Raw genomic sequence first — 72,089 nt, forward strand, 5'->3', positions numbered from 1 at the left:
CGTCCGACCGGCGTCTGACCCGCCGGTGAAGCGATACCCTTGGCCACTAGGGGTGTAAGTTATTTGGTTAAAAACCGAAAACCAAATCAAACCAAACCGAATTAGTAATTTGGTTTGGTTTTTTTTGAAATTCGGTTTGGTTTGGATTCAAAATTTTAAAAAAAATCGGTTTTTCGATTTGGATCGGTTTTGGTTTTAGAAAACCGAAAAAATCGGAAAAAACCGAAAAAATAAGCTGGACCAGTAGCCCCAGTCCCCACGCCTAAACTCAAAATTCAAGCCCAGCCCACTTATGACTTATCTTTTGAGTTTTGAATCCTAACTCCTAAACTAAACCAGTAAACCCTAGGACACTCTCCTCTCCTCTCCGATCCCTGAGTCCTGACGGTTGACTCACGCGGCAGAAACCTCCACGCGGCAGCGGCAGGCCGGCACGCACGTCGTTTCAACCTCTTTCTCTCTCTCCTCTCGCCATTTGCGCACGCCATTTAATTTCTACCTCTTTCTCTCTCTCCTCTCGCCGGTTGAAATGTTGAAGAGGTTGAAGAAGATTTCAGATTAGGTATTTTTTTTTGTGTATTTTTTTTAATATTAGTTGCGAAAATACAAAAATATTGTCACTTTAAATGCTACCATTGATCTTTTTAATTTTTTTTTGTGAAAATGTATCATCGTCTTGAACAATCTGTGTTCACTACTGTAATTTACTTCTATGATGATGGAAAAAAAAAATGGAGAAGCAGATGCCTTAATTAACATCCACTAAAATTATTCGGACTTCTAACTGAATTGAATGAAAATTTATTGTTAATTTGTTTGGATATGTGTAACACCCCAAAACTTTGGTTCTAAAACTTTATAAAACATTCACTTTTCATTAAGATATCTGACCAAACCTTTAGGGTGTTACCGCCGCATCTATTGTTAAAAATAAATGCAAGGCTAATTATTAAGAATAAAAATTTAACTCACAAACCAAAGTATCAAAATAAACCAAAGTAAGTTGTCTACAACCAAAACTAAATAATCTCAAATGACATAAACTGTATGTTATTAAACTAGGTGAACTTAAAAACTATAATTCACTCATTCCTGCAACGTAGTCCCTTTCACCAACCTGCACAATATAAATAGGAAGAGAACAAAGAAAACAAAAACACAAAAATTAGCGAAAGCTAAGTAATTCAACTCCATCCCGTAAAATAATAGTAATAATAGTTATATTTTAAAAAAATAATTTTTATAGCATAATACAGACAAATATAACGTAATACAGACAAGTATATAATAAGATTAACCATTTCAATTATTTCAAGTTTATATGAGTCATACAACAACAAATTTAATTATTAGAAGGGAATCGAACGTCAGTAGGCCGGGACTAATCCCAGTAACCACCTACTTCAACATGGGTCGTCACCCAGATAAATTAAGAGTAATGGCCAATATCGTTTTGCAGAACGTCCCTAGTGTGCACACCCCTCACTAATCTAATGGGTATCCGCAATGCGCACCAATAGTATTAGGAGGAAGACAATAAAGAGTTGTAACAAATAAAATCAAATACTGTTCATCACCTATGGAGGATCCAAGTCCACAGGATAATTCCCTCAATAATATTCCACTTTACGTGATTAATGTTTTAAAAGTTGTGACACATCAAACATCACATTAACATTAACAGGAACATCTTCAGTTCAATAAATATTTTTCACAACTTAACCACTTATAAATTATAATAATCAACGTCCATAATTCATAGTAACCAATATATCCATCTTAGAGCCTCATAGAGTCACAATATATATCAACTTATAATACCGTTCTTACATCATTAACACACTAGTTATACCCATTAAGTACATTATCAATATTATATAATTTTAATACGATGGTATAATTAGGTACATTAAAATCCAATTCATAACAACAATACCAGTAGATACATATATATTATACGCAGGGATAATAGTACTATAGTAATAATAATAATAATTTTAGTCATAGAAAGTACTATACTATTCCTGTCACATAATATACATCTAATATAAACATAGAATCACATAACCACATGTATTATACATAGCACATACGATTCCTAACGGGATTCTAGTTGTTGATGGACATTGTAAATTACCTCAAACGCTTCCCAAGTATAGCAATATCAACTAAAAGTCGCCTTCTACGAAGTTTCCGTCTACAACAAATAATATTACCTAAAGTTAGTCACTTAGTATAATATCCCGAAAATAATTAACCAAAGTTTACAAGATTAATAACCAAAATCCGAAAACAAAAGAAAGAAGAATTTTTAAAAAAAAATTTACTTGAAAAAAAATGACTTGCCATGCGTATGAATTCACCATAATTCATAAACATGTTTCCTAGTACACTAAAGACAAAACTTTATTTCTTTTCCTTTTTCTTTTTTTTTCTATAGCAACAAAATCAACCCATGTGCCATAGCTTAAATAAGAAAGTCAAGAACTCTTTTCTCCAGTACTTGTACACGATAGAAAACAGAGAAAAAAATAAAGAAGAAACCAAAAGGTAGAAGGAAGAAGAAAGAAGGAAAGGAGAAAGAAGATTGGGTATGGTGGTCAGTCCGGCGAAGCCCCGACTTCACACGCACACAAGATGGTGGTTCTCTTCTTTTTTTTTTTTTTTCAACCTCGAATAATGATATTGATGGGAAATTCATATTTGAAATAGAAACTTACCAAAGAGATGAAGGAGGTGAATTACGTGAGAATTTTTGGGTGTTTAGGGTATATATATATATATGTAAAACTAGGGTTTCACTAAAAGATAAGTATCTAAAAAAAATTTAATCCTTTCCCAAAACCAACTCAAATTACAATTTCAGAATTTTCTTTTCTCTCTATCTTCCTTTTTGAACGGAAAATCTGATTTAATTTCAAAAATTTTGATTTCGAAATTTTTTTTTTTTAAAAGATAAAAATCTGATTTGATAAATAAAACAGTTTCATAAAAAAATCTGATTTATTATGATTTTACTTTATTTTTCAGAATTTTATATTTATAAAATCTTATTATAACAAAATAAATTTTATAAAATAGTTACAAAATTTGGGATATTACAATATGCATATGCAGATTCATTGATACGAAAATACAAAATATTAGTTCAGTATATGCTTTACTGTTATTAGTACTTTAGTAGTGTAAATGTCACTATATTGTCCCTTAAATTAGTAGTGTAAATGTCATTATATTGTCTCTTAAATTAGTAGTGTAAATTATGGTTTGGTTTGGATTTTGGAATATGAAAAAAATATGGTTTGGTTTGGTTTGGATTTTGAAAGATAAAAAAAAATCGGTTTGGTTTGGTTTGGTTTTTGGTTTCATATTTTGGTTTGGTTTGGTTTGGATTGAGTTGAATTTCGGTTTGGATTTGGTTTGGAAATTTCAAAATCGAATTTATTTCGGTTTGGTTTGGTTTTGACCTAAAACCAAACCAAAAACCGAACTTACACCCCTATTGGCCACTACCCATCCCCAAAGCCACCTTTCCCCCTTTTTCCATTCACACATTCTTCAAACCCTAAACCTTCTCATTAAATTGAGGTTTCTTCTTGAATGTGCTTTGAAATTTCAATTGGGACTCTTGGACACATACTTGGATTTCCTCAATCAAGTCCCCTACATCAATCAATCTTGTACTTCACGTGGTATTGTTTATTGTTGATCAATCTTGATTGGTGCTTCGCTCGTGTTGAATTTCTAATTGCCATCGACACTACTCCTGAGCCATCCTCGATGGACGAAGCTCCCGTTGCGTGAGCTTTCTTTTTCCATTCCCTTACTTTTTACATAGTGAGACATTGTGCTGTATTTAGCTTGGGGGAGGGATATTCTATCCTCTATTGCTTTCTAGTGTAGTTTTTATTGCTTTGTAGTTGTTACACGCTTTTGCCTTTCATTAGGAATAGGATTTTACGTGTAACCAAAAAAATGTACTGCTTTCTTAGTTGCATCATAGTTGCATTTTAGCTAGCTCATTTCATTCTAGTTTTCATCTATGGGACTATTGTTGGCACACCTTCGAGAACTTTGTGGATATCTCTACTACAGCTCTTCAGCTTTGTTGTACAGTGGTTTCATGATTCTTCATAGCATAATTGTGATACGATTGATTGGCCTTGTTAAGACTGTTTGATCTCTCTGGCTGGCTTTAACTTTACTGTGCAGACAAAATTGACCCATGTGAGCTCCTGTGCCTAATAAACTGACAAATATGTGTCAGTTATGTTCTTTCATGAGTGATTAGTTCCTCAGTTGATGTATTGATCTTGATTTTGACCTGGTACTCCTTGATACTTGATTGTGTACACTATTTGATATGATTGAGGCGTTCATTTCATGATTTTAGCTCCAGAGTTCTACTTGTTTACATATTTCCCGTCTCTAGCCCCGCTGAGCTTTCTTGACCTTGCTTGCTACTTTCACCCATATTACAACCCTTAACCTCATTTGATTATTGTCCCAAGCCTACTGGGGGAGCAAGTGTTATTTTGGTCATACTGTATTACATGGATGTAGTTAATGTGGTTTTGTTGAAGGAAAGTGTTATTAATGAGCTTTATCATCGAATTCGAATGTGTTCAAAGAGATTTTGGCAATATGAAAAAGAATGAAGAAAAAGAAATGAAAGAACAAAGAAAGTGAACATATTTTGAAAGAAAAGTGAAAATTATATATGGGTTACTATGCATGAAAGATATGTGGGATATTTTGGTAATGATGGTGTTATTGAAGCTGTGAATGATTTGTTAGGCCGTTTTACATTGATATTTGCTCCCCTTCTTGGCTTTTCCACCACATTTCCCAAAATATGATCCATACCCTTAACCCTAGCCTCATTACAACCCTTGAAAGTCCTCTTGATCTTTGTGTGTTCATTTTTCGTGTTAAAGTGAGTCAAAAGGTCAAAGTTAAAGAGTACTGCTTCTTGAGTTGATATATATAGGTTGAGATCGTTGAGTGTCATTGATTTTCGCCCTAAACACAAGAGGTATTAGTTCACATACTATAGTGAGGTCTGTCAAGTTTTGTTAAGTCCAGCTTGGGGGAAAGGGTTTGTGGTAAGATTGTTGAGTTGATTGGTCACATGACGTGCTATGCGGCTTTGTTTTCAGATACTCGATGCTTGGTTCATGTAGATTGATATCTCTCGTGTTTTGGATTGTGTGCTTGACCCTGTTTTAGTCCCATATTGTAGGTTATCATTTTCTTCCCGTGTCTATTGTTTGATTGCTTGAGGACAAGCAACAGTTTAGCTTGGGGAGTTTGATGAGTCATATTAATATAGGTATTTCATGATGCATTTAGGTTGCATTTTAGGATCATTTAGTTGCATTCTTAGTCATAATTGCATATAGTTACTTAAGTTGAGAAGATATCACTCTTGTGTGTGTTTTCGGTGTTTTTGATAGTTTTCAGGTATTGAGAACACAATTGGAGTATTATTGGACAAGCTTAAGCATGAGAAGCATCTAGGAAGGAGCTAAGTCAAATGAGAAGTCCAAAGGGCATCTTCGAGTCGGATTGCAACCAAACATAGCGGAAACATATTAAAAGAAGTATGGAAATTGAGTCATGTGCACTCTTTTGATCATAACTCATTATCCAGAGATCGGAATTTAGTGATTCCAGGTGGGTTGGAAACTAGACTTGAAGAGCTTTCCAACGGTATATCACACGCCCCGATACGACTTCTAGTTTGCGAGATAGGTCTTTCAAGTTGACGCTGTTTTGCAGGCGAAAACCGCGGCCGCGGTTATTCCGGTTTGCCTAGTCGAATAGGCTTTATCTTTTGACGAATTAGACTCTATTTTTCTAGTTGTTTTAGGAAATAGAAAGGTAAAAGACTCAAGGGAATATTATTATATCTTATCTTATTTTCTATTTTGTTTTTTGTTTTTTTTTTCATCATTAATTCATTGGAGATTAGAACTCTTTTTTCTCTCAATTAGTGAAGAACCCTAGTTTTGCTTTTTCCCCAATTACATTGAATTTTCAATAGAAGCTTTGATTTTTGCAAGATTGGTTCTACAATTGGTATTATTTCTTTCTCTTCTTATTCCTATTCAATCCTTTATTATTAATTCATGTTTGCTTATTTAATTATGAATATGTTTTCCCCAATTATGATTGAGTAGTCTATTTCTAGGGTTTAGGGGATCCATGATCAATTAGGAAGGGATGTTTATTAAAGTATTGATTTTTATTGATGCATGTTGATTCCTATTGAATGTTTTTATGTCTATTCAATCCAATTTGGCCAGATTTGATTGTTATAGTGTTGCAATATTAGGTTATGCGCCGAGAGGTATAAACTTGATATTAAGGCTAGTTTCAATAGGTAGAGTTGGTATTAATAAATTGCGAGAGCCTGTTAATACCGTTCTATGGTTGATTTAGACTTGAGAGAGCGAATCAATCTATTTAACTGCATTATTAATTGTTGATTTTTGTGTTTCATCCCGAAATATTGATCATTGGTGAACCTATGCCCTAGACTTTTTATTATTGATAATTCTTGATATAGTTATAGTCAGTTTAGTATAATTACTCACAAACACTCTTTCTATACTCTAGATTTGACTGACAATTAGGAAAAGAACACTGTTTCTCTGTGGATTCGACCCTATTTCCCTGACTACTATTTGTTAGAGGACTTTAGGATTACTTTTGATAAGGTGATACGACTTTAGCCTGTCAAAAGGGCCTTCTTTTTCTTCTTCTTTTTGACATAGTTAAGCATTTTATGAGTTAGGAGGCTTTTGTCATTAATCGATATATATCTTCCAGAAATGAAAGCACTCTGGAAGTCTCCTATGAGATGTTTCATCAATGGTTGTAGTCGTCTAAATAAGCATTTTGAAATTAACTTGTATGAAGTATTACACTTGTTTGAGATAGTTTCAAGATTATTTTTTTTACAAGAGATTAAGTTAGGACATTCTTCTATCAAGGGAGTTTCAAGATTTTTCTTATCAAGATGATTTGCAAGACTTGTTATAGTTTCGAGTATGTTTGTATATTACGTGAAAGTTATTTATTGTATCTCGAAATTGGAGAAGTGTATTAGAGTTATGGTAAGTATATTATATTAGAGCCCTAGCTAATAAGGAAACGAGTACAATGATATGGATACAACCCTATTTATATAGTACAATGACCTTGGACAATAAGCTAACCCTAGAATCCTAATAAAGATACTTATCTAATATCATAAGGAAGCTATACTCGTCCCTTATCAGTCTAGGACTCTAATATAATATACTTACCATAACTCTAATGAAGTGGAAGGGTAGTAAGCCATGAGTTGTAGGTTCAATGGAGAAGTGGAAGGAGGGTCAAAGAGCTCTGGAATATGTTGTACTTAGGTATTTTATAAGACGGTACGGTGTAAATGTAATTTATCTTACTATTTTTTTATAATAAAAAATTGATTGTTGTACACCTGTATTTGGTTCACTAGACTTGTTTCAATGTATTTACTTTGTTTGATTAGAAGGTTTAATATATAAATAAGGTTACCTTTTATATAATTGAACGGGTTAAGATAGAGAATTTTTTACCTCAAAGTCTATAGTAGACTAGTAGTATTTGTATCTCATTTGTTTTTGTTAGGAAAGGATGTTGTAATGTTTGATTAATGTGGAACAATCAATGAAATAGTAAGGATGAGAAAAACAATAAAGAAGATAAACAAGAGAACACAAGGATTTACGTGTTTTGGTCAAAAATAGACCTATGTACATATGTGGGGGGAATCAAGAGCTTTTTCATTATGATAGAGAAAAACAAAGAGAATAATACAAGGGAGTCCTAGCTAAATACTATAGGCTAAAAGTTGTGTATCAAATAATGATCACCAATAGGGTCTTTTTATAACATAAGGAAAACCTAACCCTAGCATAAGCTCCTAGCATAACTCTAGTGACGGCTTAAAAACTTAGGGTTAAAAAACAATGCAAAAACTCGTCAAAACGCGTTGCCTGGGTCAAACCGTCTGGTCAGGTGCGGGACGAAATTCCAATTTCGTCAGTTCTTCGTAAAACAGCCCTAACTTTCTCGTTTTTCAGCGAAATTGGTTAAATGCTTGGAACAAACTATCACCTTCAATTTGAATCACATTAAAACCATTTACAAATTCAAAGATATGTGCATTGAAAATCAAGCTTATATCATTTTTACAAGATTTTATATCACAAATAACAGTTGCGTACTCAGAAATTTTGTCTATTAATTGCATGAAGGGGTGTCATTTGTTTCTACATCATTAATTTATTATTCGTACTCTATTTAGTTTTGATTAGTCTTATTTCCCCCCCTGGCTTGAGCTTTAAGTGCTCTTTTGCTTTCTTTTTTCAAGAATTTGTTTTTCTTACGCCTATTGGCTTCAACTAAGAGGTTTGATTTGTCTCCATCAAATATTTTATCGAGCAAATCTCTTTAGTTGACCGTCTCGTGATTCAGTTTGCAACTAGTACTAAGAAAACAAAATGGCTTACTAGTGTGATGGTAAATATATTAAACCTAATCACTTAATTACTTAAGACATGTTTGGCAAAATTAGGCTACTAGCGGTTATTTTTTTTTTATCCATATGAGCCACGAAAGCGATACAAAGTACAAAGAATGGGAGGGAATTCGAACCTGTGACCTATCGTTCACAGCACCTCAATCTTAACCACTAGGCCAAGACATGTTTGGCAAAATTAAGCTACTAGCGGTTATGATAGCGGCTCGATGTTACATTACTGGTACCTGTTGGGGGTAGCTATTATTTGTTTATTAGTTGTTGTTAGCGATTAGAACTTAAAATATTTGTTTAATTAGAAGTATTTGGCAAAAGTAACTCTTGAAATCGTAAAGGGCGACAAATGACATTTATTCAAATATGAAATGAACTTCAACAATTTTATCATTTAGTTCCATAGTTAAATTCAATATTTATTTTTCAAATAAGTTACATAGAAAAAGGAGTATACAACTTTATAACTACTCAAATGTATATATTTAAGATAATATTCAAATCTTTAAAAATTTATATTACCTATTTTAATTAAAATGCTTGTGGAATTTGGAGTATAATATATTGTGAAATATTAGTTATATTTTTTTTAAAAATAAATATTTAAATTACATCTTTGCTATTGCAAAGGAAAAACAATGAACGCCATAAAAAAGCCATTAATAAACAGAAAGAAGACAGAGAAATTTTAATCATTGGTTAAAAATTCTACCTTATAATATTATAATAGCGTTTATTCGCTAGACCGCTACCTATAAATCTCAAAAGTTAATTGGATCAACGTTCTACGATCGCTACCCATAATCTACTATAAATACTACCCGTTACTACAACCATTACCTTACCAAACACCCATGATTTTTGTATGTAGCATACTGATTTTGTTCAATCTTTACCTGCTACCTAAAATGTTAGTACCAAATAGGGTCTTAACCTAATTAACATATTTGAGCTCGATTTGAATTTCTTATACTATTATGTTTTACTTAATGTAAATATATATTTTCAATTTTTTGTGCATATATTTTAATATTATATATACTCTAATATAAAATTTATTATAAAGTAGATAACAAATTAATTGGAAAACATAACTAACACTAAGAATTCACTTCATTTCCCAATTACAATGTTTATATTAGTACTAGAGTTTCTAAATAATTACATACTTCCTCTAATTGCTGTAACTTAGCAATAAATATTAGAATTAATGTAATTGTTTGAAAATATTTCACAACAATTAAATAGAGAAAAAAAGATTTCGGTATTTCGGTTAACCGTTTACTCAAAAATCATAAACGTAATTGTACCATTTAACCGCTAATTTTTTCGGTTCGGTAACTGTACCGTTCAAATTTTTTTTTGTCGGTACAGTAACCACCCATTTAGACCGGTTTTTCGATTTTTTATGAACACCCTAGTGTTGACCAAAACCACTTATGCGACATAGTGACCATTTTTTAATTATAGTCACCTTTTACAATCTAAATTTACAGTAATCCACCATTATCTAACATAGTGATAGTTTATTCCCATACAATTACCCTTTTTTACATTAGGTTATTATAATTCAATGTACACTTTTTAGTTAATATAATAATTTTTTTCTCACATTGTCATCGTTACAATCTATATCTATACTCCTTTTTATGTCTATTGTTTTATAACATCGTGTTTTTTTTTTATAAATCACATAGAGGTGATCAACATGGGCCCGACCCGAAAATGAGCTTTTTTTTTTTTGCATGTGCTTCGGACCCGATTCGTTTTTGGATAAAAAAAACAGGCGCGGGCAACTTAAATATGCAAAACTAGTCTAAATTTTGGCCCTGCATGAAAAGCTCGTTTGGCTCGGCTTGAATTTGCGAGTATCGGTGTGGGGACTTTGGCCAGGTTGCTTGGTCCGACCCGATCAAAGGATTCGGTCTGAAATGGACTACTTTTTTTTGACCAAGCACAGCCTGACACGATCCATAATCAACTCTAAAATTACATATACTAGCATTAAATCTACACTAAATTTAGTGTACACTAGGTTGATATAAGTTTCTAACTCTCCCCATATTCTCTCAAATGTTCGAATCACAAATAGTGGATCAAAATACTATAGAAATTGAAATCTAATCAGGATTCATGTCCTTACCATTTTTTTAAAAAAATAATTCGAGGGAAGATTTATACTTCATTTCATTTCTATGGTTGCTGTTGTGAGATTGGCCATAGGCCCATAAAGATATAAAAGAAAAACCCATTTCTTAAGAATCAGTTTCTACAATTGAGCCATGAGAAAGCCTTAAGTAATATATAAGCCCATCATTTTACACAGAGAAGACACAAGTTTAACGGATAGGTGCCAAAAAGTAGAAGATTGAAACTAGATAAGCCTCTCTCATCCTTTCTCCTTCTGATAGCACCAAACCAAACTCTCACTTCATTTCAATGACTTAAATTTTCCACTGAATCATCTCAAACCTCATCCTTTCTCTCTATTCTTCGTCAATGGCGTCCAAAATTCTTCCACAGGTTACTTTCTCTCTCCTCTTTTTCTCTTTTCTGAAGCTCTTTTAAATGGAGAATTTAGCTTATGTTTTTTTTTTACTCTTTTACAGGCAATTCTTACGATTCCGTCGAATCATTCACTTCAATGTCCGCCATTGAAGAAGCAGTTAGGGTTTCCAGTTGAAACTTATCGCCGATTTTCTCTCTCCAACTCCAGAGGTAATTCTATGGTTTCTAGGGCTTCGTCTAACCTCTTTAGCTCTAATTTCAGCACAATTTTCAATTTTCCCGCGAGAAATTCCTTCGTTGTGAGGTCTGAAGCTGAGGAGAGCTCCGCCGCTTTAGCTGAGATTGTTGAGGAGGAATTGCCGGAGAATTCGGAAGCCGAAGCCGTAGAAGAAGATGAACCTAGGTCACCTTTTAAGCCAAGGACTAAGTTGGGAGACGTAATGGGGGTAAAATTGTTCACATTGCTTTTTTTTTTTGTAGTTTAAATGTACTATATAACTGAATTCAATTGGAGTATATGTGTTTATTACTTTTAGTTTTTGAGGAAATGCTTCTTGTCTTAGAGAAATTTCAGGTCATTTGGTTGTTATGAAATGTTAATAATGTTGCAAGCATAATATTGTATTGGGAAAATTTGATATCCAATCTTTTGCTGGAATTTATTTGGAAGACACATGAGGAAAAGAAAAAGGGTGTGTTTAGCAGTAGCTTTTGTTTTCATGATGAATCTGACCAAAATGTATAACAATGATCATCTGGAAAGGTTAAGGGACTTGGTTGTTAGTAATGATTATGAGATTGCATTTGGATGTAATCATGGAGTAAAGAAGGTTTAAATTAGGGATTCGCAGTATTTTTTTAAGAAAAAAAAAACTGTTTGGAATCGAACAAGAGAGCAATTGATGCTTATAAGGAGCAGTTCGAATTTGATCTTATTGAGCTTGAAATGAGGGGTTGACAATTTGGTTTTTTGTTTGGTTAGATATTGAACAAGAGGGCAGTTGAAGCTTCGGAGGAGCAACGTCCAGTGCCAGACATCAGGACTGGAGACGTTGTGCAAATTAGATTGGTTAGTAGTGGTTGTGAATTTTCTTTGTCATTATGGATTTCAGCAGTTTCAAGTGCTTACTCGTGCTCTATTGATTTCTTTGCTGGTTCATCTGTACAGGAAGTTCCAGAAAATAGGCGTAGGCTATCAGTGTACAAAGGTATTGTAATTTCAAGGCAGAATGCAGGTATTCATACCACCATTCGGATTCGGAGGATCATCGCTGGTGTAGGTGTCGAGATTGTATTCCCCCTGTAAGTATCAGTGTTTCCTTGTGCTTAGTTTATCGTTAATTCATTATGCTTTGTGTTAGGTGGGTAGGGTTATTGAAGCTCTATTGCTGCCTATATATATTACTATTTGTAGTGCTAACAGCAGGATAAATTTGCTATTCTGTAACCATATCTACATATTCTGATGCGAAGTTTAAGCGAATAAAAGCTCTGTCCTTTGACAGAAGTAGGTTGTATTCCCAAGCTGAACTGACAGGAACCGAGGCTCCATCATTGACTAATTTTGTCTGATAATTCTCGATGCCTCATTTAAAAATCACTTAAGAGGTGCATCACACCTAATCTTGATGCTCCACCATTACATGCTGGATTATGGGCAAGAGCAATATAGCAGCACACAGATACTAGAGCTTCTGACTTTTGCCAGAGTTTGTAGCTACTTAGCATTCTCCTTAACATTTGTGAACTAGACCATGCCACACAATAGTGCTTCTAACTTCTAACAAATAATAAAGCTCATGTCTTGGGCAATGTAAGGATGGTAATTGTTTGACATGTTCTTGATGTTTTCTAGTGTAAAAGTTGTTCGATATGCAAAATGTAATGCTGCATTTTTGCTTGATCACTCACTTAGGGGTATTCTTCAACTAATGATATTGATACTTCTTGGCTGTTGATAAGAGAGCCTTAGAGATCCATTGAACATCTGGCGGTTACAGCAAAGCCGTATTAATCTTTGTTGCAATTGCAACAAGCTTTAGTCAAGTTTAGAGGTGATCAAGGATGATGGAAAGTATCTTTACAAATGGGACTAAGATTATGGGAGTAATTGCTGAAATATTTATCATGTAAGACTACCTGTGTTTGGGAATAAGAGTCGCATAAACTACTACTAGTTTGGATGATCGAAAAAAATTGTCACCTTTCCTAAAATATTATAGTTTACTCAGAGACCGGTTAAGGTTGAGATGTAGCGTTGCAAACACAAACACTAACAGTCTTAGATTTGTCCAACTTTTACAAAGGATCATCAAGTAAGATAGTGTCTTATCCTTTATAATAAATCTACGAGAGGTTGTAACAATGTGACGAGTATTTCCAAAGTAGAAAATAATTTATGTTTAGATGTGTTTAGCATCCTGAAATTTGTTTATGCTGTGCAAGTATTTTGCTGCTGCTTTTTCTTCTCAAACATGCTTCTATGTAATATATGTTCAGGTACTCACCAAATATCAAGGAAATAAAAGTAGTTGCTCACAGGAAGGTTAGGAAGGCCAGGCTATATTATCTAAGAGACAAACTTCCCAGGCTCTCTACTTTCAAGTGAAAACATAGAATTGGCTGAACTTTTCTCATCTTGGAAGCTTTTCATGCTTTTATCAGTGTTTATGGTTTAAGTTGTTTTCATATTGAAAGAAATTCTTTTTGGAAGATATATTTTATTTTGAGTAAACTTCTACTTGTAATTTTGGTCCTGGAAACCCCTGGAGAGAGTAGATACAATCGTACAATGTGGGTTGTTTATATCTTTACGAATGTTTATGAAAATCTCTATTATGAAGTATAAGGGAAGGGGGAGCTATGGTGTCCTCTTTTGAACTAACTATTTTGCCCCCTTCCCTTTCTAAATTACAAAAGGAATCCCAAAATTAAAATCGAGACTCAAAAAAAACTACCGAAAATTAATTTACAACATTCATTCACAAATCACTCACAAATCACTTAAAAGAAGAAACTTTAGAAACCTCTCATACAATTAAGAAAATCATGTTGCAAATTATTCAAATAATCAAAAAACTTTATTAAAACTTAAAATTAACATACAAAGTAAAACTAATAATCTAGAACATCAATACATAAAAAAACATTTACTACAAAATTTACTTACAAATCACTGTTCTCAAGAACCATTCACAATTACTCACAAAAGTTACTTATAAACACAAATTTGAGAAAAACATAAGATTTTGACGGTGATATCACACATTCATCCATCGGCATAATTTGCGAACTTCCAAATTATTTCACATTAGTTGAAACAAACAATAGGAAATTAGTTGACTGTTATGTAGTTAAAAAAAATGGAGATGACAACAATGAATTCAAAAGGGCTTTTATACAATCAGACTTAAATTTAATTCATTTTCACATAAAACAAATTTAGTTTTTTCTAAAAAAAATGCCAATATTTGAATTTTTGCCCAAGACTTTTGCAAAAAATCCATGTTCAGAAATAAATTTTGAAAAACAAAACAATATCAAATTTTTTGCAAAAATCCATTTTCAGAAAAAAAAAACTAAATTAATTTGCAAAAAGTAATGATTTTGTTTTTCTAAAAAAAAATTCCAATATCAAATTGTGTATGAAAAAATCAAAATTTCATTTCAAATATAATTGAAGCTAAAAGTGTTAAAATTTAGAAAAGGACCAAATTTGAAATGATGGAAATTTTTAAATATCAATGTGTGCAAACAAAATTTAGAAGTTAGACAAGGAAAAAAAACTGAGGTGTATTTGTAGTGAAATTATAATTTAGAAGTTAGATGAGGAAAAAAAATTATTTACTTTTTCATAGTGTTTCCTATATATAATGAAACTCTTACATATATTTGGACCTATCTCTTTCTATTATATTATAGCGATTAATTATCAAGGTAAAAAGGTTTATGTAAAATATCATTCAAGAATTAAATTACAACATATCTCTATTATATAAGGGAAGGGGAGCTATGGTGTCCCCGAATGAAGAGACTATTTTATCCCTTTTCCTTTCTAAATTACAAATCCACTTACAAACCAAAGGGAGATTCAAATAAAAATACTGGAAATAAAATTATAACAATCACTCACAAGTCAACTAAAATCATAGAATTGTATAATTTACATTATACAAATCACTCAAATGATGAAACTTTACAAAAACCAAAAGATTAACTTACAAACTACAACCAATACACTACAACGTCAATACATACTCACAAAAATTTGACTTGAAATCCAAGTGTCCACTTTCTTCACAATATATGAAGTAGTGTACTTAATTCAAAAATCAACTAAAAAATTATAATATTAGAAATCAGAATAGATTCAATAAAATTTCTATTTTGTTAATAGAATTTTGACCTTAAAAGTAAAAAAAAAAAAAGACTGGTGAGAGACTTAAGTGACAGAGACTAAACCAATTAAATTTTGTAAATAAAAACAATTATACTTTGTATGTCTAATGTTCAAATTTTGACTTTTACATACGTCGAAAAAAATAAAATTTCTGTTTTGAAAAAAATCCAAGCACGCATCGCGTGCAAAAAATGCTAGTATCATATGTGAAATAATTTATATCATAGTTACCAAATTAAAAGTTTCCCCTTGCATAGGGACTTTTTTTTTTTTGACAACGGGTAAACAATTTTATTGATATCTCTATTACATAAGGGAAGGGGGGAGCAACGGTGTCCTCTTTTGAACTGACTATTTTGCCCCCCTTCCCTTTCTAAATTACAAAAGGAATCTCAATACCAAAATGGGGGTCAAAAAAAGCCACCGGAAATTATTTTCAACAATCACTCATAAATCACTTATATGAGGAAACTTTACAAATCACTCATAGAATTGAGAAAGTCACGTTGTAAAAATCACGCAAATCACTCAAATGATCAGGAAACTTTACAAAAACTAAAAAATAACTTACAAACTAAAACTAATATACTATAACGTTAATACATACAAAAACATTCACAAAATTCACTTACAAATCATTGTTCTCAATAATCATTCACAATTACATACTCACAAAAATTACCTATAAACACAATTCTGAGAAAAACATAAGATTTTGACAGTAATATCACACATTCGTCCATCGGCGATTTGCGAACTTTCAAACAGGTACATAATTATTCTTTTAATCTTCAAAGTTATTTCACATTAGTCGATTGTTATGTAGTTGAAAAAATGGAGATAATAGAAATTAGTTGAAAAGGCCTTTTATATAATTAGATTAAATTTGATTCATTTTCATATAAAATCTGAAAACAAGATGTGTATGAAATTTGATTCATTTATGACACTGATGAAAAAGTTACAAATTTAGTTCTTTTTTTAAAAATTCCAATATAAATTTTTGCCCAAAACTTTTGCAAAATATCCATGTTCAGAATTAAATTTTGAAAAACAAAACAATATCAAACCTTTTTGCGAACAACTTTTGCAAAAATCCATTTTCAGAAAAAAAAATTACATTAATTTGCGAAATCAGATTGTGGATGAAAATTTTAAAATATCATTTCACCTATAGTTGAAACTCAAAGTGTTAAAATTTAGAAAAGGAGTAAAAAATGACCATTTTATGCGAAATCAGATTGTGTATGAAAAATTTAAAATTTCATTTCAAATATAATTGAAACTCAAAGTGTTAAAATTTAGAAAAGGAGAAAAATTAAAATGATCATTTCATGCAAAATTAGATTGTGTATGAAATTTTAAAATTTCATTTCAAATATAATTGAAACTCAAAGTGCGAACATTTCAAATGATGAAAATTTTTAAATATCAATTTGTGAAATCAGAATTTAGAAGTCAGACAAGGAAAAAAATTGAAATTGTCTTATACTTTTCGGTTACAATTTTGGGATCATAGAGAAATTACTGAAATCCATATCAAAAACTATCATAAATTACAAAAATGAATAAAACCAAAAAAAAAAAGAACATGACGATATTTAGTAAAGAACATCATACTGATTATAAAAGAACATGTGCATATAAGACTTGAGAAACAAAAAATTATTCAAAATCACAAAAATGAATAACAGCATAAAAAGAATATGAAAGAATTATTCACAAAATGGAGGTGAACTTAAATACAAACTTGCATTTTCAGTTTGTTTACTACTCAGTATTAGGCCTAAAAATATATTGCACGCATCGCGTGCACAAAAAGCTAGTAGAACAATATACCGATGAGTTATAAGCAAGAATGACCCCAGTAATAGATCTATACTCTATCACGCACCCTCATACAATTACCCTCATACCTGGCGCTAAATATTCCACTAAGAAAGGATGGGTGGATGAGATTCGAACTTGTGACCTTTTTGTCACGCTGACTTCTGATACCATGTCAAAGAACCAATTCAACCAAAAGGTTAAGTTGATGGTTGAGGCCTGAGAAATAGATCAATACCCTATCAATGGCCAATGATATAAGTTGTACTACTGTCTATCAACACCTTTGTTACCATATCAGCGTATCTAAAAACAAAAAGAAAAGCTTTTCTATTTATAATTTTCAACCCTAATTTGAGAAATTAGTCCTATATATTCGCTCATGTCTCTATTTAATTAACTCGATTTTCTTTTCCTAAAAGTTATGGAGCTTGAATAAAATTTGGAGTCGCGGATATAAAATGGTGGGAGGAGGATAGAGAAGCATCTTAGAGGGGGAAGTATGAAGGTAACAATTATCTCTATTATATAAGCCAAGGGAGGAGGTGTGGTGTCCTCTTTTGAAGTGACTAAAATACCCTTAATGATCTAATTAATTGAATGAAAAAAATTACAAAAGCAAATCATTTAAAAATTCTCATTCCAACTTGCCATTTAAAACAAGTTTAAAATGGTATATGCATCAAATAATTCAATCAAAAATTAAATGGACAAAATATTTATACCTTATAAAAAAAGATGACATACATAACGTGCACATGAAAAGTCTGAACATTCACTACCTTTGATACTCTTTAATTCAGTTAAACCAACTCATTATTTTTGTTCTTTCTGTTTAATATTCATTCACAAAAAATTAATGTTAACAATAACTCACAATCTTTTTATTTTTTTACATTAGCGAATTAATATATCTAAATTCATCTAACTGTTGAATTTTTCACATTTAAGTTTAATCATAAATAAAGTACGAATGGAGTATCTAATAGAATAACAAATTTTGAAATTAATGCACGCATCGCGTGCATATGAAGGCTAGTTGTTACTATTTTAACCTACTTCTTTTATTTGATTCCATTTTTTTTATTCAATTAGTTGTACTAATTACTCCCTCCGTCCCATAATATAGTGCCTACTTCATTTTTGGTGGGTCAAACTTTAAAATCTTTGACCGAATATTCTCATTTGTATATATAAAAAAAACATATTCATGTGGGATCTTGTTAGATTTGTCTCAATGTGTAGTTTCATAATATCAACTTTTTATATTTTTTATTAATACGGAATTGAAGATAATAAAGGTCAAAGTTACGTCTTGGAAACCGTGTAAAAAAGAAACAAACACTATATTATGGGACTGAGGGAGTACAAATTTACAACTACCCTCATTGCCAATTGCCATCTTTTAGCTGACATTTACTTGTTTAAACCATTGATTATTGTGTAAGTGACACTAAGGCTATGTTTAGTTCACCTGAAATTTTCTGATCTGAACTTATCTGATCTGATCTGATCTGAACTTATTTTATCTGATCTGATCTGATCTGAACTTATTTTTTCTGAACTGATCTGATTACAAGATCTTATCTTTTAGATTTCTCTCAATATATAAGAAAAAATATAGTCATGTGGGGTCTTGTTTGATTCGTCTCAATGAATACTTTATTAATATTAATTATTATATTTTTAATAATATGTAATGAAAGATATTTAATAGTAAAAATGAGTTTAAAAACTGACAGATCTGATCTGATCTGAACTTATTTTTTCTGATCTGATCTGATCTGATCTGATTAGATCTGAAATAAGCAAAAATAAGGTGAACTGAACATAGCCTAACACTATGCTGATCATGATTAGATTAGTATGCAATCATTATCGCACGTCAATTATGGATTCTAAGCTGTTGCTCACCTACTATCATTATTATAAAGATGAATTTAAGTTCCTTTCTGATGGTTAGAAATAAAATTAGCTTGAACTGTTTACGTTTTTTTAATTGGATCTTTATGGTGGGACATAAGTAATTTAAAATGGAAAAAAATAGAAGTTGAAGCACTAAAGAATCGAAACTTTAAAAGAGCTCGCCTTAACTAGCAAGGAACTTTAACAGCATTATATGATAATCAAAACACCTAAAAAGCTTTACCTTAAAAACAATAGTACCACAGTCAACATCTACCAATGAACAAGGAATTGATAGTTTAGCTTTGAGTAGAGATGGCAATAGGTAGGATTTGGACAGGATCTTTTAGGATCCAGATCCGTTTTTTAGGCAAGGATTTATATCCTACCCAGATTTACTGGGTAATAAGAATGAGGATCCAGATCCGTATGGATCCTACGGATTCGGGTCCAAAACGGATCCAAAACGGATTCTTGCCTATTGTTTTCAAACTATCATAATTTTCACAATAATTAAAGAATTTAAACAATAAAGTCATCTAATATCAACCAAAAAATACATTTAATTTTTGAAAAATAACCATTGTAACCACTTACAATTATTCAATTATCAAACTATAGATTAGTTATTAACCCAATTTTGGAATTTAATTATTCAGTAAATTCGCACAAAAACCACACATTAATTAGAACAATAATCCGAAATTCAAGCGAAAATCCATTTTATGTAATAACTAATATTATAATATTATCAAAATATAATTAAATTATAATAACATTATAAAAACTGGTAAACGGTTCTGGATCTGGGTAATAATTTAGGACCCTCTCCAGACCCTTTTTTTCATGGAGTATCCAAATCCTACACGGATCCACAAGGTCCAAAATTTGAGGATCCAAATCCGTCAAAAATAGATCTGGATCCACGGATTCGGCTACGACCCATTACCCACTGCCATCTCTAGCTCTGATCATTCGTTGTTTAACCATCTCCATATTTTTGGTCCTTCAAAAAAAAAAAATCTACATGTTTTTAGTCTATTATTTAAAAATTATTTTCCATTCTGCTTTATCTATTTTTGGTTTTTTATCCCTTTAATTCTTTCATATCACACAAAGTCCAGCATTTAGTTGAGTGTATATTTACATCCCTCATATTATTCTCAACTAGTCTTGTATGCACGCGATGCGTGCGAAAACAAACAAAAGGTTAATTGCGTAATAATATATACGAAAAATTATTCATAAAGTTAATCGTATATGTTTCTTCTGTTTTTTTAAAATCAATAAATCAAGAATGATGTAAATATTATATTAGTTGAGGGTATAATGGGAAAAGGTAGTGAATTTGTATTTTATTACTTAAGGGTATAAAATGGTTTACCATTTTTAATATACCCTCCTTTTCCTTTTATAATAGAGACTAGCATTTCTTGCACGCTATTCGTGCATGTCCTACTAATATTTTTTTTTTTCCCAATTAGTTATTCATTAGTGTTATAAAAAATTTGAATCGAAAATACATTTATCATTATTGTTAACTTTTTACTATTTCCTCCGTTTTTTTTTTACTTGCAACACTTTTTTCTTGAAAAAAAAGAAGAGGGCCCCATGTGATTGGAGAGAGATAGAGAGAAAGGAAAAGCAAAAGTAGAAAGTGTTGCAATTAATTAATTATTTTCCCTTTATGAAAGTGCTGCAAGTAAAAATAACGGAGGAAGTATATTCTTTCTTGAATCAATGTTTCATTGGTTTTATTAGTTATTTGTTCATCATTATTCAAATACATTATCGAGAGAAAGAAATATACATTAGAAGAAAGTATGTGCTCAGAAAAAGTGGAAGAATATATGTATCAGGTTCAATCGTCGAAAAGAGTTTGATTTATATAATAGAGATTACCAAAGAATAATCAACATTTAGGTTTTAAAATATCATGAGTATAAATATTAATATGAAATTCAATTTTTAATTTTTTCTTCTAATTGTGTCAGCCAAGTTACATTATCAATTTAATTTCTGAATATTTTTTTTTCACATGTAGGTAATAGAGGTGATCATGGTTCGGGCCGGGCCGCGGCTAAAAATTTTTGCCCATTGGTCGAGTGGCCTAAATTCGGGTCGAATTTTTGTGTCCAAAGCCAGCTATTTCGGACCTAAATTAGCGAGCTTTTGCGGGCCAAAACGGGTCGGGCCAAAAAAAAGACTGAAAAGTCGTTTTTGGCTTGCCCAAATCCCGCCCAAAGCCAAAAAAAAATACGGGCGGGCCGAAAAATTATGCCAAAACCCGGCCCAAAAACGGGGCGGGCCAAAATGATCACCTCTAGTAGGTAATAAGTGGAAATCATTCTCCTTAATTTAATATTTAATTGAAATTTCAAATTCAATTCCATTATTAATTTGCTCAATATATATAGCAAGTAGGAAGAAAAAATTTATATGACAACTTAATTTCATTAATAGTGTATTAGATTTTTTATGAAAGGACATCATCTTCCTCCCTCCTTGACTTATATAATAGAGATTATGTGATGAGCACATAAACTAAGGAGTGAAGGTTGGGTATCGATATAAAAATTACATCTGAATATAGGACGAAAACATATATAAATTTCCCAATTTCACTCATGCCCAAGTGCCCAACTTTCCCTTCTTGATGATAAAAAAGACGTATTAGTTCCCAATACAACTCCCTCATTTTCTTTCATTCTCTCTCTCAAAACTCGTATTTGATGTTATATATCGCGCTAACTAATAGATGCCAACTAGACAATTGTGCTTGTAAGTTGTAATCACTCAGCCTATTCTTGTAACTGATGCATTAAGATTTCTCCTCAAACGCAAAGTCTTCTAATGTCTTTGTCTTATCTTATTTTAAAAATATTACTTATTACATTGTTGTGGGCACAAGTATTTAGTATTTACGAAACAAGAAAAGATGTGGTGAGGACCATAACTTTATCAAAAAAATAAAATCAAGTATTAGGCTAGTGGTGATGGGGACTGGCTTTGGTACGACATACTCGTGTTTGAATCCCTGCAACACCCTTGGGAGAGGAATGGAACCTAACCACCCCGAACATAGGCTCGATTCGAAGGTAGCCCGAAGAGTGAATCGGGTGCAAACGCCAAAAAGAAAAAATAAAAAAAAATAACAATAATTACTCTTTGATGAATTATAATTACAAGAAAAAAAATTACAGCAAGTAAAAATAGACATCCATCTAATAAGGTAATTTACATAGAGGTTACATGCTCATGGTGAAATGTCAAAATGACATATCAGACAAAAAAATTTGATACCAAAACTAAATCAAAGTGGTACTAAAATAAATTCACAACACCAAAATATAACCTTGGTATCAAATTAGAATTTAGTACCAAAATACTCTCTTTTGATACCATTTTGACTTAGTTTTAATACTCAAATTTTTTTATCTTTTTGTGTGAGATATCATTTTGACATCTCACTAAGATACGCCAATACTTTCTAGTAGCCCAGTGGATATTATGAAATTGAAAAAGAGGCGGGTAACCACCAAAAAAGAAAAGCGTGGGTCCATAATCCAGGCTAGCAAACCCCAAACCACAAACCGAACCCAAAAAACAACTCTCATTCTCTCTCTAAACATCATAAATATAAATACGCCACGCGTCACTCCACCCCCAATCTCTCTCTACCAATTCTCCGCGAAGAAAGCTGAAATCTCTCTCCTCCCTCTCCTTTCTCTCTCCTCTCCTTTGTTTTGTTTTGTTTTGTTTTGTTTGCATTAAGCGTAGAGTAGTAGTATAACTATAACTTCTCTTAACATTTTGGAAATTAGGGGGGAAAATAAAGCCTATTATTAGTTTTTTCGCTCCTTTTCTCTTCCCACGCGAGTTCGATCCGCCATTTTCGCACCTTCTTCTCCTCCTCCTATCGCATCTTAATGTTTGTTTTCCTTTCATTTTTGGCGCTTTTCTCTCTATTTTGTTTAATCATTTCGTCGAATTTTTCTTCGGTGAAATTTTTGATGAATTTGACAGTTTCTTTATAGGTTTTGAGGATTCATGGTGGCTACAACAATGTTAAATGTTAGTAAGCAGTTCATCTCTGTTCATCCTGAAGAGCTCAAATTTCAATGTAAGTTTGTAATTTGTCCTTTTTTTATTTTTGAATTTTATTGTTGGATTGGATGCGTTTGCTTCTATTATATTGCTTTCTATTGGTTGTTGTTTGTAAATTTGTTGCTTGATTTCATTGGAAAGTTTTTTCATGGGAGTGATTTTTTTTTTTTTAGTTATATGATAAGAACATCTTTGGGCCTGCAATGCATGAAGTAATCAAATTGTGGAGGGAGAGTGTTAAGGAATGTTCGTTTCGAGTTATTGAGTTTATGAATGATCTCCAATTTATGGTTTTGTCATAATACTTGTTTGTATATGTAAGAAGTATTAAGGATGGTTTGATTGGATGAGAATAACTCTTTGATATAAGGGTTGGATCAGAGTATTGTTTCATATAAGGTTTGTAGTCGTAGGATTTTGTGGAACTGTGAGGTTGATATAAGAGTGCGTGGTGATCTTGGAGAAATTTGGCTTTTTCAAGCTGAATAATAATCATTATGGATGTCTGCATTTACAGGCATATCCGCATATAGTAGAACGCCTATTTGGGGGGGGGGGGACGGATTGTGTGCGTTCATTGTTCAAATAATATTGGAAAATTGTTACTAATCCCTCCATTTCTTAATTAATTGTTTTTTAGGTGATGTCCACACATTATAAGTAAGAGGAATCCCTATCCTAAAATACTGCAGTTGGCGGGATTCAACTTTGTGACCTTTAGGTTACAAAGTGAATCCCCAACCAACTACACCAAGCAAGCTTGGTTCCTCAAAAGCTCTTTGTTTTGGTGGAAAAGAGTTTTGGATCTTTTAAGCAAATTGCACTTGTGCAAGCTTAAAGGAAGATTCGGAGAAAAATTTGTAGTATAGGAAGTTTGATTTTTTTTTTTCAATTTGGAGGGCAAGGAGTCAAGGATAGAGTAGATCACAACCTGAACTTGGTCCTTAAGAGTGGTTTGCCACCCTTTTGTGCATGCTGCAATTGTTCACCTCTCTTGCTTTCTCTTTGGGGGCATAGAGGATAGTGCTTGAGATTTTTCTATCATAAATCAAACCTTAAGATGTTAAGTTGCTTAAGAGAGAGAGTCAGTCATATCTTCATACTGTGGCTACAGCTTCCAAGGGTAGAATGAAATATCACCATTTCCAAATCCTTTGGAAAATTGCTGGTAACAAATTGATTCCAAAGTGCTATGCAAAAAAAAAAAAAATTGAATTCAGAAACAAACCACACTTATCTTTCTGGAAGAAGCACATGCATTCATTATCTTTAGTATTGTCAGTGAGAGTTGTTATTCTTGAGTCGTGATTGATTACACTATCTTGCTAATTTGTTGTCTTTTTAACAGTTGAGCTGGAAAAGCAAAGCTTTTGTGACCTGAAAGTTACTAACAACACAGATCAAAATATTGCTTTTAAGGTAACTTAGCACCTATAATGACTATATGAATTCAATGTTTTTTGCACCTTTTGCATTTCACAATAAAAAGCCTTTATTTTTTTAAGCAATGATAAGTAATGGTCAATGCCGGCCGTGAAGATTTCTAGAATTCAATCAGTTCCAAATAAAATGGGACGAGGGAACATCTATCATTCTTATGCAGAATCTGAGTATTTATGTTTTCTGTCAGGTCAAAACCACTTCCCCTAAGAGGTATTATGTACGGCCAAACACTGGTGTTTTACATCCTTGGGACTCCTGTGTCATACGAGGTAATACTTTTACTTGCAAGAAACAATTTTACAATAGTCCAAATTGTCAGGTAAAATGGTTGTATTACCTGGTGGATATACCAGCTGTTGTCTGCTGGCAATGGTCAGAAATGCCTCACTTTGCATACGGATTCATATCGCAGTGGTCCTACTATAATGACATTGATGAACATATTTAACAATTTGTGATTTGGTAATGCCGTACGTATAAAAGTATCAAAGATAGCAATATAGCATGATATGAGGCCCTTGAAATTTGTTTGAGGGTGATAGTTTTCTCCAGTAAAAGGTGCTTGCATAACTTGGAACTATTTTTAAGATCAATGTGTTCCGACGTACTAAATAGTAAATACAGAAATGGATGTCTGTCCTTTTATACCAAAGAATGTTTACTTTATTGGAAAGGTTTTATTTGAGAGCTTTACACAAACTTAAGAAGTGCTAAAATTGATGATGCATTTGGGACATCCACTGGAAGTGAAACATTTGTTCCAGATGATGTGATTTTTATCCCTTTAGATGGCGCTTGTTGCAAGATACTCTCTTTCCATGGGGCGTGTCTTTAATTAATAGCATGGCTTATAGCTGCTGCTACTATTTGCTATTGTTGTTACCTGGAATGTAGAACTCTATTGATTTTTGGATAATGAAATTGCAGTCACTCTCCAGGCTCAACAGGAATATCCTCCTGATATGCTATGCAAGGATAAATTTCTTCTTCAAAGCACAATAGTGTCTCCAAATAGTGAAGTCGATGATCTTCCACAAGATGCTGTAAGAGATTCAAACTGGCATATATTTCAATGATTACATGCTGAAACATGGTTTTCATGGCTGGTCTAACAACTTATTAATTTCGAATTAGTTTAACAAAGACAGTGGGAGGACAATCGAGGAATGCAAACTTAGAGTTGTGTATGCCTCCCCCAACTCGACTCAGGGTAGTGCAGATGAGGACTCAATTAATAAGCCTGGAAGAGGCCTGAATGTGAGTTCCTAGTTTCCTTGTCTTTAAATCCAATGGTCCTTCTAGAGTCCTTTATGTTTCCCTTTAAAAGATGATCAATCTTGTGGTGGAGTGGATGTTGCTCAACATGGTATCTCTTGTTTCTGAAGAGCAATTTATTGCTTACAGTTAAGCACCTTTTTTTTTTCCAATTTACTAGAAACATCTGTTTTAATGTATAATCTTTCGTCTTTTTACATTACAGGCACAGGGCAATTCAAGTCTTGAAGATGTGAGTCACTAACTCAAAGCTTTTAGCAGTTCCATTATAGGGTATTTTCTACATGGACATACATAATTTAAACTATTAAATTGCTCTCCATGATCATTGTTTACACCATATTTTCATGAGAGGAGGCGACATAATTACTTGGAAGTAATAAACCCAAAAATTGACAGCCATATGAGTATGAAATCTATTTCTTCTTGTTTTCATTATTCTTTGGCAGGGTTGTTGCTGCATTCTTTTCATAGGACGGGGTTTCCCCTGGGAAATTATTTCAAATAACTAGCATAACTTGCGTTTCTTGTCTATACCACTAATCCACCATTTTGAATAAACAGCTAGGATATGAGTAATTCTTTAGGATAAACTAAGATCATATGCAACATCACTTTTTCTTCCGGCTTAATTTTTCCTTTCCAATTTTTGTGTAGAAACAGATTGTGCAACGTGTGAAAGAAGAAAGGGATGCAGCTATCCGACAAACGCAGCAACTCCAACAGGAATTGGTAAATATCCGACTTGCTATGCTGGATCCAATTGTTGTCACTTGTTATTTATGTGTATAAATTACATCTTAAGTGAGGAGGTGAGAAGAAAACAGCTCTTAACAATATGTGTACATCATGTCAAGATGTTTCATATGATGTGTTTGTGCGATGTTGCATTTTTTTCGGGCTAAGGGTATGGAGGGTCTTGATTATGCCAGTTGAAATGCGAGGAGCAAGAGGGTAAATATGAAACAATTTTGAAAACGGTCTTTTGAGGGTTGGATACCCTGATTTGTTGCTTGAACGTCAAATTTGCGAGTTATGCAATTCATAACCATTTAGCATTCCCTACTTTCTTCCTAGTATTGACTAGTTCAAGGAAATGCCCGCATACATCTGGACCTTGTGGCATGATGCCAGAATCCATCTTAGGTGATGACTGATGGTGAAGGTGTGTAAATGGTGGTATTAACAAGAAAATAGTTTTGATGTTACTTTTAGTAGTTATATGGCATATATGACCAAATTGTTGAGAATGGGTGTTGGGTCATAGCCATAGGTAAGCATTCTTACAACGTCCCACTTACTATTTTCTTGTCGAAGATGCATCAGCATAAGAGTTTGTGAGAAACATAAGATGATTCAAATGAATATAGGCATTGCCCTAAAAAAACAAGAGGCACAGAAGAAGCAGTCTTCATGATGCGCATAGTGGGGTGGACAAAGCTTTTTTTTTGGACTGGGTCTGTCCCTATACGTGTTTAGTAAGTGCTGGTGAAACTTACTGTATGGTGCTAAAAGTAATCACAGAGATATTTTGTTTCTTAGTTCTGGTACTTCTGAGTTCCAACTTGGAATTGGTCCTTAACTGAAAAGTGTTTTTTGTTTTGTTTTGTTTTATAAGCTGCTATTGCTCCAGGTGTTTTAACATGGCTTCTTAATTTAGGTTGGTAAAATCATGCTCCAAAGGTACTAATATATTGCTGTTCCCTCTCATGTGTTGTTGTGAATGATGAGATTACAATGTGTGTTAGAAGCACAAAGATGATTATAGATAGTGGTAGACAGATTATTTGATGCGTGAACCAGAGAAACTATTAGATCCATCTCAAATTTGCAGGCTACAAGCTTTGATGAAAACAGTAGAATGCCAAGCTGTAAAATATTAAGATGATCACTAATTTTGTTCTTTATTCTTGGCTAATTCAGGAAATGTGGAAGAGACGCAGACAACGCAGAAATAACTCTGGTTTCTCATGCAAATTTGCTCTTTTTGTGGCTCTGATAGGGATTATGCTCGGCATTCTGTTAAAACTCTCTTTCTCTTCACCAACTACACCATAGTTATGTTATTTCGTGCAGGAGACGAATTCTTCTTTGTATCAGTAGCTATATATCTATCTACCTTCATTTTTTCCATCTTCTCTCAGGCTAGTCATTGCTCCCTGTAAATTGATGATCAAAAATTGTTTTCATTGTTCTTCTCTCTTTCCTTTTTCTCCTTTCTTTTTTCCTTTCCCTTGATATGTCGAATAGAATTTGCTTCTGGCAGTTAAAAAAATGAGATGTTCGCTTTGTGAAAACATGGAAGCTTAAGTGTCTTGTTTATTTGCTGCTCAATCATTGTTGTCTTCTCACTCCCGATTATTTTGCACTAGTTGTGCGACTTTCGGATATGCAATTTCCCACAGTAGTAATACAGTCCAAAGAGAATCTGAGATCAACCATAGAATTGCGGTGAAATCTCAACAATGAAGGACGCCATTATTCTGAGCAAAATTTCTCACAGCCGCCTGTACAAATTAGAAGGAAAGGGAAAATTTTGTATGTATTAGTCGAAATCGTAGAAGAAACTAATTCTTCATATAAATGGCACTTTACGATAATACAAAAATTCATGGAAAAGCAATTGCATTAAAGGGTTCATATAAGCACCTAATTGCTAACTCTTCTGTTCAATAGAACCTAATGTTGCACGTATTTGTAATTTCAGAGTAAGAGAAGTCTTGGAAACTCGTTTTGACAGAGTAACATAGACTATTTGCATAACATAGTTTTTAATTAGAAGTTCTTCCATCATATTTGCCTTTCGTTAGAGGGCCATCCGCCTTTCTAATGCTGCTTTTTCCGATAATCTAATACTACTTGTCTTCGTTTTCACTCTGTTTGTTGTTAAACTATTCAAAATCATTTGTTCCTAGAGCCGGTTTGGTTAGTGATATTAAGGACATGTTCGACACAAACTTTTTAAGATAGCTTTTAGTTTATTGACTAGGTCAAAATACTAATTAAAAAAATAATAGTGTTTAGTAAGTTGGTGGTGTAAATAGCTTTTAGTATTATAAGTAGTGTTTTTAGTAGTATCTGTTAAAAGTTACAATTTTTAGCTTTTGAGATAGCGTTTAGTGGTGCATAAAATATTAAAGTTTTGTTTTGAGTTTTTAATTAATTATTTGTACAATACTATTTTTACAACTTTTACCGAATATCAATATCATATGTCGCTATTTGGACAGCTAACAGCTACAAAGCAGCCACTAACAGTTATCAGCACAGCTAACAGTTACTCTAACAACTAAAAGCTACTACCATAGCTTGTTGCCAAACACGCCATAAATAATGGTAATAATGGTTTGTAATGCCAATTTGTAAGAACCATTCTCATGTCAACTCCATAATAATGCTATTTCATCCACACACACCTATTTTTTCCCTAAAATTTCATTATCATCAATTACCACTTGAAAGGTGGTATTATATATGTGATAATGGAAATTTGTAAGGAAAACCATATGTTTTAGCATCAAATTTCGTTACCATACATGTTAACATTGAAATATGTTAACAAACTTACACTAAAAAAACATTACTACTGCCACAATTTAATACCATTAACCAAACATGTCGCTAGAAATTCCATTAAAAAGCTAAAAAGAATCCTGCCCAACTTATGAACACCAACTAAACCACAAGTAAATCATAGAGAAACCCATTTGATCTTTCAAGGTCACAGTTTAAAAGTTCATCTAACACTACGTATTTACATACTTCCTCCGTTTCATAATACTCACTCCACCTATTGTAGAAAAATACACATCACTTACTACACTTCTTTTTTGAGCAATAAACTCTTTCTATCTCTCTCCTCTCACATAGGTCCATTTTCTTTTTACTCTCTACCTCTTTCTTCTTCAAAAATTACCTAAGAATCCATGAATTGAAAAATATAGTGAGTAATATAAAACGGAGAAGATACAAGCTTAATCACTATACACAAACTAAAATAAAAACTCGAGAAGGTATTACTTCTTGTGTTACAGACTTCCAGAGATTTATATGCAGTACATCTATTAATTTTGTACCTTGAGAAAAAGAAGTGTTCAAAACCATGTATACTGACACAGGTAACATGATGCAATTCAGATATCCAAAATTTAGATCAATAGTATAAACAAATATATATACGTGCACATAGTAACCGAAATATTTCATTGCCAATAACAAAATCAAACAAAAGCCATTCTTCTTGTGTAGGTTAAGAAACGGTTTCTAGATCAGTTTGTCCACATATCTACAGGGTTATATGATGCAAATCAACCTAATAACCAACTTCACAGTGCTTAACAAAGAGAAGCAAATATAACGCCGAGTTCATATATTGAACAACTATGGAAACAACGCCAAATCCACAGTCGATGGCGGTGACGAAGCACATGAACTTAGTCTCTTCTCTTCTTCTTCCTCTCATTCTTCTCCATCGAGTTCTTCAACTGCAAACACACAAACATCTCGTTAGAAAATGAAGTAACAACACCAGTGTCAAAATAAGTAGAACTGAACCTCATTTTCTGCAATATAAATTTAATTGTAACATACCATGATGATCAAGATCCGGACAAAAACAGCTACGAAGTCGGTGAAGAGAGTCATAGCATGTTTCACATAGTCCAAGTCGCCAAAGTGAGCCTTCTCAATGATCTGCTGAGTGTCAAAGACGATGTATCCCACAAAGACTAGCAAGCCAAGATACAACTGCAGAATAAACAACATATCAGATCATGATATGTCACTTCACCAAAGGAAAACAACATACATTTCATTCAGATTATAAATTATGATAGAGGGTTTATAAAATCATAATAATCCCCACATAAATGGTGTATTAAAATCTAGAACCCTGATTAATTGTGCACGTCTTGTTGTCAATAACTAGTTATTAGGCCCAGGCTATGCCTCGGGTAAGAAAAAATTTCATCTATTAATATAATACTTTATGATAATAACAATAAACACAACTTAGCCTAGTGGTTAAGACTTTAGTATATGTACTTGAGGTCTCGTGATCAAACCCTATACTACACAATTTCTAAATTTTTTTATTGTATATAGATTACATAAACTAAAACTCTCTAGGGATAGTACTGTAGTGGTCAACACTGCTCTTCAAATGGTATCATGCATACATAATTAATTTTAATGAACATGCAAATTTATTTATTTTTAAGTACGCAAGGGATATGTTTAATAACATTAACTGTGGAAACATGGATCACTAAGAGAAGTTAGATGAGATGATGATTCTTTAAAAACCCTTACATAAGGTCATGGGTTCGAGCCCAAGCTTCAGCATATTTATTTTTAAAATAATGAACACTTGACTTTGTTGGTTAACAAACACGTGGCGAAATTCCGGTGGCAGGAAGAGGGTGCCACATGGCGCATCGACGTTGTTACGCACGCCTTTTAATATATTAGTATAGATGTGCATACCTCAAACTTGAAAAGAGCAGCGTTGCCTCCGAAAATGGAGGAAGCAAAGTGCAGCCAGAAGAGGATGGAGACACCAGATGAAAGGAAAGCTCCCAAATAAAGAAATTCCCTGCGCCTTGCAAACATAGCAGCTGCAGAAAAGCTTCCAAATGCTATTGCACAGCCCACAAATGCCGTAACCAGAATGCTGTGATGTTAAAACATAAACACGTTTCAGTAAGTGCAAAACATCTAAAATTGGCTAAGACACAACAGAACCATAGACCCAAATATTTTGTAAAATAGTAGTGAATGAGAAACCAGGGCCCTGAATTGGAAACATTCCAGTTCTAGAATCTAAGATTTACTATTACATTAATTTAGGAAGCAGTATGAGCCCCCATTCCTCCCACAGTTCCACCACTAAGAAAAAAGAGAACCATTTTTGCAAAGACATTAGATTTGGTACAGTGAAAAAATAAAGCACCTAAATTCTTGTAACTTTCTCATTTCCCATGTAAATTATAAAGAATAGAGGAATATCACTTCTACACCTCAAGTAACAATAGCCTAGACTCCCCAAGGTTCATTCTTGCTGCAAGCCACCCTTCAACCATTAAAAACAAGGATTTGAATCAAATGAAGATACCAATGGCGGATTAACATCGCTAACACAAAGACACACAACTCATTCAGAGACTGTTCAAAAATCTCTAGTGGTATACGGCAATATTAAACTAAGAAGTTTTACCAATATAACATAGTAAACTACAGAAAATATGATCTCACACACAGATAGCTTGGGGACACATAATATAATTAATCTCAAGAGCTCACATCAGTTCCAAACATCAACTGTGAAGATCAATCACAATACCTCGAATCAATCTGAATAGTCAAGTCAATAAGAGGACCAATGGATGCTCCTTCAAACACGGCAGCGGCCATCAACAGCCCCAACCTCTTTTTCTGTTAGCCAAATGAAGAGAAACTTAGTCATTAGACCCTTCACCCTTGCTAACAAAGGTATAGCGAAAACGAAATGAAATTAAACATCTAGATAGATTACCTCCTCATATGGAGGGGTGGAAAGTACCCAAGCCATGCATCCCATGCAGGCAAGAGTAGTTAAGAAGCCACCAATATTCCATAGAATATGCAAATATGACCCAACTGCTGAAGCAACCAAAGCACAGCACAATGTCAAGTACACCTGGAAACAAGGTTGAAACTATTAGATAAGATACTAACAGACACCCAAAAAGAAGAACAACGAAAAATAATCCTCAATCAAAAGATAACGAAAACACATCCGCAATTCTTAACATTGGACTTAGGAATCACTCTATTGTAGAAATCTATTATGCCAATTGTTTGAATGTTTATTGTGGAGAACTATGGAAAATAATGTATATTTACATAGTTCTCCACAATATTTCCATAAATATTACACAACTAAATGTGAACAATCAAGTTTTTTGACCATGTACTCAACCACACTGGAAATTATGGGATATAAATTGAGAAATTAACAGTAAATTCACTTCAATTGCAGTTACAGATGGTGGAAACCCTAAATTGATCGATTTGCAAATACCCAAATCCCTTAACCCTAAATTGATCGATTTGCAAAATACCCAAATCCCTTAACCATAAATAGATTGATTTGCGAAATACCCAAATCCCTAAACCCTAAAATTAGCATATCAAAATTTCCTCCATTCAATTGTACAACAAATTTGAAATAACACCAAAATAAACAAGTTAAGATAAAAAAAACTATGCCTTAATTTCATCCCAAATTAATTCACTCTTAAATCTGTATAGAAATCAAATTCACCATCAAACAAGATAAAAAAAAAAAACCTGTTTAAGATGAGATTGAACAGTAGGAGAAATCTCATGGAGATTCTTGAAAGCATCAAAATTCCAAGAACTTCCATAACCAGATTGCGATTGAAAGTACGACTCCATTGTTTATTTCTGTAAGTAGTTCTATTTTCTCTCTTGGATTTAAATTTGTTTTGCAGAGCGATATATATTCGATAAAAGGAATGACTATTTCTTTTCGTGTTGGAGAATATCTATATAGTGATTGGATGGCATCGTGGAAATTTCTCGACTTTTTTTTAGTTGACGATTATGCCCTTATAAAATATGATCCATATAGCCAGTGAGATTGTATTTTCTATTTGTGTGCTTAGTGCTTACGTTGATTCTAGGGCTATTCTAGGAAGTTCAAAAGCGTATCATTTCGAGAGTCTTCTCGAAAATAATCTGAAGTCAACTTAATGAATTCTCTTATTGACATGGCATAACCTATGAGAGCTTGCCAACTCAGATGCATATTTATGTTGAATTTTTTTTTTTTTTTTTGAAGGGATAGGTATGTTGAGTTTAACTCATGAAATATATTTTTTTTAAGGAAAATGCTAATTATAAGCTTTTCTTTTTCCTATTCAAAAATTGTATTTTCACTACGATTTTGTTTCATTTTGAGAAATATTTAGACTATAATATAATATTTAACTAATATATCAGAATTAATATTTGAGTATATAACAGTATTAGGTAGGGTGAAACTTATTCGGATAAAAATCAAAATCCAATCCGAATTAGTAATTCGGATTGAATTTGAACTGTGTTCGGATTGGATTTGGAATGAGATTTTTTGATATTTTGGATTTTCGGATTGGATTCGATTGAGAGTAATTGGATCCAAAAATTCAATATAACTGAATAGTAATATGCCTTGTATTAGTTATCTAGATTTGGCTTAAGTACTAAACTGGTTTTTTTTAGAAAAGCCTAGTCCATAGCCCAATAGGCGTATCGTACAATCATTTCAACACTTCTCCTAAAACCTTACAACATTTAATTACTCATTTCCTAAATCTACCAGGTTGCTGTTGTGCTTAATTTATTTCATCGAAAAACTAGAGTTTTAAAAAATCGAATTTTCGGATCCAATCTAGAGTATGAAAATTCGGATTGGATTGAACCGGATTCAAACTCTGATCGAGTTGGATTCGTATTGGAAAATTGAAATCCAAATTATGTTCGGATCGAATTAAATTAAACCTTAATCCAAACCGACACCGAACTTTCACCACTAGTATTAGGTTTGTCTCAAATCATATTATTATTGATGTTTAATTCTTAGCAGTCCAAATAGTTTGTTGACAAATTTATGAATCAAAAAGATTTTTTTGTATTTTGAAGAATGAATGAAGTATGTATACATTTCTTTAAGCACCCATACATTATATTATTATATTCGGATTTTTCACCAGGTACCCCTTAAGTTTTACAAAATTCATGGGGTCCCTAACTGTTTCAAAAATTCATCGAATACCCGTTAAGTTTGCATATAGTGTATCAAACACCCTTAATAACTTAGTTGGTGTTGATTCCATTAATTTAAATGACTTGAAATCACTTAAACCCCAACCTAATTCGCCTATTAACTCATACTATGTCAAAAATGTGCTTTGATAGTGATACAAACCGCCTTTTTTAATGCGATCAAAATAGTTTTAATAGTGACCCAAGTACCTCTTAGGCAATTTTTTTTTCTGCTTTTAACCTCCTATGTTATGCATAATATAATATATTAGGGAATTAGGATAGGGTTAACTGATTTTGGGTCAACTAAGTTAACATAGTCAACATCATTAAGCTATTGAGGGTATCTAGTACATTATATCCAAATCTAAGAGGTACCTGGTGAATTTTTGAAACTGAAAGGATACTTCATGCATTTTGTAATAACTTCGGTGTTACTTGGTGAAAAATTTATAATATGTTCCATCTAACATATATGTTATGAAACATTAAGACGGTGATGCTAACAACAGTTAATCCATAAAGTCTTGAATTTCACTTAATTCGATACAATTGCAACTTTTGAAGGCGACTCAGAATAGTGGGGTGTTAAATGAGCAATTTAAACAGCATTATACAACTGAAGTAAACTCATAACACAAACACTCTTACTCTATCAACAAACCATATTCTCCCCCTAAGCTTCCCCAAACCCTAAAGCACACAAACACCCCACCGCTCAGCACAGGCTCGCTGGTGACCAGCCTAAGCGTCGTGTCGCTCACTGATCGCTAGTGAGCCTAGTCCCCGTCCTTTAGTTTGTCTAGAAGTTTAGTTTCCCCTCCATATTCCCCTGTTTCGCGTCCTTTGTCATCCCTCTCCCCCGAATCTCCCCTTCCTCCTAACTTGTTCGTGTTCGTCGATTTTCCCTTCCCCAGTTTAGCATTATTCCTTGCCCCTTCACCATTTTCGTTGGCTTTCGGCTTTTAGTGTTATAGGTTAGGGTCGCAGCGAAGCAGGCGGTGCAATAGTTATGGTGGACCAGGAGTGTTTTGTTCCACCAATACGACGACAACAATAACAAACCTGACGTCGTCTTTGTGCTTTCTCTTTTAAGTATTTTTCTTCACTATATCTTTGTTATGCCACATGTATATTTGGGGATAAAATCTCAGCAATTCAGGTGCAACGCCGTAAGAGTATGGAGCACCAACAGTTCGACAACAATGGCATGAAAGGTCGCGCGGCGAGCTTGTGGTTCCTGCGATAGTCCCAGTGAAAGTTGTTAATTTTTGGGACGATGTATGGGTTAGTTCGTTATGATTTTGCCTTAGTTTATGTGTGTTTATCTTTCTAGGTAGATCTAGTTTTTCTATAAGTATTGATCTAGGAATTAAGATTAATAGTGTAGTTCATCCTAGAGTTTAACATGCTTGGATAAGTAGAACTTTAGGTATCTATGTGCTGGCGAAGAACAAAGGTGTTTATCCTACAAAGAATTTTGTTCTAAGGTTAAGGCAAAACCTAAATATGTCGTGTTTCAATCTTCTTCTTTAAGGATTACAAGTTTCGGTTGCAGATCTTCGGATTAGGTGGTTGGGTAATAAATTGAAGAAATTTATCACCCTATGTTTATGTGATGACTTCGGGAGTAATCACAACTAAAATACGCATCTCGTGGGAGGCCCTCCAATTTTATTTGGGGAAAGTTTTGCCCTCCGCAATTGCCGAGTTTCTACCTCTTAAGGAGAAACTCATGATACCCTCAGTGCAGGGTACGAAGTCATGAAAGAAAGTGACTTCAGTGGTAGTTTCATCTTTAGGATCCCGGTAAGACTCCTCATTTTAATGACCTTAGGATTTACTGTCTTGTGAATAAGTGGTTCCACAAGAACAAATTTGGCAATCCATTTGTGAAGATCGTCTTGGTTTAATCTCTTGACAGTATCCATCTCATGTCAATAGTTATTTAGATGCAAGACACAAAGGTTATCTCCATCAACAAACTCCCGAGGAAAGTTCCCCCTGTGATTTCCGTCATATCCTGTACATGAAACGTCAGACTGGTAACATATCACAATTGTTTGTAACGTCTAGTCATCTTTATTTTATTAGGTTGTATCAAGAGCTAGCTTAATCGTTTTAGTGTTTTTTTAGCTATCATTTATCGCTAGGATGTACTCTCTATAACTTGTAATTTCGTTTTCAATTAATGCAAATTTCTCTGATGTAAAAAAAATAAAAAACACAGCTGAACCAAGAATCCTTTTTTTAAGTAAAATGTTTGGTTTGGTTTGTGGTTTGCAGTTTTGATTTTATTTGAGGTTTCATTCCTCAACACAATTTGTGCTCATGTTTGATTTTCTGAAAACACAATAATTCATGTTAACACCTACTTCTTCTGTTTTTTAATAGGTGCATCATATTAATTGCGTAAGCTTGCCGATTCACAACTTTTATAATATTTTTGACTATATATTATTAAAAATGAACTTTCATTAGGTATCCCTGACTTTTACGAATATTGAAGGGCACCCTCACAGTTTCCAAACTACACAAGGTGCTCCTGAGGTTTTAAAAAATAAATTATTGGACCTTGCCGTTAAGTTTTCGTCAATTCTGTTAGTCCTAAAGGCCAAATTCTCACCCAATGGCCTAAAATCCCTACTCAACCTCCCATCCATCCATCCACCACCCAGAAAACCACCCCCTCCTCTCCCCTAGCCCCCCAAAACCTCCCCCTCCTCTTCTCCACTGCCGAAAACTTCCCCTCCTCTGTCGTCGGAGACCTCCACCCTCTTCTTCCCCACCCCCGAAAACCTCCTATCACCCCTTCCTCGGCCCCGAAAACCTTCCCCTCCCCTTCCCTATCCCGAAAAACCTCCCCCTCCCCTTCCCTTGCCTCAAAAACCTTCCCCACTACCGAAAATTGCCCCCTTCCCTTCCCCAGCCCGGAAAACCTCCCCTATCCCCTTCTCCTGCCCCGAAAAGTTTCCCCTTCCCTTCACCAGCCTCGAAAACCTCCCCCTTCTCCTTCAAGGTTGGGGAAGGGGTGGGGGGTTTTGGGGCTGGGGAAGTGGAGGGGAAGGTTTTCGGGGTTGGGGAAGGGGTGAGGGAGGTTTTTGGGATTAGGGAAGGGGAGGAGGGAGGTCTTCGGGGTGGTGGTGGCTGGTATGGTGGCATAGCGGTGGTTGGGGTGGCTGGTAGGTGAGGAGGGGTATGGATTTAATTAACTAAGATTAATGAGGTTCAATTAGAGTTAGGTTTAATTAGAGTTCATTAGGATTGATTGGTAATAATTAGGTTAGTTAGGAGTTGATTTAGCATTAATGACTACTAGAGTTGACGACCGTTAGTCATTAAGGGTATTCTGAGTATTTTTCAAAACTTTAGGAGCACCTTGTGCATTTTGAAAATTGTGAGGGTACCCGGTGAATATTCCTAAAACTCAAGGGGAACCTGGTGAAAAATCCGTGTTAAAAATTATACAAAAAAAATATATTTTGAAAATATATACTTCCTCCGTTCCATTTTAAATGAAACGTTTGCTTTTTCACGCAACCCAACACGCTTCTTTAGCCATTAATATCTTTAGTTGTGTACACGTAAAAAATATAAAAAAGTTATAATTTGATAGTATGCATCGAGACGAATCTAACAAGATCCCACTTGACTATGTTTTTTTTATATATAATAACGATAAATTGGAGTTAAAATTGATCAATGAATAGTGTCATTTCATCCCATGTTTCATTTAAAACAGAACGGAGGAAGTATTGTGATTAACTTAACAACAACTAATATAATGATATTTATCTTTGCACAATAGTAATTAAATATGGTCAAAGATTAATTCCAAATAGTGTAAAAATCAATATGATGCATCTATTAAGAAACGAAGGAAATATTACACATTGTGGACCAAGTTTGCTGAAAATGAGTTTTTTTTTTTTTTGGCATTATTACTTTGAGGTCATGGGTTGTACCCTGCAATACCTTTTAGACAATCATTTATGGAAAAAGTATTGGCGTTTTATAGTGAAATGCCAAAATGACATCTCACACAAAAAGACAAAAAAAATTGGTACCAAAATAAAGTCACGGTACCAAAATGTACCAATACCAAAATAAAACATGCTAATATAACTGCTAAACATAATTTGACAAAGTATACAGAGGGTTCAATCAAACTCAAGAGTTAAGACCATAGACCTATTAGCCCACAACCTCATATAAATTGGATTCCTCGTTTGATACAACTTTGACACAGATTCTCCAAATAACTGAGAAAAAATTGGTATGGAGAATGCTAAAAACAAGGAGCTGAACATTATTTAAAAGAATTTTTCAATGTTGAAACAATGTAATCTAAGGTGCAGTCTTCAGTTGAGAGTCTCAACATCTGCATAATCAAGATTGAGTAAAGGACAAAGGAAGTAATTTATAATTGAAGTTATATGCCATGAGTTGATTAGTGTATGTTTTGTGTCTTTCTCAAATCATCCTCGCACCTGCATCCCTTCCAAAGTTAAACCTCGACTCCTGAAACATAATTAAACTTCACAATATTGGGAACGATGTCGATGAGGTAATAACTCCTATGTAAACACCCCACACTTCATTTTGATATTCCCATCTGTATATCATTGTGCTGTTACGTTATAATATCACAAAAGTTTCATGAAAAGGCTAAAGATAGAGAAATATTCAAAAGGTAAAGTGGAATACAATAACCAACCTTTAATTAGAAGCGTCGTCACCAAAATTGTCAAGTTAAATGGCATTTTAGAAGTAAGGGGTGTATATGTTTGGGATTCTTTGACAAAAAATACAAAGGCTATATCATTTATGGCCTTCAGGGTGTATGGTTTTTAAAATTCTACAACAGATACAGTTTCTATGATAAATCAGTCAGCTAGAGTTTCTATTTGAAGGACATGGATTACTGTACAACTAAACCTTGCAATTAGAATCCTCAGAAAATTTACAGAAGTAGATATCTTCTAACTACGAGGTCTTACAGGTTCACATAATAAAGGCAACGAGTTGCTTTTAGAATCCTGATGTTGAGCCCGTTTCAACCTGTGGTTATGTATGGCATCATGACATGGAGCAAAGAACTTGTGATTAAGAGCTTCGTCAGCAGTAATCCTCAATCTCGGACTCACGGTTAAGCATTTTTCGAGCAAATCAAAAAGCGAATCAGGGATAACCTCAAGAAGATCTCGTCTTTTCGTGTTTGCAAAATACCATTCTTTTATTGTCATTGATGGTAAGAATCTTATATCCAAAAGTTCCTGCAATACATTTTGTCCGATAAAATGTAAAGTAGAACATAATCTTTGATGACCAAATTCATACTTTAAAGACAGGAGAGTGTATTTTCGTAAGTATATGAAATTAGTTACCGTTGGGAAGGAAGATTCGCGGTTGTGTAACTTGGCCACTTCCCACAGCTCTTCATTGCCCTTCAATTTTACTATGTCCTTCATGTTTCTACAACAGTAACAAGATTGAGCCAAATTTTGACCAACACAAAATTGATGCTAAGCAAACGAAGGGTTAATGATGCTTACTGTTCTGGGTCACCATTAAAGGGCATTTTTCCACTTATCAGGTAAAGTAAGGTGACACCAGCTGACCAAACATCAATCTTAGGACCTTGATGCAAAGAACGAAGCAAGACCTGTAAAAATTTGGGGGAACAAAATTCTAAAGCATGATCCAAGTAACTGATTCTATGCAATAACAGAAGGAAGTGCACTGATGTCTCTCACAACATAGAACCTAATTCCACAAGGTTTTGATGAACAGGGATGGTACAAATTTTCATGTTACAACAAATTGTTTGTAGGGTGGCTAATGCAGATCCAAAAGACAATTTTAGGAGAGCTATGTGATACGAAAGAAACCAGACTAAACAGCATTTGGTACCCTCACCTCTGGAGCACGAAAACCTTTTGTCCCAACACATGGACCATCTTTATTCGGTTTGACTTCTCCTGATAGAAAAAAGAGAACATATTAAGCAGAAGAGCAACGGTAAGGATCCCACACCTGGGTACATGATGCGCATTATCACATGCATAGTCATTTTAATACATCGGCATCTAGAAATTAAAATAACATAGATGCATCATAAAAAGAACATGCAAATGTTAGAAAGAAAAAAGAACAATATGCTAGAAAAACATATAAGGATGTTCAATGGAAATAACATGCGAGTACATTAATCAAGAAAACATGGAAGAAATAAAATAATAACATACATGTATCATTAAGAAGAAGAAAATCTAAGCCAGAGCATGCTATGTGGGTGTAGGAATGCGGCAAAAGAGAATACAGACAAGGGTTGTTCCATTTGCAGTTTTATGCAGCATACCTCTATTCTTCAGTGACCCAGCACCAGAAATGGCAATGCCGGAAGAGTGAAGTGGAGCTGGTGTGGGATGAATGAATTTTCTATCTGTGATCCCAGGTGAAGCAGCAACCCTTTTACGATTAGAAGCTGGAGCTTTTGCTGCTTCAAGAATTGGGCTTTGCATCTGAGCAAAGTTCATCAGCTCCTTGCGACCTTTACAAAGAAGTGGCTGGGGCTTTCTTAATCTTTCTACTGAAGGAGCTTGAGTGCTTGTCATGTCCCTCGTAGAAGTTATGCCAGACCCATCTGCACCTTGGCTAGTTAGCGAATTGCAACGACCCAAATCTTCGTAAGCCTTCAATTTGTCAAAAGTCTTCTTCTTCGTTGTCTTGCTCTCGAGGACACGGTTGGATCCACTTGCTGCCCCTTTCTTGAGTTCGGATAATTTACCGCCCAGAAAATTCTTTCGTTTGTTGGGAGAAGTGGACTTAGAATGAGCTGACAGATTATGTTGAATAGGTTGCACGTTGCTAAAATGTGATTTTTCTGTCACGACATAGAGACTTTACATGAATACAAGATACACTCATTTATTCAATGTCACGTCAACTTGAATTGAACTCTAAAGTAAAGGAAATTGGATATAGGCATATAGCTATCAATAGCACTACTACATGTTTTGTATAAGAATAATTTGTCTGGCAAACTTGACAGTCACAAAACACTAGAATTGAACTTAAGTCTTCAAGGTAATGAAGGCTTGAATTACTTAACCTAAAGATAAAGACCAGTTTGAAAGGTCGACAGGCTAATATGTTAACTTCTCATAGAGTGATGAAGAGGTACCATTTCATCCTTTCTAGTAAATATAACAAGGGAACTCCTGATTTGATTACGCTCACTTTCATTATCATTAGCAGCTAGCTAAGAAGGATGAGATTAATTTCCTTCCAGTAATCCACACACAAGAGACAAAGAGGGTGGCAAACACAAAATGAAACACAGAAGAAAATAAACCAAGTTTGAGCTTTTGATTTGAATCAAGAGTTGATGAAAGAAAAAAAAAAAAAAAAAACCTTACCAATATTCACATTTTTCTGATTCAAATCCTGCAAAGAACAGGAAAACAGTAAGCCAAATTCTGATTTTACAAGGCAAGAAACCAGTTGCTGTTACATGTAAAAACTGCAGACTCACCTTAGCAAGATTGAAGTCAATCAGATACCCTTTGTTGGTTTTGCATGTAAAGAGGAAGTTTCCGGGCTTGATGTCTCTGTGAAACATTCCCTGCAAGCATATAACCGGACTTTATTTCTGTATGTGGAATCCTCTTTCTACCACGAAATAATGTAAATATCCACAAACTTGTACATCAAATTGGCAACATTATGCTCTACCTGCCTATGAAGACCACCAAGTGCCCTGAACATGCAATAACCATACCACTGCAGCTGAGATATATCAATCTCCCTTTTCAACACCTGCAGCAGAATCATGATCATGTATGGGTAAATAACATGATAGCTAAGATATAAAATGGCAAGCAGAGCTCCAAAACTATCAACTTACTTCAGGCCTGTCATGATCAACGTGCTCTAGAACAAAACAATCAGCACTTTCACTCTTGAGGGAACCTTCATATTTTATCACAAAATTCTTTCCCCTGAGAAACAATATCCTTGATCTTCATTTGATATCATAAATTCATCTCACAACAATAATTTCAAAATCAAGACTGAACATACCCAAATCGTTCAAGCATCTTAAGCTCATTCTTGACATGGTTTTTATGAGCATTTTCATGAGGACCTACATTGTCACAAACAAGATCCTTGCATCAGCTTTGGAAATTTATGTCTCTTTTGCACAGCAAGAGAAAACACATATCTAGAATAACTTTATGACATCAAAAGTGGCACCTGAAAATACTAACAATTACAATAATTATAATCTATAGATATGTCCCTTAAATATAAGACCTGAATATCAAAGTTTTTCCCTACTTCAACTTTTCCATATCCACACCCTTTCCCCTTTTGCAAAAATGAGCAAAGTACTTTAATCAGTGAACACTAAAATTAAGCCTTAAAAAAATAATAGAACATCAACTGGTTTGAGTTAGTAAGTTACAAGCAGTTATTACTTCCAGTACCCTCCCAAAAGCTGGAAACAGCATGAATCTTTAATTCTAGAAAAATTGTCTCTTAGATAACTTAATTTTCTGAGCTTAATCACTGAGATTTTCGGCGCTATGTTCCTTATACAAAACCGTCCAGGCCTTCCCCATCTGTAGCATCGCAGAAAATTTCAAGGAACTGCATTTTACGTTATGTTCTATGCCTATGTTTTGCAGTTCTTCATAAGTATTAATGAATCTTGAACAATGTTGAAGGGGAACATGAATACAAATACAACAGTCAGATGTCTTCTAATGCATCCTCCTACCTGTTGATGGGACAATACAACAGACCTTAAAAAAAAAGCTTTCCATGACAAACTGACAGAAGATTTCACAAACTAAGCAACTTAACTAAAACCGGGAAACCTTCTTATAAAGAGGCAATGTAGAGAACAAAAGGTAAGATCACCACAGAAGCAGGTCCTGTTTCTGCCATCTGATCACCTTTTGTCACCTTTTTTCCATTTTTTAAGAATAAAAATTAATGAACACATATAGCAACTAAAAGGCAAAGAGTAACTGCAAACTACACAATTCCAATAGTATCTGAGGAATCCGAAGCCCCAAAACAGAAACCAATGAGATTGATAGATTAAAATTTGATGTGATATAGTTTAAAGTGAAGCAGTCAAAGAAAAGAGTGATAGTTAGCTAGAAAATATGGTTTCAGCTTCAACAGCAAAAATAATACTCACTCTGCTTTAAATAAAAGTGTCTCTCGGATCAAATAATTTAAATTAATAATGTGCTGACAAAAGTCGAGATTCGAGAACACTACTCCCTTTGCATTTTTTTACTTTACCCACTTTCTTTGTGTGCGTTTGCTAATGCACTTGCTTTACCTTAAATATCTTTTATTGCATAAGAGTAAAAATTATGGTTGACTGAAGATTAATATATAAAAAAAGCATTGAGATAAATCAAACAAGACCCAACATGACTATTTTTTTTCTTATATATTGAGAAGAATTCAGAAGATTCTTTCCAATTGTGAAGAGTGTCAAGAGTCCAAGTAGGTAAAAGAAAATAAAGAGAGAGTATTTAACATGTACAATCACAAATCATTTTACTCCTTTTTATTGGAGGGGGGTCAAATTTTGCTTTTTCACATTCAAGGTTTACAACTTTGACTACACTTACACACTAAAATATGTATAAAGGAAAAATAAGATTATCATGTGGGGTCATGTTAGAATTCTTACAATAAACTTCCTCCATTCTTTTCCGATTGCAACAATGGGTTTGAGCATCGGTTTTGAGGAAGTTGAAAAGTAGGTAGTTTAGCATGAAGATAGCCCTTTAATTAACAAGAGTGGGAGAGAAATAAACCTTCATAAATCAAAAGCAACTATAGGAGGCAAAGAAGGTTACTTTTTTTACCAAAGTGGAAATTGTTGCAATAGATGTGAAACTACCCCAAAGCAGTAATTGTTGCAATAGATGTGAAACTACCCAAAGTGGTAATTGTTGCAATAGATGTGAAACTACCCAAAGTGGTAATTGTTGCACTAGAAAAAGAACGGAGGAAGTATATCTTTGAAAAATCAGCATATATCAAACATATGCATTAGACCATGAATAAGCAAATGATAACATAAAAAATAAATAAAAAGCGGATGGAGTAACACGAAAGAAAATTATGAATCCCGAGAACAATTAAATATTCAGTTACAATGATTTCAGAGAAGCAGAATGTTTGTTTTTCTTACATTTTATGGCAACTGTCAATCCATCACTCTTTCTCCGTGCTCTGTAAACAGTGCCATAACCACCTGTAAAATGAGGGAAATGAGTGCCAGTGAATTTACAAAGACTGGTATGTATAACCACATACAATCATAGCCATTATCTTACCTGAACCTTCTTCCTCCACCACTGTGTAAGACTCAAATTCTGGAAATTTTGACTTCTGTTGATCCTGTAACATAATGCATAACTTTTGAGATACTTGCATACTTGAACAAATATAAGCTTCAGTACAGAATCAATCTTGTCCTTAACATTTTTGTAAAAGAAATTAGAGAAAAACCACTTCAGCTTCCCTTGCAGCACTAACTAGAGTCAAACCAGAAAGTACAGCATAAAAAGCAGCATATAGATGAGCTAGTATAGCATATAGTGAGATGATTTATTAATTTACAAAGAGGAAAGGTGCACTTCAATGCCTTGAATAGAGTAAAATGACAGTATATAAACATATTGGAGAGAAAGATGCCTACTTTGGAAGACTTGGTATTATTGTCGCATCTTTCTTGGATAGATGCGTTATTCCTAGCAATGTGTTTGGATTTATCCATCATGGCAACAGTCATTCGATGTTTTGGACCTCTCCGTTCTTTATGGTTAAGATCAACTTCATGATGCTGCATAAACTTGGACGGAGTTGTTTGTTTTTGCATCAGCTCATCCTGAGGAACATTCTTCGGTGGTGATAATTTTTTATGCAACTTATGAGCAGATTGTGGATCAGCAGAAACCCCAGGCTGACTTGTTGATTTTGTATTTGTCAGATCCTCTTTCACAGTATGTGTGCTACCAATAATCCCGATGTTTGGCTGACATAATTTGTCCTTTGAAGGAAAACCCTCCGTACAAGAGCCAAATGTAATATTCTTGACTCTTTCTTTAAGAGGACTTTCATCCATCAATGGCTGCTCACTTAACTCCTCTACTTTTGTTTTGGGTATTTGACTGTGTTCGAAGTCCTGAGCAGCAGTTATAATAGGTGTAGTCTCCACAGATAAGTTTTTATCTTGTTGATCAATCTCTACACAGAAAGAAACATGGGAATCCATCCTACTAACCAAGGTTGTCATGTCATGATGACTTCCTTCTAAAGCAGCTGAAAATTCTGCAAATATTTTTTCATAGTAATTAGGCAGATCTAAGGCTGTCCTGCTGGCATAACATTTATCTTGCTGTCCTTCCACTACTACACATTTGTCCAGGTCATTGACTACAGATGGGTTTTGCTTGTTTTCAGTTTCCTGATCATCAATGTTTAACTGATATTCTAAGAATTCAATACTGGCATTCACCATAGATGGGGTCAAAACCATGTCACTGGTGCTAAGAAGTTTTCCTGCTTTGTGAAATCCGCCAGACGATGGCACATTTACGACTGTGCCCGGATAAGCAGCTTGTAGATAAACTCCCTGCATAAGACAATTATACATAATGAAAAAAGGTTAAAAAAAGTTATAGTAACTTCACATCTTCACTGAAAAATCAAATGCTCAAGATAAGTGACGAAAAAAAAGAGGAGGAAGAGAGCAGCAGTCTGACAATTTTTTTGTCACGTCACAGTCATGGTTAAGCCATTGTAGATTCAAACTCGATTTGTCACCCACAGCAACAGAGTTAACGCCTTAACGGGGAAAGACGTGAAGATAAGCAAAGGATAACTGAAAGAGAGGGAAAGGTTCCTTAAAAAAGCAACAATTTCAAGATGTACTGTGAAATATCTTTGTGCTTATCTGATCTGAGTCAAAATTTTGTGCATGCTGCTAAATGCAGTCCTACGACTCCAAGTCTCCAACCAGGCAACCACATAAAAGCTCAGCATTAGGCTTTCTAAATGTGGCTTTATATTAATAAATTAATAATAGTAATATGGAAGATAGGAAGGACAACACGTGTAAGCACTCACCAACTCTCCTTACCATCAATAAAATCTTATCTTCTTGTAACCCTTCTTAATTGTAGTGATGGCATGAGGGAATCACCGTAGAGGCATAGACCTTATCCTGATGATTCTAAGAACCCCTTTGAAATCTTACACAGTTACACCTCTCCATGTCTTACAAGGAGCTTAAGGGATAGACAAGAAAAGATCTAAAATACAGCACAACTCATTCTCATCTATTACCATGATTCACCTAGGGAAGCTCTGATAATAATCACTATAAATTTCAATGGCAAGTCTCATCATCAAAAAACCTCTCTTTTCTCCGCTCTCATAAGTAGTGGTCTAATAGGGTAACTAACAATTCCGAAGAGTATTCTCATATCCTTGAGCATAATAAATATTGGTTCGTTCTTCTGAAAAAGGCTCTGAGTAACCACTATACAAGCCCAATGTCCTAAGTCCTAACACCATGGAGGAAACATATAGAAGTAGAGTTCTCACCAATACAAATACACAGATAGTAGCTCAGCCATTCGAGTTAAAAGAGCTGGCACGAGGTGCAGGTCTACTTATTTAGCTTGCAAAACAATCTAGTTAAACGTTGTGTGTGATTTAGTTTCGCAGATAATAAAATCTTATAAAATTATTCATATCAACCTCAAAAATTCACATATAACCAGGTTAGAACCCTAGAATTAGCTTTGGACATTTTAACAGCAGAATAAAATACAGAAATCATCTTGAAAAAACACTAATACCTCACAGCAAGTGCTTGCTAATCTCAGATTGTCACTTAAGCTCGCTATTTCCCGCTCATTTTCTGCAATTCATCAGTTTCTCAACTATATAAAAGTTCGAAATAGAAATTGATACACATATATAAGAGAAGATAAGATACCAGATTTCTTACCATCAACAGATCTCAAAACCGCTCTTTTCTTCACCACCGGAATCATTTCATTCCCTAACTTCTTCCTCTTCCTAAAATACACTCTCTCCACTTCAGCGCAACTGTGCGATAATCTCTCTCCTCCAAACACTCGTAGTTCAATCTTTGGCTTGGAACTCGCAACAAACTCCCCAAAAGCACTGAAAGCCGCCATTGAAAGCACAACAAAGTTATTCAAGGTCAAATGAAGTGGCGAATTAGGGATTGCGCAAAGAAATTCCACAAACTCCGGCGATGTTCGGAACAACGAACACCTTCCAACAAGTTCAATCAGAGAAGCAGGTCTTCCGAGTGATAAGAGAATGGATGCCAAATGCCATGCCTTCTCAGTATAACAGTAATTGCTGCAAGTCGCGAGCTCTGAGCTCCAAATTTGAGCTTCCATGGTGGTTTAGAGATAGATCTAGAATCGCGAAGTTTAAAATTAGGGTTTCGGAAGGAATTGAGTTGGAGCGATTAACAAATTGCAGGATCCATGGTGGAGAGAGAAAGAGAAATGGTGGAAATGGAGGAGAGAGAGAGAGAGAGAGAGAGAGAGAAAAATATGAGCGCGAAGACTGATGAGAAAGTGCAGTTGTTTTAGGTTGATTTTTGAGATGTCAAATTGTGATGTTCCCGCCATTGTCTACTGTGAAATTTCGAACTTTTCGGGTTGTGGTTTGTTTTGAAAGAGAGAAGGATTGGGCAATTTTCGAGTAATGAGTATCATACACAAAAGCCCAACGTAACAAGAGTAATACTAATAGACGTTTAGTCGTTTACTACAAGTTTACAACCATTTGAGAATTGAGACGAGATTGGAGGATTGGTCTAATAATGGGTCGGATTGAGTTAGATTATTTATACTTTCAATAAGATTTATATTTGAAATTGAAGTCTAATTTTATGTTTATTTCTCAATTTAGATTGAATTCTTTTCCTCGTATCTGGTTGGATTTAAATCTAATTTCCATCATACTATTTTAAAATTCAAAAAATAAAATTAAGGGGATGTTCGGTTGCTATGGAGTAAAGAGAACGGAATCAAGAAGGGGGTAGAGGCGGAAAGGAAAGCAAAACCTTAGACGTTAAGTGTTGTTTGGTTGGTAAATGTCATTCCACTTTCTTCCTCCTCTAACCATTCCTCCACCATAGCACCACCACTCCTCCATCTCTTATTTCTCGCCGCCTCTCCCTATCTGGTAATGCCACCGCGTCGTTGCCCATCACCCGCCTGTCGTTGCCTTCTTCCACTCCCCCTTCTTGCGCAACGCCTTCTCCCCCCTCCCCCTCCATGCGCAATCCTTCCCCCTCCCATTCCTTGCGTGATGCCTTCTTCCTCTCCCCTTTCCAGCGTCGTCGCCTTCTTCCCTTTCCCGTTGTTGTAACTGCGTCGTTCTTCCTTTTTTTGGTGGCTAGTGGCTTGATTGATGTGTGTTCGGGTGAAGGGATTGGGTCGAATTTGCGATGGTCGGGTGGGGGGTGGTGGTTAAGTCGTCAAGGAGATGGTCAATAACAAGGCAACGAAAAGGTAAGTGAAACCTTAGATGGGTGAGGAAAAGAAAAATAAAAAAGACTTTGGGGGTAAGGACAAGGTAAAAAGTATCATTAAAGGGGTGTTTGGTTGGAAGAGGGGAAAGGGAAATGAATAAAGAAGGGTTAGATAAGGAATGAATCTCAAACCTCCTAACTATCCTAGACGTTTGGTTAAGATTGGGAAAGGGTTACAAATTCCACCCTCCCATATGATCTTCTCTCTCCCTTTGATTATCTCTCATCCAAACCAGGGTGGCACCGGCGTTCTCCCTAACCCTAACTGGTGCGGCGGCACCGACACCCGCGTCCTCACTCCCCCTTATCTCTCTTCACCGACGGTTGTGTCATGTGTGATCATGCTCATCAGTGGTTTTGACGACAGTTTGGCTAAGGTAGGGTGGATTACAAGGCGGCAGGCGCTGAGTTTTTTTGAGTGAGTTGGGTGGTTTTCAAGGGAGTGGGTGGGTAACATAATGGTTTTCTTTCAACTAGGGGTAGGTGTGTTACATGAGAAATTTGGGGTGGTTGTGGGTGGTGGGAATGTTTCTGGTGGTTTAGATGGTGGAGGGTGATTTCGGGTTAAGTCATGCTAGTGGCATGGGCGGCGTTGCTGGTGTCCAATATGATAGTGTTGGTGGTCGGTGTAGCAGTGGCGAATTTGGTGGCTGGAGTAGTAGGGTTTGTGTGGCATTATAGTGGTTCTGGTGGCGAGGGTGGTGAGTTCAGATGGTAGTGTGGTGGTTTTGGCTGTTGGGGTGGTGGGTTCTAGTGGCATTGTAGTGGTCAAAGGTAACCATGGTAGTAGAGGATAGAAAGGTAAGTGAAACCCTGAGAGGGTGGAGGAATGGATGTAGAGCACTTTGGGGAAAATAGAGGGAGAAAAAGAATGAATAATAAAATGATCAAACAAACATCAAGAAAGGGAATCAAGCCCTTTGTTTCCCCTAAATTGAGCAAACAAGCAATGTAACACCCCCCAAATCCATATATGTCTAAACTATGTCGCATCGACTTTAGGAGTGTTACGGCCGCGGTGAAACGCAGGGTTTATTGAAATGAAACATTTAACTTGAATCATTATTATGAAAACTAAATTGCTGCGAAATTAAAATGTTAACTACAACTCGAGAATCATCAACGACCCCTCTTTATTTAAACCACAAACTAAGTAAATCATAATAGTTCTATAATGTTTAACCAAAACGTTTAAAATTTTATAGAATAGAGAATATCACCCGCATGCTCAATCTCATGCAGCAACACCAATACACCTAGTCTGTTCCCCATTGTAGCACCAATGGTTCATCACAAGTCAACAAACAACACAATAACAAACAATCAACTATGCTAAGTACGTATTAATAAAACATTGAGATAATATACTAAGCATAATCAATACAATAAGAATCGTTCATAGACATGATACTATGATAGTATTACAATTCATTACTTTTATAATTTAGTTGGCAGCGAACGGGAACGGACACCATCATCTTACTAGAATCATACCGGTTACTTAATCCTTAATAGACAACTTGGTCTATTAGATGAAATACAAATATGATTTTGTTCCGTCCTATATCCGTCACCTTAGTATGCATACCCCCAAGATCGTACGGAACCTTCCGCCTGCTTGAGTTATCAAAATTCATAAGGACACTATTGTCGTCACAGTAGGACTGCATAGGAGTGTAGAACAAGCCCCACACTCCCCCATTATTCATTACTTGTAGGGAATCCAACTACAAGTTTATTGCCAAAATCCTTTCTTAGTATTGTCCATTCACACCACATCAAACATATAATCATTTAATGCTCTTTCTTAGATACATTGCTCAATTCTTTAATTCTTGTAACATCATTGTTACACCATAAATCAAGGGATACCAATCCAATACTTTTCATGCTTGTGATACGATAGAATCACGCATTTAAATAACAATGCAACGAACCCAGCTCACAAGTCATACAATCAGGAAATACATACATATTTTCAATCAATTTCATGCTACTAAATTAAACAATCTCATCAATCACAACCATAAAATTGTTTCCTATCATGATTCTAGGTTCCAATGAAAGAATGCATAACCTAACATGATGCTAACATATGCAACTGAACTAGTACGCGTACGTACCTTGTAACGAAGAATCTTCACTGACTATTTAAACGCTCCGCTTATGAAATTGGGACCTTGTCGAATAAGAAAATATTTCTGTGCTATGTCCTTGATATTATTAACATAAAATAACGTGACTAACTATATAAGATTTAGTGTTTCGGAATATAAATATAACCAATCTTGTTGTTTACTTCTTTTTTTTTCACAACTCTATTGAAACTAACATCATTTAAGAACTAATAACAATGAGCAAACCGATTTAGTTAGCTTATAATATACTTATTCATAATACCAAAACTTAACCCACTACACATAGGTATAATTTTAAAACAGAATTGAGAATTAAAAACGTCCTAAGAACTAATAGTGTACTCAAGAATCTGATTAATTTAACTTTTACTATATTACTTTTACAAACTCAACGTAAATCATCATATCCAAGTACTATAAAAAATCAAATTTGAATATCAAGATTATTTTAACATTATACAACTTTAACTAATAATCTGATTTTTTTTACTTACTTTATACCTTACTTATACTTACAAAACTTAATCAGATTTACAAACTTAAATCAACTTACATTTTAATCAATTTACAACTTATTCCAATTACAACCTAATCAATTTACAACTTGAAATTACAAAAAATCAGATTATACATTGTTAAGTAATAAAAGAGAAAATTATATTATATTCATATATTTTTTTTTCTCCTTATTTCCTATTCATAGGGTGGCAAACCTAAGTCTAATATGATTTGTTCCCAAATCAACTTCCTATTTCTTATTTTATTTATTTCGTAAATAGAATAAACCAAACCATAATATAATTAGGTATAATAAGTAGGTTGCATAAGTAAGTTATAATTGTCGGTTTACCCAACTGTATTATTTTTTGCAAATAATATTAGAATAATTTTCGATTGTATTATGTATATTTTCTTATTTATAAAGAATAACTCCCAAAAATACGGAGTATTACTAGCAACATGTAAAATCAGGTTAATTGATTCTTTTACCCTTTGTACGAGACCCCCAACGAAACGCCCGCTAAAAATAATAGAGTTTTATAAGGATTTTTTCTCACCTATGCACTTTTTTACTTTTTCTCAACAAAGTTAATATATATGGCATAGTTAATCAAACATATAATTCTCACGATTGATATCTAAGGAGATAGAGAGTAAAATAGAATAATCGTATATGGAATTAGATATCAATTATGAGAACAATATCCTTAATTAACTATGTCATATTTATCAGCTTTGTTGAGAAAAGGTAAAACCAAATATCTAAACCGTACCTCTACACTTGGTGCATAGATTAGAAAAATCCTCGTAATAATGCAAATGTAATTATCATGTTGTAATGTAACTTTAATCTATTTGTTGATAAGATGGAAGTAGTAACGACATTCAAATTAGATCTTGCATGAGCCTATCTACCATCATGTTTGGACCGGATTTTCGATTTTTCAATTTGAGATCGAAATTTTTTTTCAAATAAGTGGCTCTGTATGAATTTGTATCAAAATGTCGTCGTTGATGACAAGGAGCCCGCTTTATGAAATTGAAGTCTTCATTTCAATTATGGAAACTTTTACTTGGGCCAAAAGATTGTCAAAGGTAGCTCATCATAAACCTAATGTCTTTCTTATTTTTAGTTTGAATATCTAAGATTATTTACGTAGACGATATGAATGATAGATTTTAGCATTCCTTTCATTCATAGTACTTCCATTTTCATCAAGAATTGTTTGTTGATGAGAGCTATCATTTACACTTATAAAGTACTAAGATTACCGTTTGATGCGAAATATTCAAAAACTGAACATATTGTGTGAAATAATTGTTAAATTTTGCAAGTCCAAACAAGATCAAATCATACTAGCTAAAATACACATCTATAAGTATAGTAATTGTTTATATAAAATAGAATCAATAGTTCATTGTTCCTTGAATTTGGATTGAGAATGAACTAGTACATCGAGTTGACTTATTGAGTTACTTTTTTTCAATTGATGTTTAAAAATGGAGAAATATAATGCATCATATTAATTTACTTAATCATAGAATGAACAAGTATATGCTCATAATGGGCTCATATGTAAAAGCTTTACTTTGTATACAAATTGAATGAGATAAATTTCTTGTTATCAATATAATATATGTTGTTAATAATTTTACTCAATTAGAAAAATCAAGATGTTAATTCGTTAAATTCAACACCTACTTCTTCAGTTTGACGCCTCTAGCTCATTAACTCCTATTAAAATAAATCGAGTGGCGGTTTAGAATGTTAATTTCAGACATCTTGTTCATATATGACTATCGCTTGAATCCATTATCTCAACTTTATATAAGACTATAAATTAGGTAAAATCCTATCTCAAAGGGTCACCTGATTAGTATATCATTTCTAAATTATAATTTCACCAATAATAACAGTTATAAAATGATGCAAATGACAAATATACCAACTTCGATTCCACCAGTAAAAAGGTGTCCATCTCTTTTGTTTCACTCATTCAGGCTTTCAATCACTTCCCGTGAAGTCTTTCTATTAAGTACACCTTTTCTCATTGCAACATTCACTCATAAAGTCATATTCGTTCAAGTAGGCTTATCTCATGCGGTTAGGCCTATCTCACCACTTGGAAAATGACCAATGTGGAGAGCCCACAGAAAGCAATTAATTCCACCTTTAGAAAATTTAACATTACTCTTAACTGAATTTTAAGTGTAATTTTATTAAGAAAGCACCCTTAAAATCTTCATGGGGAGATATTTTTTTCCACGAGCAAGCAATCTCACCCATAAACTTGTGTTTTTGTCTCCAAGGAGAAACAATTTTCATTACCACTCATTACCACCTACAAGGTGATATTTGATGGGAATGAAAAATCAAGAAGGAAAGTGGACACTTTAGGATAAATTAGCATTACCATGGGAATGGACAATGATAATTTTCACAAATTTACACATAAATTCATCCCCATTACCACCATTTATGACTAACTACCAAACGTATTGTTAAGAGCTTGGATGGTGTCTCGTAGTGAGATGTCAAAATGACATCTTACAAAATTTTGGTACCAAAATTAAGTCAACTTGGTATCAAAGTAGAGTCATTGTGATACCAATACTAAAGTAATTTTTACTTGATATTAAAGTGTAAGTTTGGTATCAAAGTTACATTTTGGTATCAAATGCCTCTATTTTGGTATCATTTTGACTTACCTTTGGTACCAAAAATTTTGTGAGATGCCATCTTGACATCTTACTATGAGTTACCAATACTTTCTCTACTTTTAGTTATACTTTTTTAATTTTTTTTTCTTGTTCACTCACTTCACTTTTTATTTTTCAGACAAACTAAAAAGTGGGCTAAAACATCAAATAGTTGATGACGTCAGAGGAAAAAAAAAGAGAAAATAGATGAGATTAGACCTGGGCATGTTCATGTGCTCGTCCCACGAGCTTGGGAAATTGCGGGTCGGGTCGTGGCGGGCTTGAAATTTTTAAATTTTGTCCACAGCCTGCTAGGGCCCACAAACATATGGGTCGGGCTTGTACCTCTTGCGGGTCTGGCCCGTGTTTTATGTTGTTTTTTTATTGAATTTTTAGCAATTTTAGAATAAATAAAAAGTCGTTGGCCGCGGGTCGGTCTACGGGCCATATAGACGGGATCGTATTATCCGGGCCTGAAATGAAATTTCGTGACCATGGCAGGTCCACGGCCCATACATGTAGCGGACAACGGGTCGTGTCAGGCCTCAAGCATGCTTGCGTCGGGTTGACCCATGTGTCGGCCTAGCCCATGCCCGCCTCTAGATAAGACATGATATCAAAAAGAGAAAAAATAACCGTGTGTTATGTGTAGATTGATAAAAACAGACGAAAAAAAAAGGGTAGATTAATAAAACGGAAGGACTATATCTAGCCTATGTAGCATGGGTACTTCTTCTAGGTCAGGGGCGGTTCTTGGCCCATGCTGTATAGGCGACGGAATAGGGCCCCAAAAATAAAGGGGCCCCGAAATATATTATATGTATTAAATGTTTGAAATTAAAACAAAAGGAAAGCATTTGGATTAGTGGTAAAGTGGTAAGGGATTGGCAACAGGGGTGTGGGTTCGATTCTTGGTAGGAGCAATTTCTTTTTAGTTTTTGCTCTTTCAATTATGACGGTTGACTCATCACTTATTCACATTAATACTAACTATCACTCTTTGGCTGCTTATTCCCCATTAATAGCTACTCTTTTCTCTCTCTTCCTAACTCTCTCATTAATTTCTACTCATACTCCCATATTTTTATTTTTTTTTGCAATTTTCCAATAAAATTTACTCTTAAACTTCAATTCAACAAATTTTGCCAGAGAAGTTCAAGAGATGGGCGGTTTTAAATTGATGTACAATGTGTGGTTGCTGATTTTGTTTAGATTATTTTAATATGATGTAATTAGATATTATTTTCAATATAAAAGTATTTTTTAAAATTGAGAATTTAATATCTTTTATAAATTAAATATGAAGGGTCCAATTTTAAAAGAGCGTATAGGGCCCCCGCTATGTTTGCCCCGCCCCTGTTCTAGGTCACGTACTCGTACCCGCACCCGTACCCGATACGATACGTATCCTGTATGGGTACGCGTACCCTTTCCTAAAATTTCAAAATCTTGTCGTTTTCTGTCCCAGTACCCGAATCCGCACCCGTATCCGTACCCGTCTATGTGCAACCTAGTATCTAGCTAGGAGCATGGGACTATAGAGAGCCAATAGAGTAGTGAGTAAATCAATAAAAAATAAGGAATGATTAGGTTTAACTGAAACACTACTCTTTTGTAGGTTTATCGGAACTTGGAAGTTGGAACCTAGTAAAATATTGCTCCAACTACTATCAATCAAATGAAAGTAAATTCATGTATGTTACTCCAATATACTTACGTAAAGACTTTATGAGTTAAGTGCTACCAATAATATTCGCTTTGCGCCTTTGCCACAGAAGAAAAGGTATGGTGGTATGGAACTATGGATGCTGAAAGTTAAAAAGCAGTTAGCAGAGTATTATAGTAGTATAATCTATTTTCACCCGAAATAAAAAGAGAGTATATTATCTAATGTTTTGACTTTGTGTTGCAATCAAATCTTATTCATAAATCATACTCTCCTGCTTGGTTACATATAGAAAGGAAAGAAAAATTATAAACATCTAATGACTAATGGTAACATATCTAACATATTGGCGAAATGTCCTTGTTAGGACTCTAGTGTTGAAATATAACTCCATATATGATAAGTATTAGGAATATAATTGTTATTTTTAGTAGGACTTCTCTAAATAAGTTGTATAAATATATTCTTATGATGAATGTGAAAGGTGACGGAAATTGATCATAATTTAACATGGTATCAAGAACTTAAGAAAATTTTCTCTCCCACAAAAGAAAAAAAAAAAGAAAACCAAAAACCAACAATACGAACCACAAAAGAACACCACCAACAACCTTGAACCCAGCACCCATAAACCACCAAAGATAACCAAAACAACCTTGAACCTAGACCAAACAACACCGCCCCAACTCGACCCAAGCAAACCAAACACCACCCGCACACCGGCAAACACCAGAGCACGCTGCACCACTCAAACAAACTGCTACACCCTTGAACCCAGACAACCGAAAACACCAACCAACAACGGAAACTCGATCCTCGCACACCGAAAAACACCAAACCACGTCGAAACCGCACCCCCCACAACCGAACCACCACTCATTAATTTTCCAGTTCATTGAAAACCCGGACCAATTAATTCCTACCCTAACCTTTGATTTTTTTTCTCGTCTTCTTTGCGCAAACCCGGACTCGACAATTTTTGAGTTAATTGCACCACAAATCGAGATTGCTTTTACCCTCGGCTTCGGTTCTTTTAAGTTTTTACACTCTTCTCCACTCTATCATCATAGATTCTCCCCTTAGAACTTATTCACGTGGATCTAGACGGGTAATTATGACATAAAAATCCGATCAAACCCTCCAAACCGACCCAGCCTACTATCTAGACTCGAATGATAATACTGACAACGTTATCACTCCGATTCAGTTTAATGAGGATAATTTTGATGAATGACCACACACGATTCGCATGTTTTTGACCGCAAAAAGGAAGTTTGTATTTCTTGGATGGTACTATTCCTAAGCCTACTACGAAAGACGATTGGCGGATCAATCGATGTTGTGTTCGTGATAAATTATTGAATTCTATTTCCCCGAATGTGCGTTGTTTTGTGTCTTATTTTGATAACGCTTATGATTAATGGTCTCATCTGAAGGAGGGTATTGTGTTTCTAATCTAACCCGCATCTGTCAACTTAAATCGTAGATTTGTGATTATAAGCAGCAAAAAGGTGAATCTTTGGCTGAGTATTTTGGTAGTTTGCCTCGATTGTGGGTGAGTTGGCCTCGTAGGAAGTGGCGCCCACATGCGCGACTGGGGGAGATAATTGCACTTTCATGCAATTTCTTGAACAACAACGCTCCGATGATCGTTTGAACTGTTTCTTGATTAGTCTTGATGATGCCTATGGTCCTCTTCGATATCATCTTCTTGCGCAGACCCCTTTGCCTACTGCGGCTCGCGCTTATCAAATAATTTCTCAAGAAGAACGTTTTCGGGACCCTAGCGCGATCTCCTTGCCTTCGCCGGGTGAGAATATGGCGTTTGTGGTAGAATCTAAACCAAAAACTTGTACTTTTGACGACTTTGTGGTTTACACTCACTTTCAACTGGAAGGACACAATGTTTCAAGATGTTTTGAATTGATTGGGTACTCTGAGCGGTGGGGGGACCGACCCCATGGTCGACGTGGTGGTGTGGCGACCCCTGATGGTAGATCTACCCGCAGTTACGGCGATAGGGGGTACCAACCACGCACAAACAAAGTCGTGGTTGGTGGCGGCTCATCATACCGGTCGAGTGAGGGGGGGGGGGAATCGGCTCCTCTTTCGCGTGATGCAGTAAGTGCGAGACTCGCAGGCATCAATCCTGAACAGTGGCATAATCTCTTAGACTTACTGAACTTGCTTAAACCAAAAGATCGGTTGAACGGTGAGTCTTTATGGATTATTGATACATGTGCTACACATCATGTTACAAGAAAATTCTCGATGTTGTGTGATGCTCGCAAAATTAAAGGATGTTTGATGGGTTTGTCGGATGGTACTTCTGCAGAAGCTACACATGAGGGTGATGTGATTCTTCCTGACAATCTAAAACTCTATAATGTTTTATCTGTCCTTAATCTTAATTACAATCCGATTTATATTTCACAGTTATTAGATTCCTCGAATTGTATCATTCAGTTTACTAAAACATTATGTGTATTACAGGACCCCAGGACGAGGACGCTGATTGGAGCGGCTGAGCAAAAAGATGGACTTTTCTTTTTTTGGGGCGTTCCCAAGGTGAAGATCAATGTTGTGGATGACATGACATCTATTGATATTTGGCATAAATGTTTGGGTCACCCTTCGAAGAAAGTTCTATGTCATTTACCCTGTGTGAGTCCTTCTAGTGTTAGTAGTTGCAATAAAGATGGGTGCGACGTCTATTTTCGTGCCAGTCAACCTCGAACTATTTTTTCTAAGAGCAATAGTACAACTAGTAGGATATTTGATTTAATTCATCGTGATTTATGGGGGCCCTATCGAACTAAGTCAAGTTGTGGCGCTTCCTATTTTTAACAATAGTAGATGATTTTTGTCGCACTGTAAATTTGAAGTTGAGACTATGTTTATGCATTTTGTGACTTTGATTGATCGCCAATTTGAACTGAAAATCAAACGTGTGCGCAGTGATAATGGCACTGAATTTAATTGCCTGAAACCATATTTCGTGCAACAGGGCATTATTTTTGAAACTTCTTGTACTAAAACTCCACAACATAATGGGAGGGTTAAAAGGAAACATTAATATATATTAAATGTGGCACGTGCCTTGCACTTTCAAGCTAACCTACTTTACAATTTTGGGGGGTTGTGTGTAGGCAGCTTGTCATTTAATAAATGGAACTCGTTTTGTTATCCTTGATTATAAAACTCCCTATGAGTGTTTGTTTGGTAAACCCCTTACAATGACTGATATAAATTTTTTGGGTGTTTGTGTTATGCCTACAATATTTCTTATGGAGGTGATAAGTTTGCCAGTACGAGCTATCGATGTGTTTTTGTTGGTTATTCTTATACCCAGAAAGGATGGAAATTATATGATTTAGAAACCCACAAATATTTTGTTTCCCGCGATATGAAGTTTCTTGAAAATAAATTTCCTTTCGCGGTGTCTGAACTTGTAAGTGAGTTAGTTGTGGAGGGACCGACAGGAATGGATGAATTGTTGGATGAGGAAATACATGTGCTTGCTATTGAAGTTCCCGTCGAGGTTGACACGTGACTTGGCGTAGGTGATGACGTGGAGGTGGCGCCAGTGGTTGACGTCGAGCCACAAGTCGAGGAGGTGCCATCTGTAAAGGCTGAGCCACGTGCACCGAGCCCTGCAGGCGTGGCCAGGGTTGTTGGCACGCAAGGAGGGTGTAGGGAGGATGGTGGAAATGATTTGGGGCGCGGAAAACGGGGAAAAATTGCAAATAAAAAGTTGATGTATGTGACTCATACTGTAGTGAAAAAGACAAGTTCATCGACTCAAGCACCTGTTTTAGCATCGTCCTCTTGTACTCCCTATCCTATTACACATCATGTTAGTTGTGAAAAATTTTATGACAAACATCGCAGATTTCTAGTAGCCATAACTGCAGGGCATCCTCCGAAATCATTTAAAGAAGCGATGAATCATGAAGGATGGCATGAAGCCGTGGGAGCTGAGATAAAAGCTCTTGAAGATCAAGGAACATGGGAATTGCAACCTCTTCCTACCGACAAGAAGGCCTTGGAGAGTAAGTGGGTTTATACAGAAAAATATGATGAGCAAGAGAAATTGCAAAGATTGAAGGCCATATTGGTTGTATTTGATCATCATCAAGTGGAAGGAATTTATTATAATGAAACATTTGCCCCTGTAGTAAAAATGACTACCGTTCGCACTTTCCTAGCCATTGCAGTGGTGAAAAAAAGGGAACACTCATCAAATGGTTGTCCATAATGTCTTTTTACATGATGATTTGGAGGAAGACATATATATGAAAATTCCTCCTGGTTTTCAGGGAGCTAGGAAATGCTAATATGGTATGCAGGATCAATAAATCATTATATGGCTTGAAGCAGGCACCTAAGTGTTAGTTTGCTAAATTAGCCATTGTGCCAAAAGAATATGGTAGTCACTGATTATTCCTTGTTCACTTTGACCAGGAGGAATGTTTAGTTGAACGTTCTTATATATGTGGATGATATGATTATTGTAGGAAATGATCAGGAAGCTTTACAGAAATTCAAAGCTTACCTTGTTAAAATGAAGGACTTGGGTGCGTGCTTTGAAGTATTTCCTAAGCCTTGAAATTGCCAGGGGGTGCAGGGAATTTTTATGTGTCAATGCAAATATGCCTTGGATATTATATATGAGGCCGGCCTATTAGGTGCCAGGCCGGCAGAGTTTTCTATGGAGCAGCACCATCAGCTTGCTTTGGTTGATGGTCCTTTATTTGAGGATGCAGAGAAATACAGATTGATTTATCTGGCTGTTACTAGACCTAATTTGGCATATTCTATTCATATTTTGTCACAGTTTATGCAGGCTCCTAAAGTTACCCATTGGGGCGGCAACTTTACGAGTGGTACGTGATAAGAGGTTTTTAGTGTGTCGTTAAGTCATCAAAAATCGCTTTTCAAATAATATTTATAAAACCTAACAAGCAATTACTAAGAACGTAGTAAGGGTAAGTCAAGAGTCGATCCGCAGGGAAAATGGGATCAATTAAAGTCTATGAAATTCTCACAAAGAACATGAAATCTCACTAGTTCATCACAATATCAAGCACAAAATTGGGCAAATTTCATGAACAATCAAAAGTAAGAGGAAAAACAAGCATGCAATCAAAAAGAAAACACACTAGAATTCCAAAGAATAAGATTATAGATGAAAAACAAGGATTAGAAGAAGATTTACCGCCTGTCACGCGGGTGACCTGGGTTCGATCCCCGACAACGGCGTCATTTTGATAAGAGGTTTTTAGTGTGTCGTTACTAAGAACGTAGCAAGGGCAAGTCAAGGATTGATCCGCAAGGAAAATGGGATCAATTAAAGTCTATCATGTCTAAACTACCTAATTGAAGGGTATTTGGGGGTTTGAAAAGATTTGGTAACAACTATGACTAGCTAATAACAAGAACTAGCAAATTTCACGAGTTGAAATATCAAATAGGAAGACATTAGAGTTAAGGTTACTAGTATGAATAGTGGACAATGATTGTTAATGTGATTGTGAAGCAATGAAGACGATTATGCAAGGTTTAGTTTTCCTCTAAAATACTCGAGTCCTCTCTCGAATGGTCTTCAAGAATAATCACTTAATCAATTAACTAAATCCTCTCTCGAATGGTCTTTAGTAAATTGATTAAGAGATTCGATAAATTTGGAAAACCCCTAATGAAGGATCCCCTTAATTTCTACCCAATATCTTGGCCTAGAAATTAAGTTGATTCTTGGGGATGATAAAAGAGTTCAAAATTCAATTCAAGAACATTTGAACCCAAAATACCAAAGCATAAATGTGATCAATATCTATCTTAAGGTCTCAAAACACCAAGATTAATGCATAAACTTCTTTAAAACATCACAATCACATCAACAAGACATTTAAACCCTAATCCATACTTTCATTCTAACCATAGATAAGAAACTACTCAGTAATCATGGATTCTAAGCAATTAAACATAAAATTTATGACTAATCTAAGGCTAAATATGATTAAGAGATAATCAATCTAATAGAAATAACAATTGTAAGACTATAAGAATGGAGAACTAATAATAACGAAGAACAAGAACAACCACAAATAGATGAAATAAAAACTGAAACTTCAAATTAAATTGAATGAAAAGTACCTTTAATGTTGTAGGAATCACAAACTATGATAAATGAATCTCAAATGTAGACAAAACTAAAGTGTTTATCTCTCTAGTATGAACCCTAGGATAACTCTCTATACTTGAATAATAAAGCATAATCTCCAACTAAAACAAAATTGTCGTTTTTAATGAAAGCTCAAATAATTTTCTTTCCGGAAACGAAGGGTGCGGGGGCATCAAAAGTAGGTGCGGGCGCACCTCACCCTTCTGCCTCAAAATCAGAATCTCTCGTCAAATGGTGTGGGTGCACCGTTGTGAGGGTACGGGCGCACCTTATGTCTGGTGCAGGAGCACCATGCCTGGCTGTCTCTTTTGAATCTACTGAAGGTGCGGGAGCACCACTTGGGTGTGCGGGCGTCTCAAGCTCAATGCGGGAGCATCTCAAGCTCCCTCGGTTTTTCTCTAGTTCATCCCTTAAGCCATATCACGCAATTCTTGGCCCCGAAAAGGGTCATACCTGCAATGAAAACACGAGAAAACATAGTGAAAGCAATGTACTAGAAATCCGATCAGAGTTGATCGAAAATCTAGCAAAATGTCACTATAATCAATCAATGATCAAGTGAAGAAGTAGAAAGGGAAATGAGGAGAAAAGAGGGGAGAAAAGAGAATAAAGAGGACCAAACTAAACCAAAAGAAGGTCATAAAGTACGATATTTGAAAAAAAATCCTAGACAGGGTGTATTATTTCGTTCTAATAGTGATCTCCACCTGAAAGGGTGGTGTGATTTTGATTTGGCTAGTTGTCCTCTTACTAAGCGCTCTTTGAGTGGTTGGTTCGTATTGTTGTGAGATATCCTATTATCTGGAAGACTAAGAAGCAACCTACATTGTCTCATTTCTCTACCAAGGCAGAATTAATATCGATCTATGGCTGCCATTGTCTGTGAATTGAAGTGGTTAAAGCAACTCCTGAGTGATCTTGGAGTTCAGGATCCCGTAGGGATAAGATTATATCGTGATAGTCAATCCGCGTTGTATATTGTCAAGAATCCATTGTTTTTCATCAACGGACTAAACATATTGAGGTTGGTTGTCATTTTGTTCGTGATGCTGTCACCGAAGGATTAGGAAGTCCGTCATATGTTCCTACTAAGTTTCAATTGGCAGATATGTTTACAAAAGCGCTTGGTAAGTCTCAGTTTGAATTTTGGTTATCCAAGTTGGGAGTTCGCGATTTGCATGCTCCAACTTGAGGGAGGGTGTAAGAACTCTAGTGTTGAAGTAAGACTCTCTATATGATAAGTATTAGGAATAGGATTGTTATTCCTAGTAGGACTCCTCTAAATAAACTATATATATATATATAATATAATATATAATTTATATATATATATATATATATATATATATATATATAAACGAGAAAGTTGACGGAAATTGACCAATTTTGACAGTCCTATCTATGAGTATCTAACCAAATTCTTATAATGAAGAGTCATTTTTACCTTTATTATTATAGTTTGTAATTGTTTCTACGTGAGAAGAGTTAATTAATGTTTTTCTCCTTTTAAATATTTTTTTTAAAAAAAACTCAAATAAAATAGATGATGTATACGAATGATAAAATCCAACCTAAGGCTGATCAAGTAAATAATAACTCTAGAAATTATTTTGCTTAATTGTTGGCAGCCAATTTTTTTTGCTAAAATTTGAAAACAACACATTTTTATAATGATACATTAGATAAAATTGCAATCATAAACGACAAATAACTAGATATACGTTATCAAACTATACATAAACTACTTCCTTCGTTTATTTTAGATGGCTCCTTTTAAATTTGACCCTATTCACATACATGACTTTAACTATCTCATGTGATTTGTGCTTGAGAAAATTAAAGTCATGTGCGATCTTGCTAGATTCGTCTCTATGTATATTTTTCATAAAAGCAACTTCTCATAATTTTTGTTTATTAATGATTAGAATTATATTTAGGTTTAAATTAATACATCAACAAGTGTGTCTACACAAATAGATCAGCTAAAAAAATAGAGGAAGTAGTTAATAATCAAAATTTGAAGAAAATAATGGAAGAGTCGAAGAATTGCAAATTATATAGAAGATATTTTGCTAATTAAGTTTCGTAACCAACAAAATTCAGTTGGTTGATTGAAGAATTGTATCATAATTTAATTCTTTCACTCTTTTTTTTGTCTTTCTTAATTATCACTATGTATGAGTAACTAACGATGTACTACATTTCACGATTGTTTTAAAAGGGATTTAACAAACTATTCATACTAAAAAGATGCAACTTTCTTTTCAGAAGCTCATTAAATCTTCTAAGTCAGTCTAAAGTTAAGCATGTTTGGCCGATAGTAATCTTGAAATTTGTATAAGATATTGAAGTTTATTTGTGAGCATGACTTCTCTCTTTTTTTGCTTGTTTCTCTAACATTGATTGTGGAATTGAAGTGGTGGTAAAAATTATAGCTCATTAAATATGAGGTTGTAGGTTCAAACATTGACACGATACTTACATTTGTTTGCTTTTACTTTTATGAGAAAAGAATAATTGTTTACTGCGTGTATGTGTTGTATTGCCATTTATGAAGAGAAGGATGATACGTGGCATGGTAACATTTATCGGACACACGTTTAATATATTCCCTTCTGTTTATTTTTGTTCTTTCTATTTTGACTTTTACGTTTGTTAATGCACTTCTTTGACTTTAAATATCTTTCATTGCGTATTATTAATATTATAATAATTAAATATTAATAAAGTACTCATTGAGACGAATCAAACAAGACAACACATGACTATATTTTTTTATCATATGTTGAAAATAATTTAGAAGATTCTATCCAATTATGAATAGTGTCAAAATTTTAAACAGGAAGAACAAAAAGAAACGGAGAAAGTATATAGTAGCTAGATTTCTCTATGTTCATCACAAGAATTTATTGGTAGTTAAGTGTTGATATGTACCCGTTGAAAAAAAAAATATTCATATGATTTCAAATATCTTGTAAGTACTATGAAAATGACATAATTTTGAAAACATAAAACACCTTCTATAAATCATAATAGTTGTGCTATCTCTCCTATGTCCACCACGTAATTTAACTACTTTCATATAAGAATATCTATACTCCTTATGTATTTCTTGATTAGTTTGTCTTTTGATTGTGATTGTTTACCAATGTACTCCCTCCGTCCCTTAATAGAGTGCCCATTTCTTTTTTGGACACTATTCAAAGGTAAAGAAAGCCCTCAAAAAATATTTCTAATATATAAGAAAAACATAGTCATGTGGGGTCTTGTTTGATTCGTCTCATTATGTACATTAAGAAAATCAAACTTTTATAATTTTTACTAATATGAAATTAAAGATATTAACGATACAAAACGTGCATTGGCAAACGTGCATTGGAGAAATGGGCACTCTATTAAGGGACGGAGGGAGTACTTCTTTAACCTTAAATATATTTAATTATATATTAGTCAAAAATTATAACAATTGGATATTAATACAGCACCCATATGTTTATACTTTTTTCTTATATATTGAGAAGAATTTATAAGACCATCCTTAATTGTGAATAGTGTCAAGGTTTCAAATGAGCAAACTAAAAAGATATAAAAGGAGTACTATTATATTACAAAAATTGATTGCTTTCCCCAAACATACCATAGCTTATATGTGCTTTTATTTAAAGCGGAGAGATTTTTGTCAATTAATAACATCTTCCAATGCTAAGTTAAATTTACTTTTCTATATGTAAAAAAAAAAATATTTCTTTTGAATTTTTTTCATAGTTCTCACGACTTGTTTGGTAGACGATATGGGTGATAAAAGAAAGTAATGATAATAATGATAACAAACATAGTTTTTGATTTCAAAAAAGTTTCAAACCAAGCTATATGTCCGTCACAGTAACACTTCGTTGCCGCCCATATATTATCCTTCATAACTTTTTGCTGAAATTAATTATTCGTACTACCATATTCTCAATGGTAATGGATAAAATTTGATGAAGAAAAATATTTCAAACAAGTATCAAAAATTTACAATCCATATTAACACGGAATATTTTCTAATAAAATTACATGATAGTTTTTTTTTTTTTTGATCTATTGTTCATAGCACCTCTATCTTAATCACTAGGCCAAGACATCCTTAATATAGATAATCATATTACCATAATTTTTTACCCATCAACCAAACATGTTGTTACCTATATTTGCGTTTAGTTACTAATGTTGCTTTTTACCTATATTTGCGTTTAGCTACTAATATTGCTTTTTTGAAGGGGTAATTTTCTCATGTTCTTTATGGGATGGTGGGATGTAATGTTTCTTTCCTCCGAAGAATTCCCCAAAAAAAGCGTAGCTTATATAGTTAGTGACTTAGTGCTCACATAGTCTTACATTAAATCTAAAAGAACATTGTATCTTGCTAAGAAAAGCATTCGTGATCTCCACTAATTTCGATCGGCCACATCACATGCCAATGTAAGTCCAATCAATTGCATTGTAATCTTGGTCAGTGCTTACGAGTTACACCCCACAACTTACATAGTTTCATGTTAGTTTAAGCATATTTCCAAGTCCAATTATCACTCATCAACCCATATTCTATAGGGGTAAGGCTTCTGTCATACCGACCACGTCCCACCTAATGGACCATTTATTAATTATTTTATGTGTATTGATATTGAATTACCTCCAAGTAATTTATCCAAGTTTTTTTTAAAACCAAGGATATCTTGGCCTAGTGGTTAAGATTGAGATGCTGTGAACGATAGGTCACAGGTTCGAATCCCCCTCCCTTTCTTTGTACTTTGTACTGCCTTCGTGGCTCATATGGATCAAAAAAAAAATTATCCAAGTTTTTGATATGGGAGTACTCGTGGTCTAAGCATTTATGCAAATTATATTAAGCGCTTATTTTTAATTCTCTCAATAATCTGTTTTGAGTGTGATTAATGAATCACAAATTCTTGGGTGTTAATCGTCACATCATAATTTATACAATTCACAAATCATCGTTTTTTTTAGAAAAAAAAAAACTCAAATGACATGAAATAAATACAAAATGACATGAGATTCATGTCATTATTTGTATAGTCGATGTAATTCTTGTTGAAGTCTATATCATTATGCATGTTACACAGTAAGTTATGGTGTAACATATTACACCCGATACGTATGAATTTTAAAATTATAAATTTCAGGGAATCATGTTTTTTGCAAGAAATGGAGTAAGTATGGCTTCCTCCAAGGTAATCATAAAAGGGATATTTTTCATATCATAATCCTACAAATTAAAGAATTGTGTGTGGCATCCATTTTGCAACTTACACATATTATTCTTTAAACGAACTAATATCAAATTATTGGTATGTTGAATTCTCCAATGTTATAGTTTTCTTTATGATTACATAATTAGTAATGATCGAACTTAAACAGTTTGTGATTATAATGAGTAACTACAAATATTAATAGAGAACGTATTGTGTCGGACTCGTCCGACCATAATCTTTGGCCGGACGACTTTCAGGTGGTTTCAAATTTTTTTCAGTTAGTCTTAATTTTTTTTCAGTTAGTCTTCATTTTTTTTCAGTTACTCTTCATTCTTTTCAGTTAGTCTTAATTTGTTTTCAGTTAGTCTTCATTTTTTCCAGTTAGTCTAAATGAAAGTAACTTAGGTCTAAATGAAAGTAACTTAGGTCTAACTGAAAGTAACTTAGGTCTAAATGAAAGTAATTAGGTCTAAATGAAAGTAAGTTACACGTCTAAATGAAAGTAACTTAGGTCTAAATGAAAGTAACTTAGGTCTAAATGAAAGTAATTAGGTCTAAATGAAAGTAACTTAGGTCTAATGAAAGTAAGTTACGTCTAATGAAAGTAACTTAGGTCTAAATGAAAGTAACTTAGGTCTAACTGAAAGTAACTTAGGTCTAAATGAAAGTAAGTTGGGTCTAAATGAAAGTAAGTTGGGTCTAAATGAAAGTAACTTACCTCTAAATGAAAGTAACTTACCTCTAACTGAAAGTAAGGTACCACATCTCGTTATCTGCGTTGAAGATTCCATCTCCTAGTAGTTCTTTCATGATGCTTTGATATATAATAATCACCCTTTGGATCTGTCAATTTCAAGGCTTTGCAAGGAAGAAGCACAACTCTCTAATGCTCGTCCAAATTCTGATACACTCCTGTCTGTAGGGAGTAAGAAAGCATTCAAAAAAAAAAAAAAGCATTCGAGTTTCTCTGGAGAAATCTTGCAGGGTCTTTGATACCTTGAGAAATGGAACCATCAAGCAAGAAAGTGGGTGGTTGGAACTTGCTCGTCAACTGTTGTTCCAAATGGAGATATCATGCATGTTCTTGATTGCTTGGAGAAAATTCAGAAATGGCATGTTCTTGATTTAATATATCTCACATCATCGATTTCCATGTCTCGTAATCTAACAATGTCTTCTTCTTCTTTACCTGTGCTTTTTACTAATATTTGAAAACTTAGTTGTGAGGGTTGGGCTCAGCCCGTCCGACCAAATACATTAGGTCAGACGGTCTGATCCAATAGTTTCACATATTAATATTATGCGTTGACATGTGCGAAGTCAAATGGAGTAAATAAAAAAGAATCAAAGATAGTAGCTTATGGACTTACATATGTAAATTTAATAAAGTTGTATATAATTTATATACATTATACCTTATTTTTGGATTACTTTGATTTCTATTTTAACCCTAGCTTGTTTCAATATTCCACACAACAAAGAGGGAATGATAGTCTAGTGGTTAGAGTTTTCCTCCCGAGTTTCAATATCAGTTCTCACCCTTGGTAAGTTATGATCCTGTTTATTCCCCCAACTTATCAAGGTTTCTCCTTATCTTATATTAAAAAAATTCCACACAACATCCTCAAACTTTACTGTTATAATGTACAATGGCCCCATCAATTAGACGTCCTTAATTTGTTTACTTTTTTATAATTTAGTGGAAATATTTACTAGATTATATAAAGTAAACAAAATTAATGATGTCTACTTAACGAAATGGGCATTGTGCATTAAAATAGGTAAGTCACAGGGTATTGTGTGTTAAAAAGGTTGGGGTACAATATGAAAACTAAAAAAAATGAAAATATAATATAAAAAAACTTTAATTTTTCTTCAAAAAGTTCAGAAACAATTCCCCCACATTATTATGCACGGTCAAAATCATATTTACTATAAAACTTCCCGTAAATTTTTACACGGGTAAAAAACTAGTTTTCGTTTAATAGCAATGAATTGCTAGTCACTTCATATCCGTATCACGAAAGTATATCATTAATTACTACATATCCATTTATACTAACTTTTCCTTATGAGATAGACCAACATTTTTCTATATTTTCCATTGTCTTAAATCTTAGCGCAAAGATATATGTACTTTTTTTTCTAATAGGTAAGAAGAAATCCTTTGGGCTGCTCTTCACAGGGTCCCAACCCAAAGAGTCCTAGTATGCGCATACCCAATATAGGAGGTAGTTGTCCATACCCGTCAAAGTTGTAAATAAATGCTTTATTTTGAATAAAAGGAGGTTTTTTACTTATGACAAAAAAGTGAAACATATAGTATTAGATTTGATTCATATAGAAGAAGATCTAAAATATATATAATTAGATCTGATTCATAACATATAAGATCTGATGCATATGCTACATAATCAAAGTCCATCTGCTCAAGATATGATTTATATTGTAACCTATATGATTCATATTATAGGTGATCATATGAACATTATGACACATGATCTAAAACAAAAGCCTAATTATACAAATTGAATTACATACAAGTTTACATACATACATGCATGATCTGATTAACATTTTAGTTGATTTGATTATATTCAAAACTGACAACATTCATATAATAGGTGATTTGAGTTCTCTCCTACATAATTAGAGTTGTCTAAATTGCAATTAAGTAAACTTTAACATGAAAATATATATCATACCCAAGTGCAATTTGTTGGTCTACTTTAGTCTTTCTTTTTTCTATCAAATTACTTTAATAATCCGGTATGGATATGCGCCAACACTTTCTCCCAACCCAAAGACTCATTACAAGCCATACACCCCTAACCCCCTAAACCTAAAGTAAAATTTTGAAGTAGGAATTAAGCCCTAAAACTTTGATAGAAAAGAACGTAAAGCTCACAACTTAGGTTATGTTTAGTTCACCTTATTTTTGCTTATTTCAGATCTAATCAGATCAGAAAAAATAAGTTCAGATCAAATCAGATCAGTTCAGATCATGCTTATATTTAAATCATCATTACTATTAAATAACTTTCATTACATATTAGTAAAAATTATAATAATTGAATGTTAATAAAGTACTCGTTGAGACGAATCAAACAAGACCCCACATGACTATATTTTTTCTTATATATTGAGAAAAATCTAAAAGATAAGATCTTGTAAATCAGATCAGATCTGATCAGATCAGATCAGTTCAGATCAGATCAGAAAAAATAAATTTAAATCAAATCAGATAAGTTTAGATCAGAAAATTTCAGGTGAACTAAACATATCCTTAAACCAACTTCAAGTCCTACAAGACACATGTACTTATCACAGTATTTCCCGAAAGAATTAATTTTGAAATAAGATAAAGTCACGAAGATGACATGGCGTTGGTTTAAGACGTGGCAAAGCCAGCCAAAGCGGAGTTGTTGGGCGAATTGGAATTTAAGTGATTGCTAATGATAATCTCCCACATGTGCGTCTTTCATTGGACTGCTAACTGCTAAGTTGGGCTCTTTTTAACTTCTTGTCCTATTCCTATAATTTGGACTTCACAACCCATCAATTTCCTCTCATATATCATATATGGTCCACTTTTGCCATCTAACTCGCATCTTCAATGTCTACAACTCTACACCATTACACTACACTATAGAAGCAAATGCCATTTCTTATTTACTTTTTGTTTTGTTTGACAAAGCCAATTCACAAGATCAATACCAAAAACCTGCATGTCAATATTTCAAGGGAAAATATCGCACTTAAGAGTTAAACTAAGATCTCCTAGCTTTTTATATTCTAAGATTACCATTATTATGGAATAATAATATCCTCAAATTTGGGATTTATATAAATACATCAAACATCATGAGATCAATATTAACAAAATAATATAAAGACAATAAGGACTTACACGTATTACAAATCTTAAATCAATTATTGATAGGCGGAGTATCTTAGCAAAGTTATATGTTAGTTATTCTCCATCTTTTTTCTTTATATAGGATAAATTCATACGTCGATTTTTTCTTGATAAAACATTATCATTATGGTACTTCTATTTTAAAAATTTTCTAGTATAAATTTATTCGGTTAGCGATCGAGTAATTAATGCAAAAGTAAGAAATAGTAAATACATATAAAATAAAGTATTTTCAAAATGCCTCTGATAAATTTGATCCTACAAC

At 34.1% G+C, this 72,089-nt stretch overlaps 4 protein-coding genes across 7 annotated transcripts; 2 read left to right on the forward strand and 2 right to left on the reverse strand.

Moving 5' to 3' along the window:
• Nucleotides 1-10,903: 10,903 nt before the first annotated feature.
• Nucleotides 10,904-13,922, forward strand: LOC104892816 (50S ribosomal protein L19, chloroplastic). The gene is made up of 5 exons (XM_010678822.4): nucleotides 10,904-11,089; nucleotides 11,176-11,520; nucleotides 12,057-12,143; nucleotides 12,243-12,376; nucleotides 13,574-13,922. Exons 1-5 carry the CDS (start codon nucleotides 11,066-11,068, stop codon nucleotides 13,680-13,682), a joined length of 699 nt encoding a protein of 232 aa, XP_010677124.2. The 5' UTR covers nucleotides 10,904-11,065; the 3' UTR covers nucleotides 13,683-13,922.
• Nucleotides 13,923-22,852: 8,930 nt separating this feature from the next.
• LOC104892817 (vesicle-associated protein 2-1) lies at nucleotides 22,853-28,364 on the forward strand. 3 transcript variants are annotated; one of them, XM_010678825.4, is made up of 9 exons: nucleotides 22,853-23,136; nucleotides 23,243-23,328; nucleotides 24,661-24,731; nucleotides 24,943-25,024; nucleotides 25,683-25,798; nucleotides 25,890-26,012; nucleotides 26,236-26,262; nucleotides 26,694-26,762; nucleotides 27,954-28,364. In XM_010678825.4, exons 2-9 carry the CDS (start codon nucleotides 23,256-23,258, stop codon nucleotides 28,086-28,088), a joined length of 696 nt encoding a protein of 231 aa, XP_010677127.2. In that variant the 5' UTR covers nucleotides 22,853-23,136; nucleotides 23,243-23,255; the 3' UTR covers nucleotides 28,089-28,364. The 3 variants fall into 3 exon arrangements, with proteins under 3 accessions (XP_010677127.2, XP_010677126.2, XP_010677125.2); XM_010678824.3 differs by having other exon boundaries at nucleotides 22,855-23,136; nucleotides 23,232-23,328; nucleotides 26,688-26,762; XM_010678823.4 differs by having other exon boundaries at nucleotides 22,856-23,136; nucleotides 26,688-26,762.
• A 1,804-nt stretch (nucleotides 28,365-30,168) lies between these two features.
• On the reverse strand, nucleotides 30,169-33,566 carry LOC104892818 (bax inhibitor 1). The gene is made up of 6 exons (XM_010678826.4): nucleotides 33,360-33,566; nucleotides 32,563-32,706; nucleotides 32,371-32,462; nucleotides 31,515-31,701; nucleotides 30,621-30,776; nucleotides 30,169-30,514 (listed from the first exon to the last, which is right to left on the reverse strand). Exons 1-6 carry the CDS (start codon nucleotides 33,465-33,467, stop codon nucleotides 30,464-30,466), a joined length of 738 nt encoding a protein of 245 aa, XP_010677128.2. The 5' UTR covers nucleotides 33,468-33,566; the 3' UTR covers nucleotides 30,169-30,463.
• Nucleotides 33,567-39,537: 5,971 nt separating this feature from the next.
• On the reverse strand, nucleotides 39,538-48,615 carry LOC104892819 (hypothetical protein). 2 transcript variants are annotated; one of them, XM_010678827.4, is made up of 15 exons: nucleotides 47,884-48,615; nucleotides 47,744-47,805; nucleotides 45,577-46,512; nucleotides 45,212-45,275; nucleotides 45,067-45,129; nucleotides 42,924-42,987; nucleotides 42,748-42,841; nucleotides 42,576-42,659; nucleotides 42,376-42,465; nucleotides 42,260-42,287; nucleotides 41,200-41,724; nucleotides 40,758-40,819; nucleotides 40,394-40,503; nucleotides 40,226-40,313; nucleotides 39,538-40,114 (listed from the first exon to the last, which is right to left on the reverse strand). In XM_010678827.4, exons 1-15 carry the CDS (start codon nucleotides 48,317-48,319, stop codon nucleotides 39,821-39,823), a joined length of 3,000 nt encoding a protein of 999 aa, XP_010677129.2. In that variant the 5' UTR covers nucleotides 48,320-48,615; the 3' UTR covers nucleotides 39,538-39,820. The 2 variants fall into 2 exon arrangements, with proteins under 2 accessions (XP_010677129.2, XP_010677130.2); XM_010678828.4 differs by having other exon boundaries at nucleotides 47,896-48,613.
• Nucleotides 48,616-72,089: the final 23,474 nt, after the last annotated feature.

The sequence above is a fragment of the Beta vulgaris genome, chromosome 5 (genome assembly GCF_026745355.1).
Source record: "Beta vulgaris subsp. vulgaris cultivar EL10 chromosome 5, EL10.2, whole genome shotgun sequence".
NCBI classification, from domain to species: Eukaryota; Viridiplantae; Streptophyta; class Magnoliopsida; order Caryophyllales; family Amaranthaceae; genus Beta; species Beta vulgaris.

Bases quoted from the DNA above. Each gene is read 5' to 3' on its own strand.
- LOC104892818 (XM_010678826.4), bottom strand. From the start codon at position 33,467: ATGGAGTCGTACTTTCAATCGCAATCTGGTTATGGAAGTTCTTGGAAT. The intron at 32,463-32,562 runs GTAATCTATCTA...TTTGGCTAACAG, and splicing joins CCACCCCTCCATATGAGGAG to AAAAAGAGGTTGGGGCTGTT. The intron at 30,777-31,514 runs GTATGCACATCT...TTTATTCTGCAG, and splicing joins CTGCTCTTTTCAAGTTTGAG to TTGTATCTTGGCTTGCTAGT.
- LOC104892819 (XM_010678827.4), bottom strand. From the start codon at position 48,319: ATGGAAGCTCAAATTTGGAGCTCAGAGCTCGCGACTTGCAGCAATTAC. The intron at 46,513-47,743 runs GTATTAGTGTTT...TGTCTTATGCAG, and splicing joins TAGCAAGCACTTGCTGTGAG to GGAGTTTATCTACAAGCTGC. The intron at 42,842-42,923 runs GTATGTTCAGTC...ATTGTTTCTCAG, and splicing joins AAGATGCTTGAACGATTTGG to GGGAAAGAATTTTGTGATAA.
- LOC104892817 (XM_010678824.3), top strand. From the start codon at position 23,256: ATGGTGGCTACAACAATGTTAAATGTTAGTAAGCAGTTCATCTCTGTT. The intron at 24,732-24,942 runs GTAACTTAGCAC...GTTTTCTGTCAG, and splicing joins ATCAAAATATTGCTTTTAAG to GTCAAAACCACTTCCCCTAA. The intron at 26,013-26,235 runs GTGAGTTCCTAG...TTTACATTACAG, and splicing joins AGCCTGGAAGAGGCCTGAAT to GCACAGGGCAATTCAAGTCT.
- LOC104892816 (XM_010678822.4), top strand. From the start codon at position 11,066: ATGGCGTCCAAAATTCTTCCACAG. The intron at 11,090-11,175 runs GTTACTTTCTCT...ACTCTTTTACAG, and splicing joins CGTCCAAAATTCTTCCACAG to GCAATTCTTACGATTCCGTC. The intron at 11,521-12,056 runs GTAAAATTGTTC...TTGTTTGGTTAG, and splicing joins AGTTGGGAGACGTAATGGGG to ATATTGAACAAGAGGGCAGT.